The sequence below is a fragment of the Ptychodera flava genome, chromosome 9, assembly GCF_041260155.1.
Source record: "Ptychodera flava strain L36383 chromosome 9, AS_Pfla_20210202, whole genome shotgun sequence".
Taxonomy (NCBI): Eukaryota; Metazoa; Hemichordata; class Enteropneusta; family Ptychoderidae; genus Ptychodera; species Ptychodera flava.
In genome coordinates this window covers 24,098,855-24,160,361 of record NC_091936.1, presented here as the reverse complement: position 1 = coordinate 24,160,361, position 61,507 = coordinate 24,098,855, and the positions used below count along the sequence as shown (strand labels likewise).

At 39.6% G+C, this 61,507-nt stretch overlaps 3 protein-coding genes across 3 annotated transcripts; 2 read left to right on the top strand and 1 right to left on the bottom strand.

Moving 5' to 3' along the window:
• The first annotated feature begins 5,690 nt into the window (after positions 1–5,690).
• LOC139140443 (kelch-like protein diablo) lies at positions 5,691–26,870 on the top strand. The gene is made up of 6 exons (XM_070709731.1): positions 5,691–5,830; positions 6,856–7,889; positions 10,870–11,235; positions 11,894–12,009; positions 21,498–21,607; positions 22,446–26,870. Exons 2-6 carry the CDS (start codon positions 6,926–6,928, stop codon positions 22,681–22,683), a joined length of 1,794 nt encoding a protein of 597 aa, XP_070565832.1. The 5' UTR covers positions 5,691–5,830; positions 6,856–6,925; the 3' UTR covers positions 22,684–26,870.
• Positions 26,871–28,424: 1,554 nt separating this feature from the next.
• LOC139140441 (RING finger protein nhl-1-like) lies at positions 28,425–34,254 on the bottom strand. Its single transcript, XM_070709728.1, has 3 exons — positions 34,114–34,254; positions 33,462–33,534; positions 28,425–32,873 (listed from the first exon to the last, which is right to left on the bottom strand). Exon 3 carries the CDS (start codon positions 32,838–32,840, stop codon positions 30,288–30,290), a length of 2,553 nt encoding a protein of 850 aa, XP_070565829.1. The 5' UTR covers positions 32,841–32,873; positions 33,462–33,534; positions 34,114–34,254; the 3' UTR covers positions 28,425–30,287.
• Positions 34,255–34,644: 390 nt separating this feature from the next.
• LOC139140440 (mitogen-activated protein kinase kinase kinase 20-like) lies at positions 34,645–55,857 on the top strand. Its single transcript, XM_070709727.1, has 15 exons — positions 34,645–34,801; positions 36,956–37,134; positions 38,040–38,127; positions 38,594–38,692; positions 39,832–39,926; positions 41,690–41,827; positions 42,136–42,222; positions 43,057–43,186; positions 45,787–45,838; positions 46,177–46,388; positions 47,850–48,052; positions 48,780–48,878; positions 49,999–50,190; positions 50,878–51,166; positions 51,681–55,857. The coding sequence occupies exons 2-15, from the start codon at positions 36,988–36,990 to the stop codon at positions 52,856–52,858; spliced, it is 3,009 nt and encodes a 1,002-aa protein (XP_070565828.1). The 5' UTR covers positions 34,645–34,801; positions 36,956–36,987; the 3' UTR covers positions 52,859–55,857.
• Positions 55,858–61,507: the final 5,650 nt, after the last annotated feature.

The following is a 61,507-nucleotide window of genomic DNA, read 5'->3' as shown; positions in this document are numbered from 1 at the left end:
GTACAGTACTCTTAGTACAAAGTGGAAAAAATTACATAATTACATTACTGAATTGCATCAGTGAATGCAATAAATGCAACAATGAACATACCGGTACATGAGTAAACAACTTTGCAAAGTATCTAATTACCAACTTGGGCAGAGTCACTGGAGGAAGCAATTGTATTTTTCAGGAAAACTGCTAATGGTAATGCATTGTAACTCATGATATTGATGATAACAGCTTTTCTCTTGTAAACATCAGTGAGTCCGTCATCTGTAATTTCACAACTATTGTATAAATGTTTTCTTTCCTTGGTAAAATTAGTACAAGAAAAAACTAGATGCCATTCATCATCTAACTCATTCATATTACATCTACGACAAATTCTCTCATGTAAGGGAATTTTAGGAGATTTTTTCCTACCTAGCTCAATTTCTAAATTGTGGTCACTAACACGAAACTTTGTAAGACAACGCCTCAGGCTGAAGTCAGAAATGTTATGCAAATAATTTCCATGGTAAAGTTTGATTTAAACACTCTGTAAGTACGTAATTTATTACCATTACCAGTCTTTCTTTCATCATTATAAAGTTGACTCATCCAGGAGTCAATGTAATCTTTCTCCAATTCCTTACGTACACATTTGAAAAGCTGAAACTTTGATTTACAGAAAAAGATTTGAAGACATTTCTCTGATAACAACTACCTGTAATTCTAGTAATAAAATTAATCCAACTTGAATCACATTTGATATTTTCATTAAAAGCTTTCTTAAGAATGTGCTTTTCTGAAAGGCATGTAAGTCTGAACCAATATTTCAATACTGAAATGGTGAAAAGGATACGTAATGGAAACCTTCCAATCTCTCCTCTAATTGCAGCAAGAGGAGTGCGTTTGCTAACTCCCAAAACAAATCTGTAATATGAAGTACACAATTTTTCAAGAAAATTATCATCACTTGAAATTTCACTTGCCCAAATCTCTGATCCATATGAGAGTATAGGGACAATCAGTGTGTCAAATAATTTTATGCAGAGAGCAGGAGTAACCATTTTTTCTTCTAAAATGGATTTTCTAATACTGAATAAAGCCTTCACTGCTTTTTTCCTTAAATTTAATTGGTTATTTTTAAACTTGCCATTTGGAGTAAAAACTGTACCTAAATAAGTGAATTCTTTGACTTGTTTTATGTTTTGATCATGCAATTTGAAAGCTTTATTCTTGATCAAGCAGTTAATTTTGTTGAAAATCATTGTACTTGTTTTGGAGATATTTACACTGAGACCCCACTGTTGACAGTATGAATCAAGCTTATTTAGGCAATTTTGAAGACCTCCTGCAGTTTTTGAAATTAGCATTAGATCATCAGCATACAGAATACAATTTAGTTTGACACCATCAATGTCAATGGGGTAATCAGAAACCTCTCCAAAAATATCAGGACAATCATTTACAAAAATATTAAACAATGTTGGTGAAAGATTACATCCCTGTTTAACACCACAGGAAGTTGTAAAGCTTTGAGAAAGACTTGTAGGCAATTTTACTTTATATGTGACATTTTCATACATAGTCTTAATGATTTTGTAAAAATTACCAGTGACACCAATATTTTGTAACTTTAAAAGCAGCCCTTTTCTCCAAACACTATCAAATGCCTTTCTGAAGTCAATAAAAGCTGCATATAAGAAATTTCCAGATTTTTTCTTCTTACTTGCATACACAGTTTTGGTAACAGCTGTTTTTAGTAGAAACATACAGTCTGAAGTTCTCCTGTTCTTTCTAAAACCAAATTGACATTGTGAGATGAGCTTGTTAATTTCAAGATAATTAATTAGTCGTTTATTCAGTATAGAAGTAAATAATTTTGACAGACAACTTGATATAGCAATAGCTCTGTAATTGCTAGGATTTGTCTTGTCACCAGACTTATGGATAGGAACTAACATTGTTGACTTCCAGCATTCAGGGAATTTACCTTTTTTCAAAATGTGATTAAACAATTTAAGAATGCATTTATTAGAGAAAATACTATCAATTTTGAGCATCTCATTCAATATACAGTCTTCCCCGGGTGCCTTTTTCACTTTAAGGTTTTTAATTCCTTCCTTTAATTCTTTAAAGTTAAAAGGGTTATTAAGGTGAGTATTAAGTCTTGGAATGCTCTCTAATGATTCTAATTCCTCTGCCATAGCATGATCTTGTACTGATGTGTTGCTATTGTACAAATTTTTGAAATAGTGTATCCACTCACTGCTCTTAATTGAATTATCTAAACTGGGTTGTCTTTGTTTGCGTAAATTTTTCAAAATACTCCAGAAATCATTATTACCATTCTCCTGTGTAGTTTGTAATCTATCTATTAACATACTACTATATAAATGTTTACTTTTTTTCAATTGCTTTTTATACTGTTTCTTCAGATTAAAATATCTTTGCCTCAAAATTGGATTATTGTAATCTTTTTCAAAAGCCTTGGTAGCTTTGATTAATTCTCTGCGCAAGTCAGCACATGATTTATTAAACCAAGCTTCATTATTACGTCTTTTCTTTTTCACAATACTTTTGCCCCCTTTTTTTCTCAAACAAACATCTGCACCTGAAATAAAAATTTCCTGAAGGTTTTTAGCTGCTGTATTTACATCTAATTTTTCTTCATCATAGTCAAGAAACTTGTCAAATTTGTTCATAAACTTAGTATCATGTATAGACTGAGTGAAATCTTCTTTGCTACTCTCGTCCCAAATGTACTTCACTGGAAGTGGGTTTACAGGTACATCCAGTTTATCATCTTCTAAATCAAATTTACAACCTATAGAAGCACTTTAACCATGTTTCCTGTAGACATAAAACATCAAATTTTTCAACCAATGAAACAAAATCATCCTTGAATTAAATAGGACACGCCATGGACTACGATGTCAAGTATAATTCATACAGTTCAGTGATTTGATCAAGTATTTCTGATCAGAAAAGAAACTCAATTCTTATACAATGCCTAATGGGTTTTATTGATAATAGGCCCTATTAATATTTCATATTCCATATTTATGACGTGAATAATTCTTGGACTATTTACCCACAGTTCGCTTGTAGGTCTACCCGCCACACCAGAGGCTAGGAGTTCTTGCTTAGTTCATCAACAGGGTCTGGCAAGCAATATTCGTCTAGAACTTATGAATATATGATCAATAAATGTCATGTATTGAACTTTTTCTTCATTATACAAGCCTTACCTGTGTCTAGTGTGTGCCTATTACTTTACCCTAGCTATCTCTGTATAGTATTTCAAAGGAAACAATCCATATCTGTTAATTGCCCTCCCTAATCCCCTTCATTAATTTGTTCTGCCGACCACCAACGTGTGGGTTTATCGCTCTGACCAAGTAACTCGTTAGCAGCTCATAAGGTAGTAGACGGACCCAGAGAGTTTCAGCCATTTCCATCTTAATACACAGAACAAAAAGTATTGAAAATTGACCAGAGGTACAGCTAATGACCCTTTTAGACAGTTAGTTAATTAAGCTTATGTTCCGTTTTCCTGACAGGTGAGAGAAGTCACTCCGTTTCCACATCTTTATTGCTTATTACAGTCTGATGGAGTTTTCCTGTATATGTAAGAGAAAATACGTCAAACAGCGCCCTCCTTCACTGGAAGAGGAATATACACACACGGCACCGAAAAAATCCGTCCATTCTAAAATTAGGCAATTTTTTACTAGTCAGAGGGGGCATTTGAATGCATGTTGAGTTTGTTATTGGGGCATTTGAAAAAAATCAGAGAGTTATTTTTGGATTCTCCCCTCCCTCTGTGTTTGTGAATGCAGCCTTAGTCCACACACAGTCCCTCTATCCAACGGTCTGGAAACGTGGCTGGTTTCTTTGTGACACTCCGTGATATGAACCAATACACGATTCACACCTTAAACAAAGGACACTGACAATGTTCAACTGGCCGCTATATCGATGTCGCTATCCCACGATCCTATGACAGCCGCAATGTGATCGTTCAAAAACATGACGTTTGTGGGTTGTTATTTTAAGAATATCACAAAACATTACAACTTGTTCACTTTAGAAACACTAAACAATTTATTTTTTCATTAAATGGGTAACGTTGCCCCTCTAGATAAAGCTTGAAAGGGACCACACATTATGGTTGCATTATGATCACGATCGAAAAACAAAATGGCCATGCACTGTTCGCAAGTGTCATGGACTATTGCCCGAAATCAAGAAGACAGGCAAAATCAGCTGAATATTAACATCGACAGGATAGAGGGACTGTGGTCCTGACAACGCCACCTGTTGAGCCTGGAAGGCGCATGCAGTTACATTCTTCATCAGTTTTCACATCACAAATTTCGTGGCGCAACGCTTGTACTTCGCTTGCCAAGGAAGTCATTTATTTCTTACCTTACATCGGAGTCTTTCAAGTAAGCTATCTCGTCTTAGAGACGTAATATGAGCTCTGCTAACATAAAGTAGTCGTAATATCAATCTGAGTGGCGTCAATTGCTAGTCTAAACTTCATCAAATTCTTGGCGACGAAGCATGGAATCCCGCCATCATCAAGTTAATGAAGGATCAATTTAGGCCCTATATTATTAAATTGCTTGTTTTGTCAGCAAACCGTCCGAGGTCTTTATTCCAAAATTCGAACAAAATCTTTTTAGCAGATTCAACTTTGTCCGAGTCGTCACTAAAATGGCCGCAGCATAACTTCACCAGCATGTCAGTTGTTAGATAATCAATTTTGTTCACGAAAAAACATATTACTACACCATACTACTAGTTGTTCTTGTTCGTCGTCTTCCTACATCAGTTTTGGAGAAGTTACTACTAGTACCACCAAACAGACCAAACGCTTCTTGTTGCAATTTTGAAACATGTACGTGTCCCCTTGATAACAGCGCCATCATACATTGAAAGGGGAAATACTGAGTAAATGCCTGCTATAAACGACGTTGCTCATGAAAAAACCAATGCATTTCGGTTGGACGGATAAAGTTTGAATTCGAGAGCGATGTTGATAATAGAAAGTATGAATGGCTTGAAAATATTCTTATTTGAAGAATCAGAAGTCCCGTCCCACCGCCGTTTGTTTAGATACCGTGCATCTGTTCTTGCAAATACATTCAAAAGCTAATATTTACCTGTCTATGTTAAGTTATGTCATGTCAATTTAGTTTGCTCTGAAGTTAGTTTCTATTGTTCTCTTCTTATCTTTTGTCTATTTTTGAAAATGTCGGTTTCATACGTTTAGGCCTAAATTGTTACGGCTGTCAATATTAGGCCTACTTCTTTGTAACATGAATGTAGGCCCTATACGATATTGAAATATGCGTTGAACCATCACCTTTAACTCTACGCTTGCAAGTTGACACGCAAAACACAGTTTCCTTTAAGAAATCGTTTAGCTGTGGAACCATATATGTTATGTATAGCGGCAGATTTGACACATTAGCCCTAATGGCTTTTTAGATTTCCAACTGATTTTCCAACTGACAGCGATATGCGATGTAGATGTTGGAACCTTTTGTTTCTAACATTACCAAAGATGATAAATAAATGAATATTTCGACACAGGAAAATATGGTAATATCACCATAAACTTGGCGGAAAAAAGTTGTGTATATTTGATACTCAAACAGGTACAGGGAACAAGGCAACGTCACGTGACTAGCCCGCCGTGACACTTGTCCGCATGCGCTGCATCCTGCTTGAATATATTGTGCCGGTGCCATGCTAGTCGGTGATCCGCTTTCGTTTTCATTCCTACACCTTTGTGGAGTACAGATGTCTTTGTCAAGTGTTCCATATCCGAATGTGTAATGGTCTGAAAAGGTACGTCATCGTTACATTTATTTTCCCGGTGCTTTCAGTCTAAGTGTCGGCGGCTCCCCGATCTTGTCCGACAACGGCGTACGAATCATTGCACTACTCTGGCCATTTAATACACTTGCTCACGGGCCGGTACGCGGTTGTCCGGACCGGGTACAGGTACTGGTACCGATGTGTGGTACACATGCAACCATGCATAGTCAGCCGCGACCGTGGTGGAGGTGTGAAGTGTGCATTTCATGGGCGAGGCGTTTCTCGGTAGCACAAAGTGGCGTGTGTGGTCGCTGTGGTTTTCATGTGCAAAATCTCTAGAATTTCTTTACACACGTGAGCCAATCTTACTTACTGACACCTACTGTGCTGTCCTTGATAATAAATTCATCACCTCTAGAGGCTCTACCACATTTATAGTAATCAGTATGCTACAAACCGCACGTCCCCTTTCGTGTATCACAATACGGGCTTTTATGGAAAGCATGTATGCATGGTTAATGCTATAAAAAATAAAGCTTTTGTATTATATCACTACTGTAGAAAAAACCTAAGATCAGTGTGTGTATTAAAGCATATATATATGTGAATGTAGTATATTATCATATTTTCAACAGTTTCAATATTTCGTTTTTATCTTTTATTTATGTTCAGTTTTATGAGTCCTCAACAACACAGTTTGAACACAGTTCCCCAAATAATATGCTGTGTTTCATGTTTCATGTTTAATCTTTCCATCAATTTTGTTATAATATCTGGCAAAATATCTTCTCTTTTTATTTGCATATTCCTTTTCATGATAAACCATCAACACTATTTATTTCCCTTCCTTTCATGTTTGTCATTCAAGTGCTGTGACCATCCTATCGCCGCCATTGGGATTACACACTTACTGAACTTGAAATCTGTACTTGCATGGAACTATATTTATAGGCTTTTTGTTTTCATTTTTGTCGCAAACAATTTTGAAAAAATTTTGATCATCAAATGTTGTTAAAAATGTAAATTAAAATCTGGCATGATTTTTTTTTTTGCAGGTGGTGATATACCAGCCACCCCTTTCAATAGATTGCATTCTGTCTGGATAGTGCCTATTTGTGGGAAAGAATGGAACCGGTTGAAGGTGGTGGCATTATGGATGACCTGCTTGGAAATGGTGGTACCAGCAAGAGACTTAATGTCCAGGATGAGTGCGTCAGCAGCAGTGACACGGGCCTTGAGAGGTTGGCCCATCTGCAGCAGCATGCTGTCAGCATGCTGTCAATCATGCACAATCTTCGAGAGAACGGCAGTCTTTGCGACGTGACTCTATCTGTGCAGGGGAAGCTCATCGCGGCTCATCGCCTAGTTCTTGCCGCTTGCAGTCCGTATTTCAATGCAATGTTCACGAGTGAGGTCCGGGAGCGCACCGAGGACGTCATTACTCTTCAGGATCTTGAGCCGCACGCAGTAGACGCCATTGTTAATTTTGCCTATACAGCTAATGTCGCAGTGACTGAGGCCAATGTGCAAGCGCTGTTGAAGGCTGCAAGTTTGTTACAACTTCAGACGGTTCAGGACGCATGCTGCGAATTCCTAAAATCTCAGCTTGACCCAACGAACTGCCTCGGGATACGTCAGTTTGCCGAGCACCACAGCTGCTTTGATCTCCATTCAACGGCCGATGTGTACACTCAACAAAATTTCTCCAAAGTGTCACAAAATGAGGAATTCCTCCACCTGGGCCTGGAAGACCTTATTGATTTAATTGCCCGGGACACCCTGAATGTGAAAAGCGAAGAGGTGGTCTATCGGGCAGTCGTCACATGGATCAAACACGACCTAGACAATCGCTTACAAAATTTGCCCTCCATTTTAGAGCATGTACGGCTTCCATTGACCTCTTGGGAGTTTCTGACAACGGAGGTTGTCAATGATAATCTGCTGACATCAAACAAAGACTGCCTTAAATTCTATAATGAAGCTAAGCGTTATCATGCCCAGCAGTTCCATCCACAATTACAGGGAGAGTTGAATGTAAGAACGCTTCCGCGGGATTCATTCTGCCAATCAAAGTATATCTATGCAGCTGGTATGTTGATCTTATCATCAACAATTTTTTTTATAAAATTCATTCAACATTGGCTGAGTGAAATAACAGATTACAGTTATGTAGCCTTCAGCCATTCACACATAAAATTTTATGCTTTCAGAAATGATGGTACCTTGATTGTCATAGTGATTGTTGATTAACCTTGAAACCAGTGATGTTTTCCAACTGTTAATTTCTGTATGCATTGCTTTAAGGTAGTATGCACCTCGAAGTGAAAGACTTAAACTTATTGGGCTCAAACTTTCCACAATTAAACTTTCAACCGTTTTCTTACCAAATCAATAATAATAATAATAATAATATTTATTGCTTTAAAAACGCCTTCCATGTAAAAGACATCTCAAGGTGCATTACATTTCAGTTATAAAAATAGAGCAATGGAAAATGGTTAAAAATCACACAAGTAACTCTCTTTAAAAAGGTAAGTTTTTAAATGAGACTTAAAAACGTTAAAATTATCAACACATCGGAGTTTCGATGGCAGCCTGTTCCACAGCCGCGGAGCACAAACAGAAAACGACCTATCACCGTAAAACACAGTGTTAGCGATCGGCTGGTGTAAACTGATCGCTGCACCATCAGCAGTCGACCGAAGAACAATAATCAGTGGCTGCCATGCAGAGTTTGGAACTAGAAAGTAGGGAAAACAAATTACCTAACATTTGCCGATACTTGGAAGTCAAAATGGCTTCCTTGCCAGTGTTAACTCTATAAAGAAAAATACTAAGTGCATACTTTGACTTTCAAAAAACTAGGATGGTGAAAATTTTTCTCACTCAAACAGCTTTAGCCCTTTTCCTGCCGAGCGTCCTTGTCCGTTATCCTGCCAAGTCAGTTGAAAACCGCCCCATAATATGTGCCTGCAAAAGATTGGCTCTCCTGCACGCCATCCTGCCAGGCATTTTGGCAGAAATCGCCCATTTTCAGGGTAGTTTTAGCCGTACTTATACGTGTTAGACTTCGATAATTTCTACATGCCCGTAGACAGGGGAAGGAGCTCAAGGGTTACTGCAGAAAAAAATTGAGGTCACCGGCTTTGTTTGCCCCTGGGAGTGCGTCATTTTATTGCCGTTTCATGTTTATTTTTTCGGAAATAAACTCCTTCAGTATTACGCACGTCCGCTAGGCACAAACATCACCTCACTCGTCTGTTAGTCAGAGACCCTGAGGGTCGTGCTAGGGGTGCAGCAGCACCGGCAAACCTGTCCTGTTTCCCCAGGGTAGGGTCAATTGAATACGTACCTTCAACGACTTGGCAGTGTAGCACAAAAACTACGTTTTTGCCGTTGTATTAACGACATGGCTGAGCCATTGAAGCACAGCTCCACGTAGTTTAGCCAGCTCAGTTGGGAGTTGGTTTACGAGTGTTACCGTTCATTACTGACTTAATCGAGTGGTCCTCAGTCAGGTATGGGTTTGTACCGACATGGCTTGGGCTGCAGCTAACCAGTGATAACCAGTCACTACACCCAAGTCTTCAGTTCACTTTTGGGATGCACGGGTGCAACCCAATATGCTTCCATTGTTCTAGCCATCGACGTGTCCACATGCCTGGCAGCCATATTGTACTGCTAGCTGGTTTGTATAACAAAAGCAGTCCCTGCTAAGTGCAGGCGGTATCCCCGTAGCATTGACCTTATGTCCCCTTTTGAATTCTCTGTACGCAAACAGCGTACGTAGTTACCAATGCGTCGGCAAGAGGATACGTTTGCCTGCAAACCAGAGCCAATACTTCGGACGATGGAATAAATAAAAAATCCAAAGCTACGTCCATTGAATGGCACGGCCAAGGCGGTGAAGGACGTTGCCTGGCTTGAACTTGCAGAGCTGAAGCCGAGCTTAGTACGTCGGACACCAGTTTGTTAATGGTATTTCCTTGTCGTTGATATCCGTTCCATCGGAGGAACAAGATGAGCCGTCCCGTCAAAAATACGTTCTCATTTTCAGTCACGCACAACTGAAAAAGTGACTTTCGTCTCGCACCATCGGCACCATCTGCCAAGTCGTTTGCAAGAGGTAGCCTTCTAGATTAGCATTGCCGAGTTGGTCAAGTTCGGCAGCAATCTGTATAGTGCCAAGCAGCCAAGTACGTCCAACTCCGCCAGAAAATGTCACCATGCTATCCTGCCAAGTCCGCTAAAAAGAGGTAAAAAAAACCCAGCCCCCCTCGGGTGTGGGGGACTGCATGGCGGACAGGTTTCTGCACCTTTCCCTGTCTATCGACTCCCTGCGAACCCATTTCGAGGGGAAAAGGCGTTCCTTGTCAGAAAACCTCTCCTCAGATGACCCCTAAACGCACAGGGGATAGCAAAGCGTAGTGCCGTCGACTTGGCAGGAAAGGGGGTACCCAAAAAGGGCCCGATTTCCACCGGGTTGGTAGAATAACGGTCACCAGTGCTTAGATTCTGGCTACACCGAATTTCAAGCGGATTTTCACCGACTTGGCAGGAAAAGGGTTAAAATGAACCCTCACAAGCTGTAGACCAGAAAAATATTTGAAAAATTTTAGAATGAATATCTGTCCTTGAGGTGCATTCTACCTTCAACCTTCACCCTGTTTCCCCTGTATAAGCATCCGCTGACTGTGATGAAACAATAGGAACATACCAAAATCTGATGGCAAAAGGGTTAATTGAGCAATATTGACATGTATTGCTGTTGCAAGATTTTGACTGGTGAAAGAATACACTTATTATACATTATGAAAGTAATCTGCAACACTCTACCATTTCACAGTGGTGGTGAATATTCTGTGCATTTCTAAACAATAGTGCTGCTTGTGACCGTCAGTTTGTAATCATAGATACAGCAGTGCATGCGTTGGATTTTCACGAATTTTCAAAAAATTGTGGTAGAAATTTTGCATAAAAATGATTGAACTGTGACATCATTTGGAGTCAGCCCCGTGTCTTAGAAAATGTCTCTCATTCTTGGAGTGTTATTTTCCCATCTCACGCAGGAGGAGAGACCACCCCGGGCAGATGTACAATCAGCAGTGTCGAACGATACAACTCTGTACAAGATTGCTGGACACCTGTGGCTCCGATGAGGAGCTCCCGTCGCGGAGTCGGCGTCGCCATGCTGCAAAACTTCCTGTATGCCGTTGGTGGGTCTGATGGGCTGAATGCCTTGAACTGCGTCGAGTGTTTCGATCCACAGACCGACTCGTGGAGAATGGTGGCGCCCTTGAATGCCAACCGCAGTAGCGTTGCTGTTGTGACGATGCAGAATCACCTGTATGCGTTCGGTGGCTATGATGGCATGACAAGTATTAGCACCGCTGAACGGTATAATCCCAACTCAAATGACTGGACCCCAATACCAGGTAAGTGCTGCCACCATAACAGTGTTTGAACACTTTCCAACACAATACTATAACTAGTCATCGGTGAGCAATATTTTATTCTGAAAAAAATACTCTTCGAAAATGACTAGACCTAAACAGAATATTCAATGTTGACTTGAATCAAAGTAAAGTTGTACTAACGTCTGAACAATGAATGCTTTATAAATTAGATTTTTAACAACATTATAATTGTGTAATATAAATAGTACCGGTATTTATATCTCTGTTGAAAAAAATTAATCGTTTGCTTTATTGTTACATTGCACAATTCAATGTCTTTTAATATCCTCTAAAATTTGTGATTGAAGAGTACAGTGTATGTGTACCTACAGTAAAATAATACTTATGCGCTCACTGGAAGTAGTTGTATCTCACACATTTCTAAATATCACCAAGATATTTTTGTAATTACATTCATCAAAAGTAAAAAGATGTCAAGCACATGTCAAATGTAGGCGAAAATTACTGTTAGAAAAAAGGTCAGAAAGTTAATGAAAGAAGGCTCAGTTCTGATGTTCTGCTGTCAGATGTGCAACAGTACATATATGCACAACAGTGTTTTCAAATGACATGTCATCAGTCAGATTGCTGTGAGTAAGTCTCATTAAAAACTTGCGTATTGTTATATCTTAACCAGACATGACCTGTCCTCGTAGTATGGCTGGCTCAGTTGTCCTTGGTGGACTTATTTACGTTCTTGGTGGCTATGACGGGGCCAGCGATCTCAGCTCAGTCGAAAGGTACAATCCCAAGGTGAGTGACGTTTATAGTGGCATCACCTTGTAGAAAAGGCCAGTTCTATAATGTCAGAGCTTGTCTGAATCAAACCCATACCATATCCATGTTTCTCTGAGAGTCTGTGGCCAAATTTCTCAGATGAATACACATGCTTTGATTCTCTGCCCCAGTGTTAGTGTTATTACAAAAACAGTCATTTCCAAAGAGATAGCTTCACATGAGATAGCTTCACATGAGGGATGCTCTTTTTAGTTCGTACTGCAATTTGTCTGAAATTTCTGCCTCAGATTTTACTTTACAGTCATGCAGTGAAAATAACCTGTTTGGCAAGCTGTAGGGTTTAGGTCAAGGTCACTTGCATTTACTTAGGCTTTTAGGTATCATTTGAATCTGTACAAAGCGGCAAATGATATCATCATCATTCACTACGGCCCAAAAGTATGCCTCAGTGTACAGTATTCCGCGAAGCATTATTTCTATGGAACAGCGCTTTCAGCCGGTTGCTATTGACAACGGCGAACATTGTATCAATTTATTTTCAATAGATTATCGATCGAAAATCTGTTTGGGTGCCGCTCGTGCTGGGCGCTCGTGTGTTGAGGTCACGTCATAAACATTTCCACAATTACCCGTATATTGACTTATACACTTTAACATCAAGGTATCCGTTGGTTTCCTGTACTGAAAGTAAATCAACGACACTTTTTTCAGTTTTGGTGATAGTTTTACGTACGTTTCAGCACATTTTGTCGCACTTCGGCGTAGTTTGGCCCCATTGTGAACGGGGAACTACACGCGAGTGAGTGAGACCATTGTGAACGGGGAACTACACGCGAGTGAGTGAAACAACAATGTAACAATTTCGGACAAAAGAATATCGATCGATAACGTTCACTGCACGATTACAGTGGAGACTCTACGCCCGTTCGCCTCTGTTCTGTGTTATTTTTGCAGTTAACTGGAATTTTCATAGTTGATATTCGCCAAAATTTGGTGTAAATTACAACAACCTGACAGGTATTTGGTTTGTACAATTTAAGAGACGCTAACCGATTAAAATGCGTCAATATTAGACCTAGATTCTGCATATGCAAACGCCGTCAGATCGCCATTTGATTGAGGGCAAGAGCAAAAATTCAGCGATCGAAAAAATTAAATGCGACTAAAACATGTTTCCTCGAGAAATTCAAAAAACTAAAACGACAGGAATTTTGTATATAAATCAAAGAAACACTGTGCCATTTTTCACTATCATTGGTTCAGAATTGAGAAATTTGAACGAGCGAGAGTTGTACGGTCTGTTCAGTACATTAAACGCCATTGTTTTCTATGGGAAATCGAGCTGATTAGACACATCGTAAAATGAAAAATACATCTGAAAAAAACCGTTGGTTTAACTTTTTCATTTCGCTGTTATTTTTTATAATATTTGGTGTGACATATATCATGAAGGGTAGCTAAAACTCTATGGTTTTATTTTTTTGAGTTTCCCTCTTATTTTTATGAAATGACGAGTTGAAGATCGTTTTGCTGTTGACTGTGTTTTTACGTAATTTTGCATATGGCTGTTATCGCTTACGTATTTTTGGAATTCCCATGTGAAATTCTTCCCAAAATATTATAATTGTAAGGGCAGCATATACGGGAAATAGGACCTGTTACTCTTTCATTAATATTTAGCTGTGCAGCAAGGAAATACGGCGAAATGTATATCACTCTGTTATCTGATATTCACAAAAGTACTCCATTCTGCATTCAGTGTTTTATCACAGCCATCATCAAAACTGCAAATCCACAATAAGTATTCTTTCATATGCTTTTCAACTGCAAGCCAGATTCATCAAATTTTACGATGCCTCTCTGGAATACTTTTGATTAAACAGACCATAAATCATGATGTGATTTTTCTATTATCTTTATTCTGTCATCAGGAATCGATAGACTATGTAAATTCATCATAGTTCTCCTTCCTTATACACATCTCTTCGGAATTTGCAAAATTTTATTTTTATGCACTTTAGATATTGCCGTGACATTCAGTTATCATTCCACACAATCTACAACACTTGATATGGCATTGGTAGTCCTAAAATAAGGTGTTGTTTAGAAAAGATGAGTTGCCTAGGGGATCAAATGCAGTGAGTTGGAACTCTGAGACATCAGTGAATTATTTCACTGTACTGGAATAACCTTTCACCTGATGATAAGAGAACACTTTGTGAATATTCAAAATTTGTTGATGCAAGTCTTGACATGCTCCATAAGGTCCTCTCTGTGATCAGATAACCTGTAAATGCTTGACTGATCTTGCACTCGCTAAAAGACTAGCACTCTCTGAAATATAAACCACTGAATTATTTTTTTTTTAAAGTCTACATGGATATGTGGTACTACAAAATTGCATGTCATTCAATTCAAAATAATGGGATTCCAAGGTATAAAAAAAGACAAACGGTTGCTTTTAGGTGACTTGATTGCTGCCATTCAAGCATTCCAATAGCTTAGCTCCACTCTCTTTGTATCTGCAAAATACTTGTGCCACATTCAAATTCATTTTCTCTGAGCGCATCGCGAACCACCCATTTACGTTTTTACAGAACTTACACTGTATACCACAAGAAGGAAAAGTTGTTGGTGTGAGTGACCAGAGATATGAAGTGAACATTATTTTAAATGATTTCACCTACCGTGACAACAGACCAGAATGGAAGGTTATCTGAAGTGTCCCGACTGTCTTCGGTCCCCGTGGGTCAAAACAGGTCAAACTCTCACAGAAAAGAACTTTTACTGAACAGTTTTAATCCCATTAGTTTCACATAATCGATTTCTCATGAACTTTTGAAGAGCAGCACTTAGCAGCAATAAAAGAAATTGGCGACCTAATTTCCTCCTAAAAAATTTGTTTACAGCTTGACAGATTGATTTGTGAAAGCTCCATAGATATATTATTCAAACAGTCTCTCAATGGTCTGGTCTTTGCAAAGGAAATCTCTTGATAACAAATCTGAGGAAAGTTGTGCCTGTTATTTCTTGTTCTATGGGATAGTGCAATCATTTTCTAAACCAAAAGGAAATTGGAAGTTCTCCTTTTTGTTTTTATCAACATTTACATAAATATCAGAGTATGAACACAGGGTGTGGTACCATTTTGTACTTCCTGATAGTAAAAAGTGTTTTTTTAACCCTTTTCCTGCCGAGCGCCCCTGTCCGTTATCCTGCCAAGTCGGTCAAAACCGGCCCCCTTTTCCGTGTCTACAGAAGATAGGCTCTCCTGCACGCTTTCCTGCCAGGCATTTGGCGGGAAAATACCGCATTTTCGGGGTACGATTACCGACCATATACGTGTTAGACTTCAAAAATTTTTGCATGCCCGTATAGAGGGGCAACCGCTGATGAGGTTGTGTCCAGAAAATGACGAGGTCACGGGCGTTGTTTGCCCCGGGGGACGTGCACTTTTATGCCCTTTTCTAGCTTACTTTCGCGGAAGTAAAGCTCGTTCGCCGGCACGCACGGCCACACCGGGAAACGTCACCTCTCTCGTGGGTTAGTAGAAGACCCAGGGGTTAGTGCTATGGGTGCGGGAGCACCCTCAAACCTGTCCTGTTTCCCCTGGGTTGTGTCACTTGGCCACGTACTTTGAACGACTTGGAAGAGTCGCACATTGCAGTCTGCTTTGACGTAGTGTCAACGACATAGTTCCGCCATTGAAGGAAGGCGTGTACGTAGTTTGGCCAGTTCAGTGAACACTTAGCTCGTTAGTGTTACCGTTTCCTAACAGGTTAGTTGTGCAGTTGTTACTAAGGTGCAGTTTTGTACCACCTTAGCTCTGGACAGTGCAACTGCTCTATGCACTAACCCCAACGACAGATGGTTGGTACAACGTCTACGTCGCACGAGCACAGCCTCCGTTGGGCTGTGCCCCTCCCACGTGATACAACGCACGTTCATCCATTACTATAGCGTCCTTACGGATCTGCCAAAAACGAAAGTGGGGGTAAAAACAAAACAAACGAAAATATGCGATCATAGATAGTATTTTATTCGGGAATAATTTACATTATGCCGAACAATAAATCTCGGAGTCTGTCTCGACGTCCGAGTGCATGGTCCGTGTTTCAAAAATTACAATCGGGGTGGCAAGATCCGTGTTTCAAAAATTATAATAGGGGGAATTGTACAAAATAATCCGTCTAAACAAAACAAACGAAAATATGCGATCCATAGATAGTATTTTATTCGGGAATAATTTACATTATGCCGAATAATAAATCTCAGAGTCTGTCTCGACGTCCGAGTGCATGGTCCGTGTTACAAAGATTACAATCGGGGGATTGTACAAAATAATCCGTGTTTCAATTTACAATCAGCGGGATCGTAAAGCACAAACAAACGGCACAACCGTGCTCAAAATGTGATCATGGTCCGTGTTCAGAATACAGTCAAGCCACTGTTAGGCGAAGCTGTCCCCTGTCCGTTATTTACGTCGGGTTCTCTTGCTGATGGGTGTCGTCGGGGCTGTGTGAGTAGAGGTCTGCACGCCAATGCTCCTCTTACCTCGTAGCATCATGCGATGATGAAAAGCCGCAAAACACTCGCCCTCGTGAAGATGAACCCCGCACAGACTACATCCTTTGGACGTCTCAGACAGTCGTCCGCTCGCAGTGGTCTTACCCTCTCTGCTACATACTTTACAGCATTTCTGCCGCCCCTCCAAACGGCTGACAACGTGCATCGGCTGATTTTGTGGATTGATGTACGAGGCAAGAGAAACAGTGGCCTCGACCTCTCTCACACTGGGCTGCGATCGCCCACAATAACCGCCAATGAGTTGTTTCCCGACACGCAGATGAAACATCTTATGGGTCAGCTTACTATCAGGGTGTACATGCTTGAAGCATATATATGCATTTACCAGGGCAACATCAATCAGGTAACATGCCAGATATGTCCACCATCTGTGGTTCTTGCGCCCAGTGTGAAAGTACTTGCGCTTCTGGTTGGCTCGGTCGACGCCTCCCATGTACCGGCGATAATTATACAGCGACAGAGGCACTTGTCGCCGCTCGTCTCCCTCCCCCACTGGCACGCACTCCAAGGGTGGATAGACCGTATTCAAGATCAGCACCTGAGCGTTACTATCCTGATAAGCAGTGATGTTAAGACGAGAGTCCGTTCTGGTCGTGGCTTTCATATCCCCAACAGACAGAGGAAGGCGCTTCCTCTTACCCGGCGGAATTAATTGAGGGGGCATGGTGCGACGATTACGGCGGTTGAAACTCCCGACCATGTAGATCCCGGTCTCCATCAGCTCTCTAGCAGTAACGACCGTGCTAAACAGGCTATCACAGAATAGGCTGTGATTATATCCACAGAATGGCTGGACCAGCTCCATCGTAATTCTTTTCACCACACCTCGCTCCTGCCGTCTCCCATCAGTCCGATCCCGATATTTCACACCTAGGTACGGTGCAAAGTTAGCTATGTATGCAGTGGTGGAGTCGCACAGCTGCCATATCTTGAAACCGTCTCGATCAGGCTTATGCGGTAATCTCTGCTTAAATTTAGAACGGCCCTTAAATCGCACCATGCCCTCGTCGATGGAGATCTCTCTACCCATCTTATAATTATTTACGCACCGGTCAACTATGGGCTCCATCCATGGATTGATTTTATACAGGGGATCCTCCTGACACCGACGTCGGCGGCGTGCCTCATCAGGATCACGACGTGGATCGTTCTCTGGGTCTGCCAGATGAAAGTATCGCATAAGCTGCTGAAAGCGACTGCGGGTAATCACAGTAGAAATACCCTGGTTTCTCAGAAAGGGATCGCTAGACCAATAATCCTCCACTGATGATTTACGGTCGATACCCATACAGACTAAGACCCAATGAACGCCTGCACCTCTCGGTAGTCAGCGTTACGCCAGTATTTATCTATTTTCCTAGCGATATGTCGCTGGTGGAATTTGGCGTATTTATTAGTCTCGTCCTTGGCCAATCTGATCAGTGTAGCTGGAATAAACTTAAAAAGTAATCGAGCTCACGGGCGTGGCTGGGCAAGGTGAAAGTCGGTCCTCTCTCATGGTCAAAATCGGTCTCCTCAAATATATTAGCATCGTAGTCTCCGACATACGCCAGACAGGAGGTGTGTCGTCCTCCGCCAACACAGCAGCAACGTCATCATCGTCGTCAGAGCTTGCCTCACCTACATACTGCCTGTCATAAAAGTCATCGTCCTCTGCCGCATCCTCGTCAACCTCCGAGTCGGACTCAGCGGTGATATCACCGTCGTCTGGGCGTCTGGGCCTGAACTCGCCCGTAGCGGCATCAAGGATCATATCTGGCTCAAAATCAGGTGGGCTATCCTGATAACGAACCCTCCGCACTATCTTTTTCGGCGGGGACATCGCAGCACACGAAACTATGGCAGTAGCGGGCTCGGCAGCCTCTGCTGATGACGAGGACTCAAGCTCTTTCGCACTGGGCACAGGAACCTCTCCTGACGCAGGATGAGGGCTCATAGTAGCAACAGGTGGTGTCTCTCCCGGAGCAGCCGGGGGAGAACCAATGGCATCAGCCGTCTCATTACTCACTGTCTCACTAGCAGCAGCAGACGTAGTCTGTGCAGGTGAAGTATCTCCCACAAGAGCAGATGTAGTCTCTGCAGGTGAAGTAGTCTCTCCCGGAGCAGCCGGGTGAGAACCACTGGCAACCGGTGACCCGTCATCATCCTCATCGGCAGAACGATCGGTCTTACGTTTACGCTTACCACTGGTCTTTTCAGCCGGAGATGGCTTCGCCTTACGGGAGCGTTTCTTGCCCGACTTCTTAGAACGTTTACTAGGGACATCACAACGATCGCTACCACTACCGCCCGGAGACTCTGCATCTTTGAGCTTCAGTCGTCTGCTCGCCTTCAGAAAACTTTTGCGGTCCGTCAAGCTCATGTCTGGAACAGTGTCGACAGACTAGCAGGTCCCTCCCTTTTAAAGCCACAGGGAAACAAAGCCCTGGACATGATTGGACGCAGGGGTGTTAATATATGCATCCACCTGTTATTATAATGGACCTACGGCAATCAGTCCACCAACCGGCGCTGACATTCCTACCCGTCATGTAAATTGCCTGTCCGCACCATTTGATATGCTAATAATACTCATTTGCGATGCAAATCCCTCGAGCACTTAGCATAACATAGTCAATGTCATTAGCATCTCAACTTGACATTCCGTCCAGCTGGTACGTGGCATGCGCACCTGCCACCCAAGGACGTTGGCCCAAGCCCATGTTTAGTACGGGTGGGAAACCCGTATCTTTAACCTCATGTCCCTTCTAAGTACGCCTGCGCAGGGCGTATTGTCATCCAAGTCGGTGACAAGCCAACCCGACAGATTGCCCATTAAGCAGTAATGGACTGGCCGTCTCGTTCTTGTACGGCAACGAACAGTGCTTCAGCGGCTTGTTTAGGTCATAACCGTCGCCTGCCGAGCGGCTTACCCAACTAAGGCGGTCAAAGATGAAGGATGCCAAAATTGTCAACGGCTGTCTCGGCCTCGTCCGTTGGGCAAACATGGCTCCTTCAAATAACGTGGCCAGCACGTCTACGTCATCAGCGGTGATGACGACCCGTCATTGACGCCCGAGTGCGTAAAACTCGGAATATACCGACAGGTACCTCTACCTGAGTCGGTCATACTACGGTATAAACCAAACACAGGTCTGCCAACTCCCGTTAGACTCGGCCGTTAGCCGAACTTCACAGGGACAACATAGGCGTAACAAGTCGGTGAACAACGGTTCACGCACCTAACCGCAGCCGCCAAGTCGGTGAACAATGGTATCAAATTTTGAGGCCATGTTCCTGAATGGCAAGGCTGAGGCGGTGTGTTTCGTTGCACGGCTTGAACGTCTAGAGCCAAGTGCAGCCGACAACGTCCGACATCTGAGTGGGTAGTCTTTTCGAGAAGGTAACAAGTCGGTTAAAAGCGGTGGTTACCCTTCACAAATGTCGCTCAAGTCCGTTCGGATCAGTTCCATGTCAGGGACTAATCAAGCCGAGTCCGTCAAATCCGTCCGCACTTCCCGTCAATCAGGACCAAGTCCGTGATTTTCGTCTCGCACCATTGGCAAAAAATTGCACCGCCAGCTGAGGCGGTCTTAGGCGGTTGCCTTAGAGAAAGCCGAGTCCGTCAAATCCGTCCGCACTTCCCGTCAATCAGGACCAAGTCCGTGATTTTCGTCTCGCACCATTGGCAAAAAATTGCACCGCCAGCTGAGGCGGTCTTAGGCGGTTGCCTTACAGATTAGCGTTGCCGAGACGGTCAATTTCGGCCGCAATCTATGTAGTGCCTCAGAGCCAAGTTACCCCAAACTCCGCTAGAATACGTCAACGTGCTAACCTGCCAAGTACGCTACTCGTCCCCAAAAAAAAAACCAGTCCCCCACCGGGTGGGGGACTGGCTGGGTAGCTTCCGCACCTTTCCCTGTCGTTGGACTCTCTGTGAACCCATTTCGAGAGCAAACGCCGTTCCTCGCCCAAAACCTGTCCTCGAACGACCCCTAGCGCGAGCAAGGGTTTGCTACACGTAGTTCCGTCGACTAGGCAGGAAAGGGGGTACCAAAAAGTAGCCCGATTTCCACCGCCTTGGCAGGATAACGGCCGTGGCTGCTCAGATTCTAGCTACACCGAATTTCAAGCGGATTTTCACCGACTTGGCAGGAAAAGGGTTAATATCTAGCATTCTGTCGGAAGTTCAAATAGAGATTGAGTTTTTTTCTCTCAATTTAAAAGGAAATCATGGTCTGAAAATCTTATGTCAGCAAACTGACTGTTGAAGTGTAGACTTGTTGTAGGTCACAATTCACATGTATGTATGAAGAAACACAATGGAAGAACAATGGCGATTGTTATTCATTTCTGTGTAAGACAAAAGAAATCATTGTGAATTTCAAACATGCCCTTGAATGAAAACAGGGTACACACACAGATCTCTGTCACTTGCATATCAAACAAGCACCTAGCAGACCTAGCATAGCTGTTTGTAATGAGTGTGTTGACCTTTATAAGAGCAGATGTACCTGACAGTTGTTTTAGGAAATGCTGAGATTCAGTGAAAATTTGGGGGGGCATAATTTTGATGTGGAATTTGACAGTGCCAGGTGCATGCAGTACGTGTGCACTGCAAGTGTACAGGTTGTTCAGAAAGAGAATTTCAAGTGTGTAAATCATAGTTTCAACAGTACCTGTTTTCCAGTTCTGTGAGAGTAGATTTGCATATGATCAGTAAGGTTTGAAGTTTCTATATGGTCTGTGTTTTTGTCTTTGCAAAAGCTAGTGAAGCTGTTTGTGAAGATTTTTTCAAAGCTTCTCATAATTATGTGTATTCATCCATGTCTGGTATTTAAGACAAAATTATAAATATCAGATGACAGTTCCAGGTTAATTAAAATCGCTGTAAATTACTTTTTAATGAGCCTAGACTGGATTGTGTCTTGTTTCAGACAAAAGAGTGGAGTACAATAGCACCCATGTTGACCCGTCGATCCATGCTAGGTGCCGCCGTCTTGAAAGGAAAGATTTATGTGGTCGGTGGATGTGAACAAGATTTGAGGTAAGACATGACATTTCCTGTCTGCATTTACTTTTTAAAATGGTAAACTGGTGGGTAATACATGTACCAGCATTTGTCCATCATTTCGTCTGTATGTCATTGTACTAAAAATGTCCATGTAAATATTCTAATATAGTCACAAATGCTAGAAATATTTTAGTTTCATGTCTGTTTCCCAGATCCCTAGCCCAAAGTTCTGCAAAAAAAAAAATATTTTCAATATGTATTGTGCAGGTTTCAGTAAACTGCGAAACAGTATATTGAAAAATAATAAATTTCAGTCACGTTCACAGGATATTCTTCACAAAGAGATTTTGAGGGGTAGTCACAACTCTGTGATTTGAGCAATCGATTCAGATGTTCATAACCATACAAATGAATAGTTTTGCAGCAAAATAATATGCAAATTATGTATAGTTTTGTGAATGTGCCATCATTGCTTTCTATTTGAGAGCTGCGGAGAATGTTACTTTGAAGTGATGAAAGGAAAGTCAACATCCAATGTTGTTATTTGAAGTTGTAGTTGTTATGGTAGGAAATTAGTGAGATAATAATCAGAATGGATAACAATGGATTCTTTAGACACTTTGGTTTATCCCTTTGAGTGCTGTAATTTTTCTCACCGAAATTTCTGTGCAACATTTTACCAATTTTTATGAATTTTTCTGTAATTTTTGATAATTTTGGATCTAATAGACATCACATTTCATTGGCTACAGTTTTTCACAAACATTTTGGCAAAATATGAAAAATTTGACTTGGGCAAATTTTATAAAGGTGACCAAAATTGACTTTAGCGCTCAAAGGGTTAATTTCTGTCTTTTTCTTTTCCTTCAAGTTTGGCCAGTGTGGAGGTCTATGATCCTGCCACAGACTCATGGAGTCTTGTGTCACCCACTCGGCAACCGAGAAGTGGTGTTGGCGTGGTCGTCTTGGGTCAGAAACTCTATGCAATCGGCGGGTATGATGGCAGTGACTACCTGAGAACAGTGGAAGTGTACGACAGTGTTCGGGACCAGTGGAGTGACTCGACAAGCATGGCGACATGTCGTAGAAGATTCGGTTGCTGCTGTTGATGAGATCTGTTTGACATTCCATTGACCAGAAGAAGAAATACTTCCATTCCAAAAAAATCCTCCAACTGAAGATATGCTTTTTTTAAAACCAAAATTAGAATTGTAGTATTTATAGAATCTATATTCAGTAAACCAGCTTGAACTGAACATGTGGGTTGAGAAAGTGGCACTCTGAAGAAACTGTCTTTTTTCACAGTGTGTTTCAAATTTCATCATGTTTGCTTCACCTTTGCTTGAGACTAGGAATGGGTTTTAATTCAAAAACAGATTCAATTTATCCATTGTTTGGTTCAGGTTGGATTTTTGTCTTCATATTTTCAACATTCCTCTTTTTTGACAATCTTGTGTAATTCAGAGATGCCTTCAGCATGCCTTCAACTGCAGTCATGTCACTCACCTTCAATATCATGAAGAAAATGAACTCAAGCCTTAACCAAAAAAAATGAAAAATTTTAAAAAGATATTTTTACATACAAAGCAAAATTAATGAATGTATCACCATCAAATTTTATAATCAAACTGATAAAAATCTGCAATCTTACTAAGAAGGCAATAGTTTCATATTTGCCGTCGTGCACACTGACTTTTATCGATATTTATTACTTTGCAATATATTTGGACAGTACTGAAAGAGATCTTTTTGTGTATACTTGAAGTATTCAATGCAAAGTTTCAGAATTTCAACTTTTTATACATTGTTTTATCTTTTTCAGATTTATAAGTGTCTGTGTCTCATCAATGCATGGTGTGCATGTTTCCGTAGATACCAATTCTTTTCAAGGGTCAACATTTTTCATTTAGAGTCTTGTAAGCAGACACTTTGAAAAAACCTGTCTAGTTAAACTGAAATATTTTCTTTATTTTTCTTAAGTGTCACCCATAGGATGAACTTCAGCCAGTATTTCCAATCCAGTCTTAAATATCCAAAGTCCAGTCTCAGTTGAATCACATTTGATTTCAACAACAAACATGTGAAATATTTGATATTTTCATACTTGGCAAAAGAAATGTTGTTGTGTTGATATCTCTGTTGCATATTCAGCAAGACATAACGTTATTTGGCATGATTGACATCATACATGTTAATTTAATTGAATTTAATTTACATAAATTTCTGCATGGTCACCTTGTGATATGACAATATCCAGTCAAGAAAAGTGTTATTGGACTGCAAGTATATAGATGTTCACAATGCTTCAGTTAGGTCACATAGTCGACATATATGCAAATATTAGAAATAATTATCGGGATGGATAGACAGCTGTATTTGATTAGTAGCTGGAAATGTTCTCTGTTTGAGTTTTCAAGTCAAGACAATCACTGAGTTTCAATTTCACTGTGAATATCAAACACATTTACCCCCTCCCCCCTTTTGGTATAGCCTTCACATATACCATAGGTGCAGCTTGATCCAAGTGCAAGGATTAAGGGTGGAAGGCTAAAATGAGAGGAGCACTTTAAGATTTAATCCACATACCATCTGTCACTATTATAGTATTTAGCATAAAGGAAACCAGAATCCAACAATGTCAATTTGATAGCAAATCCAGTGATCTAAAATTCAGAAAAACTACTTTCTTGTCCAGATCAGTGGACATGCAATTCTACTTCTCTGCAGACCAGTGACTACTATTGAAGCTGTACAGAGACAAATGGTTAGAGTGCCACCAGATAAGCTTGCACGATCCTGGCATTGACCATGACACAGGTCCTTGAGAACAATAAATACCAAATAGACATAAGCCCTGGTGAAATGTCCTGACATGATCAGTCAGATGACTATGTATCAAGCAGCTGGTCTGGTATAGCATCTAGAATATGTCATTTACAAGGACTTTAATGCATTTTGCAGTCACTTAGATCACTCGACCTTCATGTTGATCTGAGAATCTAGATAAACTGTATATTGTATGCTTAGTACATTTTGTGACTAATGTTATAAGTTTTCATATGGTAACAACAAAATCATTTTCCTGTCATCATTGATGATTTAAATGTCAACAGATGATTTGTGCAATGATACTGTAATGGGTTCCAATGGCTTCGTAAATTACAATAAGTGGTTATGCACCTGAGGGCGATACAATTTTAATATTTAACATGACAGCATTTGCTTTAACATTCCATCAAATGTGTGCAAAAATAATCAGTTTACAAGCTTTCAGCAAGGTCATCAGATATGCTCACTGGTATCAGCGCAATTGACCTTGGACAGGGTGAGGGTTAGGACTAGGGTTACAGTAGTGTAGTCTGGAGAAAGTACATCACCAGGGGGTGACTGTCCTAGAACCTATAAGGTTCAGGAGACACACAGCCCTATGTCCAGGGGGTGACTGTCCTAGAACCTACAAGGTATCGGACACAGTCCTATATATAGGAAGTTACTGTCCCGGAACTGCCTAGGTTCAGTAAACACCCCATCCTAATAAGTATCTCTGTGAGTTTAGCTGAAATCATTCCAATTTTAATGACAACACAGGGGATATCTGTAACATACCAAGAGTGGTTACCATATTAACATACAATAGACTTAACTGCCCCAACCCAGCTGTTCCATTCCATAATAGTACGCACACTGATAACGGAAAATTCCTGTGACTTAATTAATTTTACTTGTAAAACTGAACTTTCCCATATTATTCTTCATGAAATGTAAATCAATATGATACCACCCTAGAAATATATTTGATTTGACATATCAGAAGGGTCTCAAGGTATTGAGGTTGCTTTAACAACTTTTTCTGAAAACAGTGTTTCTGTATTTTATTTATCTGTGAGTGTAGATAGTTTATACTTTATGTTGAGATGTACTGTGCATTAAGGTGTTTTTGTTTAAAGTGACGAATGAAAATATTTATACATAGAAGCATGCTTTAGAAACTCAATCCACAGGTAATGGTATAAGCAGTAATTTTTGAAAATTTATAAGTCACAAGCTTGCCTGCGCTCAGATATCTCAGATAGATATTTGCATTTTCACAAATGGAATGTGTATAGGGTTTCTGAGGCAACACTGATGCATATGTTTAATCATGTCAAATTGATGTTTGAAATTTTACGTGACAGCTGGATTACATTTGACCTCAGCCTAAGGTCACACACTGTATTCAGATTGTCGTAATTTATGCAGGTCATCACTATGTTAATCCCATCGAGAAAATACAAAACATGTTATTTGTGTTAATTTATTTTGATTTGTATATTCAAAAACATGTGACCTTAACCAATAGTTCTGACATGCAATAACCAGTGAGTTGATGTGCTTATTTGCATACAGGTTTTATACTCGATCACAACAAGATGGCTGGTCTATGTGCGTTTTTTAATGACCTAAAAAGGGAAACACCTTCTCAAAATCTGTCATGAAAACAAATGTCAAGTAGGGTGACAAATAACCCTGCCATAACAAACTCAAATGTGTTTTGCTTCCCATGGCAGTTGTAAGCTACCTACAGTGTAGCATATATTTCTGGCAGATACAAGAAATTATGTCAACGTTGCACCTCACGGTATCCTAGCTGTCAGAACACAGGGTTGAGGGTACACCTTGTCAATCAATTCTGTCTATTTGTTTGTGAGATATAGAATTATGTCAAAAATTTCATGAGAAATGCAATATTTGCGCACAGTGAGGTTGAAAGACAGCAACTTTGTTAAATTAATTCTACCAAGAAATCCTGCAAAAATTTGGCATTCACATTTTCTAAAATTCTGTGAAGTCTTCAAGAAATGTACAATAGTTTAATAACCAGTGATGGCAACACCTTACATCACTGTGTTGATATCTGAAATGCAAAGCTAGTTGTGCCTATGGTTCGTTTTTAAACAAATGCACATTGTTTCTAATTTCTCTCATGCAGCTTCTTATCTAAATTATTGATTTTATAGCATGAACTTTCATTTCAAAAACAGTAATTTAAAGTGTACATATGTATTCCATTTTGTTTCTTGATAAAGAACTCTTCTTTACCATAAGTTCTTGGTCCTTCAATAAAAAGCAATCAGTTGAGTCCATGCAATTCTTAAATGTTCATGAAGGAGAGAATTAGGTAGCTTTTATAGCACATTCGATGAATTTTATCATCACATTTCACAAATAGTTGTGGTATCCAAGGTTTTTAATTTTACATATCAATAGGTAACCATGAGGAAATAACTTGAAAATAAAACGTTGTTTACGTACTGTACTGTGTGTTGTGATGTGTATGAATGTGGGAATGCAGTGGTTTTTGATAAGGTAGGTAGCTAGGTAAAATTTAAAAGGAGTTTCCTGGTGTGTTACGAGGGGTTTCATATGGCAATGTCAATGCAATGCCATCAGCGGGCAACAGAAATGGTGCCAGCATTCCCAAACCACTCTCCTAGCTCCCCAAATCTCAGTAAAAAACACTGCAGTAGTAGGTTCCATTTGTCTGGCCATGCATGGAGCCCTTTAACTCTGTTTGCTGACGGCAGGAGAACTGGGATATCAAATGACAAATAGACTTTCACTTTCTGCACACTGTGCATGTTGGGTACGAGGTCTGACAGGTCAAATAAGTAGCAGTAAACAGTTGTATATTGTGTCTATAAGCAAATTAGTATAACAGCAAAAAGGGTATTTCAAATGGTAAAAATTTGAATGATGAAATCATTTCTACTGAAGAAAATTCAAAGCCTCCATAATACACCCTTACACACTGGCTGGTTGTCTTTTAGGTCACTGGGCTTTGTAATTGTGACTAGGTTCAGCATTATCAACTGTGAGGGCGCTATATCAGAGCATTCTGTTCTGCTATAATAACCATAGCAATGCAAAATTGCCCAAATACCTTGATTTTATACCATTGGATGTATATATTCTAATAACTTCACTTACCTTAGATGCAAATATAATGTGAATTTGTATCAACCTTATTATTGATGTTACTATCCCATGCCATATCCCCATTTTACTAAAAACTTCTTTTAAGTACGCCTGCTATTATTGATATTCACTCACAATGATATTGTCCAAACTAACTTTGAAAGTTTCAGAAAGTTTCTGTCAACTAAAACAAACCATCATTTTCTAATTCACACAGAGGAAATTAGATAAATAAGATGGGCAAATTATTTTTCTAGAAGAAATGCAATATTGCTCTTCTTGAATTTCTGTACACAAAGATGTCCTAGAGATTTTGAAACAATGTCTGATTGTACAGAGTCAATCGAAGGTACCTGTACCTTGAAGCTCTTTCATAATCAAGAATAAAATTCAAGGATCACTGTGCAAATTTTGGTTTACAAGAAACAAATTACAAAAACTTATTGACATTTTAAATTCAAAATTGCCACTATTCTACATCTCAGTGGGGAAAAGTAAATTTTCAATCATCATCATAACAAAATAGTGAACCCATTATGTGCTTGAAAATGAGTCCACACGAGCTGCTGATCAGAAAGGTATTGCAAAAATTGAAAGTCAGAAAGTTTGTCCACAGGGCATTTTATGTTCTACAGAAAAACTGCTTAAAATATTATGTGATGTCAAGTGGAGTTGAGGGGGGCTTTCATAGTTTGATGTCTACCAAGTTACACACTGCACACTTGAAGTCATTATCTGCATGTGAGGATGAATTCCGTTCCACCACGTTGAACATCAATAAAGGGAAGCTGTTAAATTTCAAAACTGGCTGCTCTTCTAAGCCTAGTAGGAACCAAACTTTCAACAGTCAAACGGCACATTCTCAACCTGAAGAAAGGCAGAAATCATATGGCATGGGTAATCTTTAGATTTTTAATGGAAATTCAAGTGATAAACAAAGAATTTTACAACTTTTCCGTTGTATGAGATGATTCATTTATTTTGTGAATAGCATTCCATTGTAAGTTTACATCAGTTTACAGCATTGTTTGAATTCACAAAATTCACACCCATCATTACAAATTGTGAAAACATCAGCACCCGTTGTAGTTTTCTCTGTGAGCTGATCAGTTGATATGAACACATCAAATTTACACATAATTGATATAAAAATATATTTTTAAAGTGACAATACACTCTTTGCAGCTTTTTAAACTTTTCAAGCTATACATACTCCAATGCAATTTATACTACATGTATTTACATGGTACAAATCTATCATTTGCAGATCAACCTGGCAGAAAAAGAGGAAAACTAAAATAAACTTACGTTTTCACAAGTTGTTTGATTTTAAAAGCCATTATCTGTTTGCAAGGTTCACTCAAGTAAGTATTGCACTGCCAGTGATCACTCCATTGCGCGCACTGCATTCAACTATAACATGGCAAATCAATGTGGCTTGAATCAGAATCAAGAGAATATAAGTCTGATTTTAAAGCTTCTGCTGTCTGCTCTTGCCATTGAAATCATGAACTTATGCCTTCTAGCCTAGATTCCTAGTATATCAGTTCAGCCATATCACTGTAAACCATAGGATTAAACTACATCAGTCGTGACAGGGATTAAGTCTTGACTGAGAGGTTCACCTGTGTGCTAGCACTTGACCTAGTTTCTGCAACCTCTGACCTCAAGGTCAGAGGTCACGGAGCCCCAGAGCATGTGAAAAATCCAAATTCTGAAAATTCGTCCATATCTTTCCGATGAGAATATTCATCATGCATCACTAGATATGTCCTATGGTTTTACATTGGCTATCATAGCCTCTTCAGCAAGAACAAGACAGCTGTCAAACACTTTTTGATATGAGTTGACAAATGAAGTTCAGCAAAACTACATGAATTTATTGTACATGGAATAAAAACACAGCAAATTTAGAATTGTTCAATTTCATAACTTACACAATTGTTCAATAAAATCATCAATATTTGCCACACGCACAGAGTAAACCAAAAAAAATTGGCCAAGACTGAAAGCCTTGTGGTAAAAAGATTGATTTACAATTACACAACACACATGTAACAGTATATTGTAAATATCTTAATATGCCCCAATGCACAGCATTGTGGTATTACATTGTTTCTCCAGCCTCATGACATCAAGTCCAATCTCACAAATGTACACCATCAATTTAACCATAATTTTGATATTTTTTATGACAGTAAGATACAAATACAGCAAAGTTGACCCACACAAGATCTTGTCCACTGTAATGGAATAGCACTATATCATCCATCTCAAGCCATATAATGTCTTGTGTTTGTATAAACTGTATTGCCGCTGTATGGTATACTGCCTTCTTCAACCTCATACTGTGTGATAGAGTACGCCATGAAGCTGAGAATAACTTGGAACGATTTAAAATACCAAGGAATATCTAGCTTGCTGTTTACATCATGTGGACAGGTGATGGTGTGATAATGACAAGTCTACTGTCAGGTCCATGCTGTGTTGTCACAGCACACTGGCCGTGCTGACCTGAACAAGCCACAACACTCTCACAACCTTGTGTTGGCCAAAACCTACTGTTATGGATGGTGAGCACGGGACTGTTTCCAGTGAACAAGTTGAGTGTCCAGTACACAGTATTGCATTGAAATTGGCAAATTAGCTATTGAACAGCTGTCAACTGGGTAAGAAGAATTCCGCTCTGGACATGCGATCTCTTTGATGCTCATTATTGTTTCTGGTGTGACTAAGCAAGCCCAGTTTGCTTGTGTGATTAGAACACCTGTATTCGGTGGTTGTCCTTGTCTGACACCACAATGTTGCCATTGGACATCAAGGTAACTCCTTCAATGCCCTTGACCTGGCCATTTCCGGTACCAAATGTGCCGAAACAGGTCATGTATGTGCCTGATGGACGGAATACCTGTACTCTGTTATTCCCGCTATCTCCGACGATGACATATCCACGAGGATCGATGGCAATGCCCCGAGGGTACTTGAATTGGCCGTAGTTGCTGCCCTCCCGGCCAAATTTGTACTGAAACTGACCGTCACAGCCGAAGACTTGTATACAGTGATTCTCACTGTCGCTGATGAAGACTTTGTTGTTGTGTATGGCTAGGTAGTGTGGATGGTCAAACTGCCCAGCTGAGTGGCCGTGCCTGCCAAACATGCGCAAGAACGAGCCATCGCGCCCGAACACTTGGATGCGGTGGTTGTCTTTATCGCACACATAGATTTTATCTGAGCTGTCACAGGCAATGCCCCAGGGGTAGTTCAACTCGCCATCTCCCGTTCCTTCCTGGCCAAACTTGGAAACAAACCTACCACTAGGTTCAATGACCTGGATGCGGTGGTTGTACCGATCGGCAATGACAATCTGACTTCGGCTGTTCACGGCGACACCAGTCAAGCAGTCGAACTCTCCATCACCTGTGCCACGGGATCCAAAGGAAGACAGACTCTGTCCGTACTCATCAAAGATCTGCACTCTGTGATTGCTACTGTCACAGACCACAATCTGGTTATCAGGCAGAACAGCAACCCCTCTAGGCCAGGAGAAATTGCCATCACTGCCACCTTTCTGGCCAAATCTCAGGATGGACCTCCCTTTCAGGAGATAATTGACAAGTGGGGCAGGCTCGTTGGAGCGCCCTCTCCTGTTTGGAGTTGCATTATTGCCATCCTCTATGATTACAAATTCATCATTTGCATCATCTAGTCTAATTTCAAACCTACGTGCTCTAGGCCTGGGACCAATTGTCAGATTACCAGCAGGATTTCTGAAGTTAGAAGATTCTGGTGGGGCATTTGAACTTTGCCTGGGAGTGGATGACAGCGTAGGGTTCTGTGGCTGTGTATTGGGAGTGGGAGAGTCACGTACCATGGTTCTGGTGGATGGACGGTGGTTAGTTGCGCGCTCACTTATAGTGAGATTTCCCGCAGGGTTTCTGAAATCTGACTGGCTGTCACTGGCTTCTGAAATCCCTTCCATGTCGGTGGCAAAACTCATCAGGGGTCTGTCCCACTGACGACGTCGACCTCTACCTCTACCGCGGCTAGCAGCAGCATCTGCACTCCTTGATACTTCAGGGCCTATAGTACTGCTTGCATGGGGTATTATGGGACCACTGCCTAGATCTTCAATGTCTCTGAATAAGAGGCTGGGGTTCATTGGCTCAGGCACTGGCCAATGACCAAAGGGAGGGGTGCTTGATGATGATCTCAGTGGGCTCGCTCTAGCCTCTGATCGCAATGGGGGAGGCTCACCAAATATTGCACTGGGGATGGCATGATTGATTTGGAGGCTTATGAAGTCGTTTGTTGCAGGTTGTTGGGATGGCGGCGGAGTGCTCCTAGAGCGTCTCCCTCTAAGTGACCCTGACCCTGACCTTGAACTTGAATTTGAAACAGAACGACTGGGCTGGTTAGTGACACTCACATCACCATAGGTCATCATACTGGAGTGAAGTTCATGTCTGTTTGCCTCTGTGAATTTCACTTTCTTGTCCTGGGCCACCGTTGGGTTTACCTCCAAGTTTCTAAGCTGCTCAACATACTCTACGCACTGGGAGTACAGGGTTCCCAGCTCGTGCAGTCCAATATCAGATGGTGCATTGCTCAGATGTCTCTCGGTGGCATCACACTGGCTGGTCATTCCAGCCAACTGCACTTCCAGGTTCTCCTTCTGGATGTTAAGATTTCTTGCTTCGGACAACATGAATGTCTCCACCTCACTCAGAAGCATATGTTCCCTGTTTCTCAACTCTGACACCAGCTTCTCAATGCAACTCGAGATCTCACCTTTCACGGTCTCACAGTGCTGACTGAGCCTATCATTCCTCTGCTCCACCATAGTAAGCGCATCCGACAGCTTCGGGGCACCTCTGCGCAGATGATTCACCAGACGTCCGATGTCAAGCTTCACTTCATCTGTGTGTCTGTTTTTACAGTTCTGACAGAAATTCCTATTGCAGTGGGAGCACCTGAAGCCTTCCCTTACATCGCCCTCACACAATGCACACTGCCTTTCATTCGTTGTCCCTTGCTGATTGCTTCGTCCCCCGATAGTACTGTTGAGAGTCTCGGCGGGGATGTCCAGAAACCTTGATATTGTCACATTGTTAGGGAATCCATTGGTTCCATTCACTGGCAATTTATGTTCACGCCTGCATTCTGGACACTTGATCTTCCTGGTGCGGATATCTATCAAGTTCTCCAGGCAGGGACGCTGACAGAATGTATGCTGACAAGGAAGTATCTTGGGTCTTGTATACCTGTCAAGGCATATTGCACAATTCAGCAGTTCCTCGATTCTTTCAGCCATCTTGCCTTATGGATAATCCTTCACTATCATTTTCTGTAATTAATAAATAATGCCAAATTTACATCACAGAATGTTTATATAGTCGGAAAATCAAGTAATTTTAATATTTGGTTCAAGATGGGCCTTTCCTTCATAGTAAATATTTTTGGCTTTAGGACCAGATGATTTTATCATTGTATTGTTAACATTTCCTATTATTTTGATGCCATATTAAAAATAAAATCAATGAGACACCCAAAAGTAATGTCATTGGGAAGGTATTTCACCTATATACTCAAACAATTTTTCACACTTTATCACTTTTATATGCACTCAATCAATTCTATTGTAAAGAAAAGTCACAAGAAAACAGGGACATCAGCTCTACACTCATCGTGAGGCCAGTAAACTCTAACATGTTATTTACCAGAAATAGGCTGCCCCCCCCCCCCCCCCCCCCGATACATATCTCACAGGTGCATGAGACTACTATGAACAATAGTGTTCAATTAAAGATACTCATCTGGTAATCAGAATACTCACTTCAAAAGACAAAGACAATTCTATTTCACCAGAAATAATACAAGTGAAAAATTAAAAAAAAATTGCAGTGAAGCTGTCAGAATAACTACCGGTACTTACTGTTTGGTTGGAAGACCTCTCGCTGTTCACAAAGACACTGCTCTTCCTGAGCAGCATCGTATGACAAGGTCCTCTATAAAGACAAATATGTAAATAAGAAGTTATCAAAAAGGGCATTCTAATCATACCTGAACCATATGAGCAGTAATGGTCATGTCTCAGGTAGCATATATTAAATAGTCACCGCAAAAATTATGAAAGTGTCACTCGGCTTTCAAACTGGCTATAGGGTGGTTACCTTGTTTTTTCTTTGTCAGTCACCCTGTGCCATCATGAACCCAACACAGAGTTCATGCTGGCATGCACAATAAGTAATCCCCCCCCCCCCGAAAAACTGACCCGTCCGTAAGCTAAGGTCAATGCCAAGTCCATAGGCACGCGAAGTGTTCAGTGAAGAGTAACGTAAAAAAGGAGCATATACCACATTTGCAATGCAAAGCGCCTGTGGCCAAATCTAGCAATAAAATAAAATATAACATTGGTAAAACAAAGACTCTTGGTCCCGCCAAATGAAACGTTTTGTTGTATACAGACAGTGCACAGAAATGTTTACAACATGCTTCCATGGGAACGCTACAGCAACAGTGTTATTGTCCTGCGGAAAAGGTTAGGAAGACAACGATGGTAAATGCAAACACTTCATGTATCTTACCTTGGTATTTGACCTGACAGGGGTTTACTTTCGGCACTCCCGATGTCTTGGTGATGAGTCGTCGGTGCCCGATCCAGTGCACGGCAGAGAGGAATCTTCAAAAACTCAACACACATTCACATGGTATCTTCACGCACTACTTACGATATAACCATCCGCAGGGTAAAAAAAAGTGTTCGCCTAATATTGCATTCTCAATACATTTAAGAAACAGAATTTGAAGCCCTATAGAATAAAAATACAAAGGAATAAAAAAAATGAAAATTTCAAAGCAGAAATGCTTGAAAGACTATCAAATAATCTTCACGCGTATTAATCTTAAACGGTCGGTCTATAATTTTTTTTTACCGAGAAAGGGTATGTAACAATCGTCACTAGTGACGTAAAATTAATATAGCTAATTAAGACTAATATTACCATTTCTGTGAGATAAACAATTTATATATATGTAGGTCAATCAATATTAAGGAAGTCTGAAATAGTAACCATGGACGTTTTTTCTACAACTTGGCTCCAGCACTTTCACAAAGCAACGTTTTACGATACATAGTGAGACAGGTCATTGGTCATTGGTTGCATGAGATCGAGTTCGCTGTACGTAGCTAGCTAGTCACTGACTCACACACAGCCGTTGTTTACAGGAGAGTCTACACCAAAAGTTGTGGATTTGACGTTTCCAAAACGGCAGGTAATGACTTATTTACTCATTAGCACTGAAGACGCGTTTTACTTTTCTGTCGTCAGCCTTGATCTCGATTGCAGAATGCTTGTGCATCAGCATTGCTCACGCTTTAGCTGTTTGGATGTTGAATATTGTGTTGACCGGCGCGTCGTCAGCTGTGACGTGTATTCGTGTGTGTGTGTTTGGCATGGCAGTGGATCCCAGTATTTCTAACCGTCCGCAGGACAAAGCAGCTATGTCATTTACAGCCTAAAGAAGCATGCCTGTAAAACGCCCTGCTCTAATGTAGTACTATGCAAGCTGGCGAGTGTTGATCGATTCAGAGCTCGTCACCTTCAAGCCTCCAAGGATATTTTCAACGTTGTTCACAGTAAAATGAAGCCATTCAGTGATTCACACACCCATCCAATCATCCAATGATCCATGGTTTCTTGCGCAATACATGCTGCCTGATTTGAATGACCAGGGTTTCATGTGGGGATTTCCAAAGCTTCCATGAATCGTATAGAGCGAAAGGCTGGCAGTGCGAACCATTTTTAAATAAAAACTATCGTCATTACTGAATTGATTCCGAGGAAATAGGGGACACGAAACATGATGGTTGCTTGCCACAATGTGTGATGTAGCACTTGTGTCGTTCGGCTTCCGTGCATTCCTGTAGAACTCATCATCACTGGACTGTCTGAAAGTCGGGATAGAATGCGTTTGACCCTATGGTAACCCTGTATTTAGAAAGTTGTTTGCTGTTGCATGCATTAATGTCAGTTTAACAAATTTTTAATCAAATGAATATTTATCACCATGAAAGTAAAAGTTGAACAATTTCCCATCATATTTCATTGATTTTCAACCAAATTAGTCCGGAAAAAGGTCTTTGCATTAATATGCTATCAGAGGGGTAGGAATAATTTTTGGTTCTATTTATTTTTCTGTCACATGTGTCATTGTATTAACACATGTCTTCTAACTCTAATCACTATTTTGTCTACCTACACATCGGTATAAGCTTAGGAAAATATCACTGTATGTAATGTAGAACATTTTGACCTAGTGTGACCTCATTAGTAAGAGATACAGGGTGCATGTAATAGGCTTTCTATCATGACCTCTGTAGTGCTTATCTAATGTTGTATGGACTGAGTAGAAGAGAGAGCAGACTTGGATGAAAGGGTTAAGTCTTTCGTGACGAAATGTTGATACCTGCTCATTGTTTCCCATCATTCAGTGGGACACATGTACATGTAGAACATGGCAAAATGTTACCAGGGTTTCACAAATCAAAATATTCCAAGCTCTATCTGTAGTACCACACCCATATCGTAGACCCAGGGGGACACGTTCAGTGCAAGATTTGTTTGAAGAAGGTAGTTTGAAAAAAGATAAGCCTGTGAGCGCAATCCAACATGAAATTATATTTTACTTTTATATTTATATATTCACACTGCATTAGCAAAGGGCTTAGTATGTTTCATGGAAGGTAAAATACAGTATGTGTATAAAGTTGGAGATAACAACAATAAATCAAACTGTGAAATCATTGAATATCATGAATTATCATGACATTTGCTAGCTTGACATGAAATTATTCAACTGTCATCAATTTTCTTAACCCTTTGAGCGCCAAAGTCAATTTTTGTTGCCTATATCAACATATACACTGTCAATTTTTTTCAATTTTTGCTAAAAGTTTGATAAAAATCTGAAGCCAATAAAATGTGATGTTCATTTGGTCCAAAATTGTCAAAAAATTACAGAAAAATTCACAAAATTGGTAAAATGTTGCACACTATAATTTTGGTGGGAAAGATTGCAGCGCTCAAAGGGTTAACAATTAAAACGTAATTATTTAAGCAATAATGTAATGGGAGGGGTACTTTATAGCTATTATTTTATAATTTTGGCAATGCCAGTGAATTTGTAGATGTAGAAAACATCTGGGTAACAATGCTGGATAATCAGATTCATTATCAGTAATAATTGAGGATATGACTTTACAAAATTCACTGGTGTTGACAAAGCTATATGGTAATATTCAGTAATTAGCAGCAGATTAATGGATTCCACAGTTCATGTATGTTTCTGTTCCATAGGAAAATAAACCAGGTGCCATATAGGAATGACAAATTACTTCACCTCAGTACAATTATGCTGTTTTCACAGATTCTAACCGTGATGATCACCATGCCCACAAGATGGGTACATTTGTGGAGATCAACTTTGATGACCTGGAGTTCCATGAGAGATGCGGCACCGGCACATTCGGAAGTGTTTACAGAGCCACATGGAAATCCAAAAAGAAGGAAGTTGCGGTGAAGAAGGTCCTGCACCTTGAAAAGGAGGTAATGCTGCTTGCTAAATCATCATCAGAACTGACACAGAGCTACACCTTGTTGCACTCACACTCATCATGGTGAAATATGTAGGGTCTTGACCTTTGACCTTTTATTTGCCATGCTTTTCATTCAACACTGGCACAGACATTTTGTGATTTTTCATTCAAAATGATATTCTGCAATGTCATGTTTTGTAGATAACTTCACATTTATTTCAACTTGCAACACAGGTGATGTCAAAAAGTCATAGATTGTTCCGAGAATTAAATATTTTAAAATCGGTCACAAATAGACAAGTATAAATGAGGAAAAAGTACTGAATCATTTTGATTTCCGCCCATTTGACGACAACATCATATGTGATCGAAAACATGAGTTTTTGACGGTTCCCCTACTGATAAGTGTCTTGCACTGACCTTGTTGTAGGCCACAGGTTTTCATTATCGTTGTACTCACACAGAGCATGTTGCAGCGCTCTGTTTGTCGACATAACCTACAATAAAACACAGCTCTCGATATTTATTTCAGTCATCAGGGCTGTAGCTTACCTAGATCATTAGAAGGTGACAAACTTGACATAATGTATGTATGTAAAGTAATGATGCCATGTGGCTAGTGGTAGAGTAAACCAAGGCCTAATACAAATTCAAAAATTTCAAGAGGAATAACTGCTCACCTTCCACAGTCATGGTCATAGTTCTTATGTTACCAGTGCACACATGCACTGCATATTTGCTACCCAACAGTTGGCCAATACAACAAGCTTCCACACATACATCAAAAAATAAATTGAACGGAAAAGCTTATTCACCAGATACAATTTTCTACATCAAAAATATAGCAAACATAATAATGAAAATTATTGCTTAATCATAGATGTGATTTTTCTGATTTCATTCTCCATTCATCAGGCTGATGTGCTAAGTGTGCTCAGTCACAGACATATCATCCAGTTTTACGGTGCCGTAACTCTGGAACCCAACTATTGCCTTGTCACAGGTGAGTTTAGGTGGATGTTTGAAAAAAAATATAATCCTGAAAAAAAATATAAGCTTTAAAAAATTCATGTCACTCAGAAATGACATTCAAGTCTCTGTGGGTAGAAGAATTATTTGTGTCCCTTTTTCATGTGTACACTGTAAATTAATTTCCCTCATTGTTTAAGTTCTACGGATATTCTGTACTCGGTCTCTCTATCACCTTGCTATGCACCATTAATCTAGCAGAGGTGATTTTCTTATCTTAATTTGCTGTGAAATATGAAATGAGATCATACCTTTCCCTCGAGTTGAAAATTGTTGAACTATTAATGTTGAAGTTAATTCCCTTCGATGACCACATTCCACCACACCCGTATTGTACCGTGCATGACAGTATGATGTCGGTCTCTCTATCATTTGACCTTTGACATGGCTCTGGAAATCATAGATATTACCATATTATGGAATACATTCTATGCTTTCAGAATATGCTCCAAACGGGTCACTGTACGCCTACTTAAACAATGCAAAGAATGGACTTGACTTTGAACATATTCTGCAATGGTCCCAGCAGATAGCATTAGGTAAGTCAATGTGTCATTTCACTAAACTTAAAATCCCTTTTACAAGGGCAATTTTTTATGTGCAGTTGCATTCTCCACTTTCCTTTGTTCCTTAACTTTTTTCTAGTGCATAGGCCTTCCTACGCTGTAAAATATCTTACTTCAGACAGATACGTCCATGGATCCATGCAAACTCACAAAGGGGAGAACACTAGATATAAATAACTCCCTGTTCGGAGTTAATCCAAAAATCTAGCGACACATTTATATAACAATTGCAATTTCAAATGAAAACAAAAGACAGAAACATATCATAACCTTCTAGAAACCTTAGTTAATCCCAATCCCTAGCCTTTGCAAGCTGGGGTTTAAGACTATACAGAGACATTAAAGGCACATGAGCTGCAACTTTTGGCGTTATTTTCATGATTTTATATTTAGATTAAAATTAGTTCATAGAAATGTTCTTACTCAGAGATGTTTACTCTAAGTATAATTATCCTCTGAGTGGGACTGCGTGGAGAGGTTTCAGTAAGACAAATAATAAACGGGTGCCGCACCCAAATATGGCTGCCTCCATACAACTACATCATACATGATAAACAGCATAAATGATGCATGTACACATTTGAATCTTTACCAATACAAGATGGTGCAACCCACTGAAAGGACAGGAAAGGGATTCACTCCACTTTGACAAAAAATTCTCCATTTTTCACATAACATGGCAAGATTTTGAAAATGGCAGGAAATTTAAAATGAACAAAAATCTGTTCAATTTCTTGCCTATTCTGCCACAAGCAAACAATTTGTTAAGGCATAGTTAATGACTGTATTGTTCAATTTGCAGGCTGCAATGAATATCTGAGAAAATTTGAGGTACCTTGAGGTTTGACAAATTTCGTAGACTTGTAGCTCATGGGCATTTAAGTTAAATAGAATGATCCATCTGCAGATCTGCATCTTCTGGTTTGTTTCACAATTTTTGTGTTGGATATAAATTACTTTCAATTGTATGATCATTATAACAAAACACTGCAATACACTGAAGTCATTGTAATGCTAACATGCTATTTATATAGAGAATTACAAAATATTCCCTGTGTAGTTGTCTTTGTCCTTGAATGGCCATTTGTACATCAATTGTGTTTCTATTTCAGGTGTGAATTATTTACATAATGAGGCTCCAGAACGAGTCATTCACAGGGATTTGAAATCGAAGAACTGTGTCTTGAGCGCCGATTTTGACATTAAGGTATGACGGCTGTTTCATTTGACATATCGTTTGAAATGACATGAGGGTTACCGGACATCGTTTGAAATGACATGAAATGACATGAGGGTTACCGGACATCGTTTGAAATGACATGAGGGTTACCACTTGTTCTGTCACTGACCGCTCAATGTGTTCCGTATCAGTGTGCGTGTCCAGGCTTATTGCCCCACTTAAAGGGGCAGTTCTCAATCTCTGGGTCTTGCATAAGTTGTTGACATTGGGTATTAACAATGTTAATGGGTATTAAAAATCTTGATACCCTATGTCAACAACTTACAGCGAGACCCAGGGATTGAGAACTATAACATGGTGTTAGCCCATTGTTTTCCTGTAAATTTTTTATCATGTTGGCCGATTGCTTTCAGATACAGCAGATAAATGATCTTCCCCTTTAGGAAAAAGAAATCTGATTTTTCAGTGATTCCATGCATTAGTTAGAATGCAACACTACCAATCAAAATGTCTGTTACCATGGCAACAATCACAGAAAGGTTAAATCTTGCTAGTTTTCATCTTGAAATAGAAATGACAAGGATGGACAATTAACAAGTCTGACACACAGGGGCAATTAAGCCTACTGTATTACGGCTTAGCCTGGCAGTTCAGGCAATCAAACTTCCCAGGGGGAACAATTAGTATATAGCCATCATAAGCTCACAGCTGAATATGTATATACACATCATTTACACATCATTCTGCTGAAGAAATTTTGGTACAGTGGATTTCAAGAGAATTTACAAAAGAATTACTGACTGATGAGCTTGTTGATGCCAACACCCTGGCTAGTGAGTTTAGGGTGGTACTAGCTCAGGGAGTGGTTAGGGGCCGTCGATAATAAAAGCTGACGCACGACAAACATAATTCTTTCGTTTAGGGGGGGGGGGGTAAAAGCTCATTTCGTTTTGTGTGCGTCAAAATCGCATAAGGATTTTCATCTATTGTTTTCGAAGTGCTACTTTGCAGCGAGAACGCAATACTACCTTCGCGTTCATCGAGAACTGAATGACCACAAAATACAGAGACAGAAAAGACAACGAAAAGACATAAATGTGAAATAAAAACTTGTCTTCTTTTTCAACGTGAAACACGTATGTGAAACATTTTCCTACGTGCAAAACAAATTAAAATGTTCTGTGTCTTAAAAAGTGAAACGCGTAAAGTGGACGTTTATTAATTAATTTACACTTTTGGTATTTTTTCATGGGCGTGCGGATCGGAGATGCGCGTATGGGTTTATCTGAAACGGCATCAAAAGTAAAACGAAATTGATTTCGTATAAGAACTTTCGTTTTGAGGGGGGAGGGATGGGGTTTCAAGTAAAACGAAGGAATTACGTTTCGTGTGCATCAGCTTTTATTATCGATGACCCCTTAATCTGACGAGAGTTTGGTTATGTCATTCAGAGAAATTAAAATGTGGCCGGAAAAGTCGGATTTTTGTGTTAAACATTTGTGCAAAAGACTTGGTTCAGAAGTCAGGAAAATGTGGAGCTTATTCATTGCTGGTTTGATAGTCATTTTATCCATCACTTGTTTGTTGCTCATTCCAGAAATTCAACATGGTTGTTTTTTTATGTCAAATATACATTGATGACAGCATTTTGAAAATCGGAGGGTAATCGTACATCTAGGCGTCAGATATTGTTGGACAATTACATACAGAAATCCATTGGGCTTTAAAATTTATTCAAATTTATCACATCGATTTAATTCAACTTTTGCCATTTTCGTCCTTTTTTTCAGTTATGTGACTTTGGAGCATCTCGGCTGATGGCCAGTACCACCAAGATGTCCCTGGCTGGAACATTTCCATGGATGGCCCCGGAAGTCATACAGAGTTCACCAGTCTCCGAAACTGCCGATACATTCTCCTACGGTGTGGTGAGTACGGTTGCACACTTACCATTGATAACAATTGGTCTTGTTTAAACCATTTTGGTAAAAGGGTAAAACCAGCTTCCTTTGCCAGTTTTGGTTCAATTCTACTGTTTTCTGCTTGCAAGGTCCCGTTTTCTGCTTGCTAGGTCCACACTTTTTACCATTTATAGATCCCAGACCTTGTACTCGGAGATTACACTCCAGACCTAGTACCAGTACTTAGAGAGGGACTTACCGTATTCCAAGTCAGACTGTGCAGGAAATATGAAATTGCTTCTCTTTCTGATTTGAATCTTCCTTCCATATGACAGGTTCTGTGGGAATTACTTACCAGAGAAGTGCCGTTCAAAGGCATGGAGGGGATTCAGATAGCGTGGTTAGTGGTTGATAAATGTGAGGTAAGTTGTGCCTTCTGTTGAAATTGCCGTAGGTCATAGAATCGTTGGGCAACTTTGACTTGATATTATAAAATATGCAAAAGACAGCCTTCAGGCGTCTTGTATGCATGCAGATATTGAGAAGCGCCATGTATGTAACTTTGTCATCTCTCCCTTTTGATTGAGTCACCTCTTCCAAGAGGGCATGTGTCGGAATTGATAGTCATTTAAAGCCGCATGAAAAAAATTCAAAGAATTTAATAGACAGGGCACCTTTGTGGAAACACAATAGATCAAACCTGGACTTTGAATGGACCACGGTACAAACAAGCCCACGTGCGCAAACACGGATAGACGTACGTGTATTTCATATGCGATTGCACCCATGTTGGTTTGTTTGTACTGCCATCATGTGATCGTTTGGGCGTACTGAGTCTGTAGAACACATCCCGTCATTTTTATTCCAGAGTAGAACCATTGATGAGTAAATGTCATCAATATTCTAAGCTTACCACAATGCGAATAGCAAAACAAGCAGCAAAATATTTCCAACGACTGTTTATCTTTTCCATTCCTCAACATTGTATTGTGATAATGGGAGGATGAAATTACAAATTAAAATCCTTTATCATATACAACTATCTCTTCAAACATTTTTCAAAGGAGAACATTTGAACTGATATCACCATCTGTTACATGTGAAGAATATGTGTGAAAGTCCTTGAAAGGACTGCAGTCATATCCCATGCTTTGATCTGTAAATCTACTCTGGACTATATGAATGCAGGTCATAAACAAACATGTATACTTACCAGACAAGTACAAGACTTTTCATTCAATCTGTCCCTGTTCCAGAGGTTGGCCATTCCAAGTAGTTGTCCAGATTGCTTTGCAGAGTTGATGCGGCAGTGTTGGCTGGAAGATCCCAAGGAAAGGCCTTCATTTCCTCAGATTTTGGGGAAAATCGAAATCATGACAACGGATGGTAAGTCACATCCTGTGTGAATTTAAAGTTGACCAATAAATTCCACAGTGAAATTTGTCACTTTTCCCTACACAGTATCATCTAGATTTTTCTTTCATCATGAAATCTTGACTGTGAAAATTCATAGGATTTCACATACCTTTCCATCCTCGGCGTTTGTCAGTGAACCACCAATTTACTCAGCCCCCAAAACCAGGAAAGTCGATAAAATTTAGGCACATAATCTGTTCAAGTTGTAAATCACAACCCTTCAAGGATGTTGACTCCATAGATTTGCAACGTTAATCTTCATCATTACACATTTTTTGCTTCGGAAGAACATTTATTAGTCCCCACGGACACCGTCGGGGGGACTTATAGGTTTGGTCATGTCCGTGCGTGCGTCCGTGCGTGCGTCCGTCCGTCCGTGCGTGCGTGCGTGCGTCCGTCCGTTCACGCAGAAATCTCAGAGATGCCCAGGTCAATTTCTTTCAAACTTTGCACAAGGATAGTACCCTACCCCATACAGATGCACGTCGATTTGTTTCACAATGCGATCAAATTTGTCCGTGTTAGAGGACTTTTTAGTTTTCACCTCCATAGACTCCCATGTATAAGGCAGTCTCCATAGACTCCCATGTATAAGGCAGTCCATAGACTCCCATGTATAAGGCAGTCCATAGACTCCCATGTATAAGGCCAAGAAAAATAAAAATTTAGTTTCTCATCGTATTCATATTGCAAAAAGGATGCAGTGACACAGTTTTTAGTCCCCAAGGATGAAGTCCAGGGGGCTTATAGATTGGGTCATGTCCGTCCATGAGTCCATCCGTGAGTCCATCCGTTCACGCAGATATCTCAGATATTTTGACAAAATGTCGCGTGACCTTGGTGACCTTTGACCTCAAATATATATATATATATATATATATATATATGTCCATAACTCGGTAACCACAAGTGCTACACCCTTCATATATGGTATGATGGGACAGCTTATGACGCCACATATTGTACCTCATTAATTATGTGCATATCTAATTTTGAGCGAGCCAATAGAGCAAGAGGTCTGATTTTTGGTATATAGGGATAACTTAGCAATACTATTTTTTTTTCAAAATGTCACATGACCTCGGTGACCTTTGACCTCAAATATACATATTTGTCCATAACTCAGTAACCACAAGTGCTACTACCCTTCATGTATGGTATGATGGCACAGCTTATGACGCCACATATTGTACCTCATTAATTATGCGCATATCTAATTTTGAGCAAGCCAATAGAGCTAGAGGTCTGATTTTTGGTATATAGGGATAACTTAGCAATACAATTTTTTTTACAAAATGTCACGTGACCTCGGTGACCTTTGACCTCAAATATACATATTTGTCCATAACTCAGAAACCACAAGTGCTACAACCTTCATGTATGGTATGATGGGACACTTTATGATGCCACATATTGTACATCATTAATTATGCACATATCTAATTTTGAGCGAGCCAATAGAGCTAGAGGTCTGATTTTTGGTATATAGGGATAACTTAGCACTACAATTTTTTTGACAAAATGTCATGTGACCTCGGTGACCTTTGACCTCAAATATACATATTTGTCCATAACTCAGTAAACACAAGTGCTACATTCTTCATGTATGGTATGATGGGACACTCTATGACGCCACATATTGTACCTCATTAATTATGTGCATATCTAATTTTGAGCGAGTCAATAGAGCTAGAGGTCTGATTTTTGGTATATAGGGATAACTTAGCAATACAATTTTTTTGACAAAATGTCATGTGACCTCGGTGACCTTTGACCTCAAATATACACATTTGTCCATAACTCAGTAACCACAAGTGCTACACCCTTCATATATAGTATGATGGGACAGCTTATGATGCAACATATTGTACCTCATCAATTATGCACATATCTAATTTTGAGCGAGCCAATAGAGCTAGAGGTCTGAGTTTTGGTATATAGGGATAACTTAGCAATACAATTTTTTTGACAAAATGTCATGTGACCTCGGTGACCTTTGACCTCAAATATACATATTTGTCCATAACTCAGTAACCACAAGTTGTACACCCTTCATATATGGTATGATGGGAGACCTTATGATGCTTCATACTGTACCTCATTAATTATGCATATATCTAATTCTGAGCAAACCCATAGAGCTGGATGTCTGTCATACATATGCACATAGATTTGTTCTGTGATACGATCCAATAAGGCCGCCATGTGGCCATTTTATTACGATTTTTTCATCTCCTGAACTACAGCTCAGACATGTATCAAGCGAATTTATTCAAAAGTATTTTATCACAGACCTAATGAAGAGGACTCTATCCTCTCTGAGGACCTGTAATCAAAGTACCCATTAACAAGTGGGGACTGTGTCATCAACGATGACTTGTTAATTTCAGGAGCATGTTTGTGTAAACATTTTGCAGTTGAGGTCTATCATCTCTTGTTAAAGATATCATGCCATGGTTCTATACTGCTCATAATGGGTACTCTAACAATCAATACTTGGAAAATTCAAATTTGCTGAACTCAAAAACAGAATAAAGCTTAATAACTGGTTGTCATCAATTTTACCACAGCTGAGCTCCCTGAAGAAACCAACTCATTCCTTGGAAACAAGGAAGAATGGAGGTAAGAGACTAAAAATCATTTCAACAAAAATGAGAGACATTATGAATGATGTGTCATGTTACAGAATTGTGTGTCTCATGACAAACAAAACAATACAACAAGAAATATTTCAAGAAGAATGGAGGTTGATGTGGGAGATTTTCAGTGTCAAATTTCTAATCTTCCCCATTCCTATCTCGTACAAGTGTGCACAGAAATCTGTTCTTGTGATAGTTTTCAGAATTTTTACAGATTATATAGCTCCTAAAGCAAAGGTCAAAATGTTCATCTCTTTCAATGGAAAAAATAGTGAACAATTATGTTGATAAATAAAACAAAATACATATAACCATGTACAGAAAAGATATTGAGGACACCCTCGATCGTCTGAAGAAAGTTGAAAGGGACTTGACAAGTCGGGAGAGAGAACTGGAAGAAAGAGAGAAGTTGTTACAGCAGAGAGAGAAGGAACTAGAACAGTTTCATTTGCCTGGACCAGCATTGAACCATGATGTGAATCAGTGGACTGAAGATCAAGTTTATCAGATGATCAAAGAACTTGGTAGTGTTGGTAAGTTCACCATAGTGTTGAAGAGTTACTGTAAGTATTGTAGGGACGTATCCTTTTTAGTGTTGGTATAAAGTCAGCCAAAGTGTTGAAGAGTTCAGTATTGTAAGGGCGTGTCCATTTTTGTTTTGGTAAGTCATTGTGGTGTTTAGGAATTTGGTACAGTGAGTTTAGCTCTCTCCTGAAGCATGGGCAAGTTCAGAGTGGTGTTACAAAATTCACTTTCAACATGGGCGAGTTCATTGTGGGGTTGGGGGGAGTGGGAGTGGAGGTGGGGGTGAGTTGAGTGTGATGTGAAGGAATAAGGTAAGGTGAGTGTAGGGCTCTTCTGAAATGTGGACAAGTTCAGTGTTATGTTATACAATTCACTTTCAGCATGGGCGAGTTCATTGTAGGGGGAGGGGGTGAGTTCAGTATGTTGTGTGACAGAATTCACTTTCACCATGACAGAATTCATGTATGGTAGATGGGTGAGTTCAGTGTGGTGTTCAGGAGCTCATGTTTTGTGTGGATGAATTCATTGTCATTAGGATAAGTTTATAGTTTTGTGAAGCAGTTTATTTTCACTTTTGCAAGCAAATCAAGTGTTCTAAGGCCCAGGACCATTAATTCCCAAGTTTACAATGTCTGTTTGGACCATCAAACTAGACTACTGGACTACTAGATTTACATTGATGCTGGCTCCAGTGAAAAACTGGTACTCTCACTGTATTGGTATAGCTCAATGTAGATAGGTGAGCGCAATGTGAACTTTTTGGTAATATGGGTCAAAGAACTGTATTTCTTTATGTACTTCATAATAGTATGGGTTAATGTGAGGTTTGATGAGTTTGTTGTTGTTAAGATGACTTCATTTGATCATTGGTGACATCATGATACAGTGTGCCTTTGTTCATTTCATAAATGAGCTCATCATGGTGTGGTGAAGTTCATGGCGGTTTGCAGTATGTGTTCTGCAGCATTTTCTGTAAGCTAATCATTACACAGCACAGATTGCTCTGTGACAGTCCACTGGAAAGCAACTACTTTGAGGCAGATCGTCTATGTAGCCAACACGAACACGAACTGTCTGATACTGGCTATCAAATACTACGAAAAATAGTAAAGAATGAGCTACAAAAATACTTAAGTTGTAGGTAGAATAAGTTTGTGACTTTGTATAAAATACTATAAAAATAGTAGAAAGTGAGCAACCAGCTGAAAGGTAGTCGAAGAGACCTGAAACTTGTACACTACGCATATCATTAGCATCTCGTTGTCGGCTACATGGACTGTGTGCCTACTTTGAAGCATGTACAAGCTGTCATCATATGATACCATGCCCCTTACCTATGATAGATCTAGCAAATCAGAAAACCGGTATCAGCAATTTGGAGAAAGTGCCAGTGACTTATTTTGTCAGAGAAGAGCTGCTGTCGCAAAGATGAAACTGCATTCAGTGATTCATCTATTTTATTTAACCAGGTGTGAATTCTAATGACCTGTCCCAGTACGCCGACATGTTCAAGAGGAACAACATCAATGGACACAGATTGTTGCTACTGACACTGGACGACCTCAGTGCTATGGGTATTACCTCAGTCGGACACAGGGTTGACCTTCATGCTGAAATTGAAAATTTGAAACAGGACTATCACAGGCTTTTACATTTCCCGCCTTTGTCAATGGTGAGTACTTCAGTAGCCGATGTATTTTCACGTTCATATGTTAAGTAGTAAATTTAATGAAATTTCCATACAAAGTAACTTTCTTACATTTTTGTTTAAACTTTATGACCCGTCTGAGAATACACAAGGTTTTTATGATGTTCTCTGAACAGGATTGGGGAAGCAATAGTGTTTGAGTACTGCCCCTTAATATATACAAAGTTGCCCTCTTTGACACACGGTATTGTTTATTAAAAACCTTCATATGAAGTTTGCCTTCTTCTCAGGACTGGGTAATATCCTTCGCTGACAAAATATTTTGTATTGTGAAAGGAAATTTAACCCTTTGAGTGCTGCAATTTTTCCCACCAAAATTTTAGTGCAACATTTACCAATTTTTATGAAGTTTTCTGTAATTTTTTTGATAATTTTGGACCATATTGAAACCACATTTCATTGGCTACAGTTTTTTACCAAAATTGTGACAAAAAACTGAAAAACAATTGACAGGAATATATTTATAAATGCGACAAAAATTGACTTTGGCACTCAAAGGGTTAAAAAGATGTTTACATTAATTTGAAAAAAAAACCGTAATACTTGAGTTTTGAGAATTCTTTTGTTCTGAAGGTTTGAAAAGTGTCAAAAAATTTTACTTGCAGTACATATCTTTATTAGCTATACCACTGCCAGCATTGTCACATTTAGTTCATTTTACCATACTGTGTGGCATATTTGTGTTTTGTAGGCTGTCTCTCAAACCAAACAACCACCCTCCACTCAAGCCAAGACCCTGACATTCACACTGCTGTTTGGCAATCACTGCAGACTCGGTCCCAGAGTAGCGGTAAGAGTGTTTTCAGTCAAGTTATTACTGTATTATGACAGGGTCCTGATCCTCCCGTCAACACCAGATATTGGAACATCCCAATTGTCCTTCTATTATGGCCGGCGTACATGCTTTTAGTTTCAGAGAGTGCAGGGTTTGCAGAGTGAAATGTCCATTTTCATTGAGGTTACAGCATTTAAATAGTATTTACTGTGAAACTTGAAAACAATATTCATAAATTCTGTATGGTGCAAGTCACATTTGAGGTAATAAAAATGTACGCAGAGACATATATACATACACATTGCTGTCTATGAAAGTTTAGGTATATTCATACATTTGTTTGAAATTGAAAAGTTTCCCATGCAATGTTTCTGCTTCTCTCAGCAGAAAGTGATGAATGTTTATACGCATTTTGTGATGTGTATTCGCCACACTAGGACTGTGTTTTCAACATTCAGTTTCCTTACCATTTACCTTCATATATAATGTATCAAGAATTAATGAAATTACTTTGAGATTGGATTAAGGTACTTTAAACTTTTGCTCACATTTTTGATTCCTCAATGAAACTGTCAACCTTTCTTTTATCGATTCAAGAATGAAAATCAAGGGTCACCGTGCAAAGTTTTGTGCTAGAGAAACAAATTACCTAACTATTTATCATTTGAAATTCAAAGTGGTTCCCATCCTTGATTTAACTCTATGGGGGAAAAAAGTTTTTATTTTCAAAAACTTAAGATGAAGAACATTTTTCTTACCCCAAGAGCTTGAAAGTGAGCCCCCACAAGTGGTAGATCAGAATAGAATTGTAAACAATATAGAGTCTGAATACCTGTTCCGTAGGCGCATTCTTCCAAAGGAAAATGTAAAGCTTGTAGTATTCATATGTAAAACAAATGCTCTTTTCTTTTTTACCGAACAAGATAGATATAAGAACATTGAAAGAAATTTGACAATTGGAAGGAGCTTTTCAAGTGTGGTATTTGATTCATGGTATCACTACATGTATCACCAAGAACAAGTTGACTGGGTTTTTTTTTCTCTGAAGGCTGCATCACTTCCCTCCTGCAACCTTTCCAGCTGTCCAGTAATTGAAGTCACTTATTACTTGATGTGTATTTCTGTTCTTTTACAGGAGCACAAATGGAAGATGTACTTAGAGATTGATGGAGACACCATAGCGATGACCTGTATCAAAAGCGTGGCCTTCATTTCCAAATCGTTACCCTTTGACATTGCCACACTAACCCATCCTCCGTTTGTTGAAAAATGCTGGCGTGTTGGACCGACACCGTCAATGCAAATAGATTGTGTTGTTACTTTTGAGGTAAGATCATTTCCCTTGAAATCATGTAAAATCATTGCACCTGGAATTTTTTTTTTTAATTTATGGTCATGAATTGCCCTGTAAATTCAAATAAACGCCAAAATTTTATATAACACTAGAGAAAAAAATATGGTTCCTCTGATTTTTTGGCAAAACTACAGAGGCTTTTTTTAATTTTTTTCTGAACAAGCAAAATCTCCAACCAGTTATCTTGTTACTGATGACTTCGAGTCTAGATTTTACAAACTGTTCACAATGATAGAGGCATTACACATACAGGCAGTGTTGACAGAACAAATTATGAGCATTTTCACATGATTCAATAGGAAAACCCCCCGAAAAGTACAAAAATATGCACAACAAAAGTGATGGACTATCCGCACACGGCTGAATCTTTCGGTCCTGGAAGCAAGTCTGGTGATTCAATTTCACTGGAAGTCTTATGGCATTCATGTAAAATGTGATTTACAAAGCATATCCATGCAGTAGATTTTGACTCGTATTGTGGTGCCGAGACTTCAACCTTGATTATGTTGGGAGAATTCATCAAAAGGGGGACAGATCTTGTACAATAAATTAACATAAATTTTATCTCAAGGTACTCCCATCTACTTGCATGAACAATACTGTATGCATCTTCTGTGAAAGGGACGGTTTTCATTAATCCATGTTTCTTCTCTCCCATAGAATCATGTGAAGAAACCGCGCAGCACCAAGCACACCCACACAGTTGGATTCAAAGAGGGCGGTGCTCGCAGTGAGAAGTCTATCACTGTGGTTTACAAGAGCGGTGGAGGCAGCAGCTCAGGGCGAAGCACGCCCACGGAATGCCATTCACCGTTGTTTTTCAACTCCCCTCATCACCATAGTAGCAGGACACTGACCCACTCCTCCACATCACCAGCACTGCAGGGGAAGTGGAGCGAGAGAAATCTCTCTTACATGTCAGCAACTCCGTTCAGAGAAAGAAGTGGAAGTAAGTGATGAACTTTGAACTTTCAATGATGAGAGGTCAGAGTTCAACCTAGGCGTAGCACTTTCAGAATGACAAAATGTGTGTGCATTGTTTCATAATCATGATTTCTATCGTGTTTTGAGTTGGTTTTGATGTTCATTCCTAGTTGCAACAGTGATGGATCCCAGTCTTGACCATTTTTGTCAAGGTCAGATCAAGGTCATTCAGTCCCTTAATTATATTGAATAAGAACTTTCTGACCAAGAAATGGATGTTTTCAACATAAGTTATAATATTGAATTCCATGTAAACGCAATAAATTTTCATCTACATTTATTAAGCTACTATGGCCTTTTCTAAGCAAAATTCTATCTATAAACCTCACAACTCATAAAAGTGAAATAGTAATAGAACATGAAATATTTCAAAAAATGAGCATTCTACAGTTTCTGTATGAGTTGTACCCAGGCTTGGTTCAAGCAATTATATTATCAGACTCAGAAATCACCATTTTGTACGATCTTCAATTTTCTAGGCAACCCTGGTGTCTGGGCAAGTGTTGTCTCTGGTAGACTGACAAATCCCCCACCAGCAAGTGCCACAGGACTAACATCACCGCCAGCAAACGGACACCAGAAGTCCTTCTCAGAGAAATCCATGGAACCTACTCCAGCAGAGCTGGCATTGGATCAGAGGAGGCTGTCGACCAACAGTACCGCAAGAGTCTTGTTCCAGCTCGGATCAGATGAAGAAGATGATATGGTAGAGGAGAATGACACCCTCAGGGCACTGGGGACGGAATCATCATCAACTTTGACCTCATCAACAGTCGGATTGAATTCCTCAACGTCGAGTTACGCCGATGCAATCAGGAAACCAAAAGATAAACTCTCATCATCCCAAAGTGACAGCACTCTGATTAGGACTTCTACAAATAAACCCAGTCGCAGGTTGAGTGAGCCAGGGGGACATGGAAATAAGACAAGACATAAAACAGCTGCCACAAACACGCACGATAGGCCCAATGAAGCCCGTGCAAACGATTCAAAGGGAAATCATAGAAAGACTGATAGCGGTGTCTATCCAGAAATGGAAGACTCAGGCACACAGACACCAGCATTCAGGGGGAGGGGGAGGGGGAGGGCAATGAGGAGAATACTCAGGGGATGCCAGGGGAGAGGTTTTGGCGGAAACAGGGGAAGAGGACGGGGTGAATATTTCCGAAGCAAAAGCGATGTGCACGAGGAAAGGGGGCGAGGGGAGAGGGGAGGGGATAGGGGAAGAGGGTACATGAGAACAATCAGTGCAGGGCAAGATTCAGACTCTAATCAACGCAGGCATCGTGAATACAGTTCACAGGAATGGGCTGAGGGTAGGGGCAGGGGCAGGGGTAGAGGTAGGCCGCACCAGAGATTCAAACACCAATGGCAGGCTGAAAATAACCACAGAGCACATCATTACCAAAATAGACACTACGATCACTGGCCAGATAACGGTGCCGGAGCCGCCAAACATTCAACTCAGAACACTTCACATGGACCTTCCGACCATGGAGATAGGTCTTCCATGGATGACAGCTCAGAAAGAGGTAGGCACAACCGGCGAGGCGACTGTTCCGTTGGTGCCCAAAGAAGCAGGAATGTTGGTTCCGGCGGTCCAAGCAGAACCAGTGCAGCAGTGCATGGTGGGAATGCCAAATGGATTTGGAAGTAATTGAAGGGGAGAAGGCTTCTTGTCAATTTTCTAAGAGATATATTTCCTTCAGGTCTGTGTCGTACTCCTTTAAGAGCAAAATGTTTCTCAAATTTACAACTCTATCTTTTCACAGTCAAGAGTTATTTATAAGACTCCAGTTTTCCATATCACTTTTACTGTAGCTAGTACCTTTTTTCATGTCAGTTTAACTACAGATACCATGTTCCATGTTTGTGTTACAGTCTTTGGTACCTGGGTGTGTTCAAGCACCTTAGCTTATGGCATTGTCAGGATCTATAAGTTACATGTATATTTTGAATCCTGTCAGAAAAAATGCTGTTTTAGAAGGAAGCCAACAAACAGAAATCAATAAACATTTTTATAAATTACAAAAAGGCAAATTACGGACTTAAAAAACATAAAAGCAAACCAGAAACAAAAAACTTACAAAAAATATGAAGAAACAGTGAAAAAAGAAAAAATTTACAAAAAAAGTATAAAATCACAGACCATGTGCAAAAGGCATTCAAAACCTACTGACAATGCAATGAATCAAAACTGAACAGGCCTAATTGTCTGTCTCAGTGTGTATAATATGTGCATGACTAGAAATCGGAGCCATGTTTAACTCAAAAGAGGACTCCTGTTTTTATTACAAAGTGTCAGCCAGAGTTATGTGGTTCTTTCACAAATCTGCCAAAACTGTGGCATGTGATTGTCAGATAACTCTGAAGTTACTTGATGAGTTTTGGCTCTCTTTTACCATATGCATTATGAGATTTTTGCGCAGTTTGGTTGATAATCAAAACAGGCAATACATGAATTTGACATGTTATGTCAGTCTGTGTTTATCTTACCCCCTCCTCCCCTTCCCCATCCTAAACAGATTTTCGTATGTTCCAAGAGAAATGTAACTTGTTCAGAGTTAGCAGAGCATGAAATTTTTTCCTATTCTTTTAATTTTTTCTTAGTTTTCAATCATTTCTATACATTTTCACAAAAGGCAGCATGGCTGAAAGAAAAAAAAATGCGACAATATTTTGCTTCATAATTTTTCCCAAACATTTCACCCTAGAACACTTTCTGTTAGTCACTGAAATTATCAAAAAAAGTCAAGAGGTCAGAAAATATTAAGAAAAGTTCGCATTATTGTTTTGAGTTCGACTTCTTTTCTATTTCAAAGTGACAAACTTTGTACCACAATGTTATCGCAAACAGCACAGGTTTGCACTAGTCTTGAATACTTCCCTTAAAATTCAGTAACTATGTATTTCATTCTGTGCATAGAGAAGTGTGTTCATTTTGTAAAGTAAGTTACCAGGGTGCCAGTCAAATCTTACTTCTGTCATTTTATGTCAGCTAGGCCAGAAGGGAAACATTTTTGTTGGTTCCAGACTTTGCTGTTGTGATGTTGGATATGCGGACTTCCAGATTTACTGTATCAATAATGGCACACTGTCATATTTTAATCTTTTAAATGGCTCTAGTGAGATATCTTTGCAGTCTTGACAACTGCCGGGAATTTAACAAAATCAATTTCAGAAGTGACCATCACCTTGATACAGGCTCACAGAGACCCACCAATAATGTAACACAATGGCTATTGTTAAATTCTCTCATCTTCAGTTACTTTGCCAAGAATTGTGCAATGGTGTCAGTTTTATGTGTCTGCCTGGTCTGCTAAAGATGACAACTCTTTCTTGTTGAAGGCAGTTCAATGATGACACCCGGTAATAGTAGGACTACCCAAAGTCTGTTCGCTGTCCAATCGTAAGTGAATAGCGCCCTCAACAGGTAAAAACTGACTATGATGACGTGGAAGCAGACCTAGTTTGAATTCGTAGTGTTCTGAATATGAAGCAGTGAGTGGGTTATCCGAACCGAAATGTAATTTTTTATTTTTATGTAATTCAAGGAAAAAAACAAAGCCAAAGAAATTTTTGCCAACTTCCCTCAGTCAATTTCACTTCGAGACTTCCTTGATAAACATCCACGTCTGTATGTTTTGAAAGATTGTCGCAGAATCAATGCATGAGAACCATTACTGCAACGTGCCATCTCTCTTCTGAAATACTGTTAGCATATGAGAGAAGCTTCAAGAAAATGCAAAACTGATTCTTTAAAGAGTTTCAACCAATTCTACCAAATTTGTATTTATATTAAGAGTGCTCAGTTTGAATTCCGTTTATGATGAATGATTCATTGACAGTCACTTTAGCAAGAACAATATTACACCACGTCAAACGGATATATTAAGATGATAGATTCTTGACAACCCCCATCCCAAACTGTTTATAATGAAGTGCTCTAAATATTTGCCCATAGTGAAATAGCTGGTCTATTTCCATATGCATACAGCAACAAATTGAATTGAAAATTTAATCCGTGAACCAAAAAAATTTCTCATAATTTGTCCAAGATGTATTTTTCTTTGAATCACAGTAAAGTCAGCACAGACTTCAATTAAATCTTAAGATTTTTAATCTAATAATGTGAAACATCAAGCTCTGTATTTAGTATCATGCTGAATTTATAGGGATGGTGTATCTTTGACCTAATGGCTTAAACTGTCATTATTTTGTCCTGTATAGATATTTTGATTCCCAATGTACCATCAATTGTTTTTGCCCGCTATTTTTATGTTTCTGTGTGTTTTATTTCAACAATGTTCCATGTTGAAGTGAGATCAGCATGGCAGCAAAGCTCACATTTAGCCACTCCTCTAGGGCGCCCTATCATGTGTGCAAGTGCTTTACATTTGCTGAAATAGACCAAAGTATTGCCAAGGGATTGGCAGTGAAAGCAACAGCCATTCTTTTCCAAGAAATAAAAAATTGTCAGTTAGTCTAGTTCTTCTTGATGTCACAATATGTGAAAATGTAAATGCTGAGAGACAGGCAACTTTTTGCAGGTTACTGCAGGTCAGTGACCCCTGGGTCAATGCTTTATTGCTTCATTTGTTGCAATATTATGAAAGAAATTGCCTGCATTGATGAATAAACCTGATTAGAAATTTTGTTTTAGCGTCACCTGGTTTTTGTCTCTCTGTACGTGTTTGTCCTGGAAGGGACTTTCATTAAGGTAGTAGATGCCTCGAAAGTGAAAGACCTAAGTATTTTGCTCAAATTTTCCTCAATGAAACTTTCAACTGTTCTCTAACCATTGAAATCAAGAACAAAAATCAGGGGTCACTGTGGAAGTTTTGCACTGGAGAAACATATTACCTAACATTTACCGTTATTTCAAATTCAAAATGGCCGCCATCCCTGTGTTAACTTTGTGGGGAAAACTAAAATTTTTTGATTTTCAGAAACTGAGATGGTGAAAACTTTTTTCTCCAAGAGCTTTAAAATGAATCTGCACAAGTGGTAGATCAGGAAGTACAGTAAAAATTTGAGAGTCCAAACATCTGTCCCCGAGGCGCATTCTATCATTATGATCAGCATAGGCAGGCAATTGAAACATTGTCAAGCTAATCAGTTTTAAAACATTTTGCTATTTGCTGTTTCTTTGCAGTAACGCTTGTGAGAAAATTTCTTTTCAAATTGTGCACTTCCCTCTGAGTATTTGCCACTTGTCAGTAGAATTTGAAACAAGTTCAGGAGATTGTCAGCCAAAGTGTCTGATGTAGACGACTGATACAACAACATCTGGTACAAAGTCATTGTCAAGTTTCCCCTGCGCTTTGGTGCAAGAACAAAACATGAAATATCATCCACAAAGTCTGAAATCTTTTTCAGAGACAAAACTGTAACATTTAAAAATGTCATTATTTTCGTCCCATGAAACAAATACAACTGCTTCTCCCTAAAGGATGATGAAATATAAAGGCATGGCCGTACATACATAATACATTCTGTACAAAATGCATGATGATGAATGATAATGAATGAATTCTAGCCTGGACTAAGATTCCATTTTCATACATGCAGTGTTGGTAAGTTAAACACTTTTCGCCAGACATTTTTGGAGTAAAACTTGACAAAATGAGTTCTCGATGTTGGTATTTAGCAGTCTGTTGTTTACCTTTGAAAGCAGATCGACATCACTTAAAATTAGGCCATATCCCCCCATATTATAATAATAAACAAAAGAAATCAGCTTAAACTGCTACATCATGGCATCGAGAGGGTTCAATAGACCAAATTCCGAAAACATGAAATTCCACCGTGAAACCCGGAATATCGACCAGAAACGAAAGACCACATATATATTTTGGTTGGTGGCGCTGTGTGAACTACACGGTGGGACCTTCGTCCCCGATGGCGATCGTATACTATTGATATTAATCACTACATTAATAACATACCGTCTATAAATAACATAGATTTTAAATGCAAAACATTTCCGCTGTAAATTGTTCAAGTGATCTTGTAATGACATGTAAGCTTAGTTCCGACAGACTCTCGAGAGTCTCTGGTTATCCGAGGGTCTACAGTTTTCTCAACTCGGAAGGCATACCGAGGGTCTATGGTTCCAGCTGCGATCATAGCGACACACACACATTCTTTTTACGTGTTACTTCCTTGGATGGCTGCACATATTTTTGAAAACTTTTCGATGGTCAAATTCTTTGTTTCGAAACAGTGCCCATCAACTTCACCTGTAAAACAAATCTACTTATATACCAACAATTCTACAAATTGTCACGCTTTTTGAGAAATCGTTTTCAAACAGTAAAAATATTTACCCAAAAGATCATATTTTTCCTTCCATTGGTTAATGCCCATTACTCTTTTTGTTTAACTTTAATACCTTTTGATAACAGTTGGGAGACGAACGATAGAGCCTCAGAGAGTTGAGCACTGATTCACCTTTCTATTAATCCAATATTAACCACGTCAGCCTAAAAGTTGCTGAACGTCATTTGCTGTTCAATCGAGCCCTTGCATAGTCACTCCATGGATGTACAAATTTGTACATACGTGGTCACACAGTCTGCGGACTTTCCATGTGACCTCTTCATGTTGCAGGCAGAAGACTCCGGTCGTACCAAATACCTTCCTCCGAGAATCGTGCTCAAGCTTTGAGAAAATGCCCTGCCTCGGCCCTTTTCGCCTTGACATTAGTTGACATTTTTGTTGGTATCGTGACAGCGCCCGCGCAAGTACGCTGATTTTCCAAAGCAAGCTTTACATGAGGACGAACAGAAAAATGTGCTGTTCCGCCCTATTTTTACCTGCCGACCCTAAACTTTTTAAAGCTACGTAAACACGGAAGTAAATAAAAAGAAAGGAAAAACCGGTAAAATCACGCGTTCGTTACTTGGCATTTGATTTTTGCTTGAACGAGGATGTCTTTTATGTTTTTATTCCTTTTATATGTATGATTCATTTTTCTTGAAATGTTGTGGCCAGTGTTTGACCGCCCTGAACCCCTGAAAAATGCATATTTAAAAGTAAAAATATTTTGGAAAAAAATTCCTGCCGACCTACCAACCCTATTTTAGAAAACTATGTTATCGGAACAGCACAGTTTATTTATTTATTTATTTATTTATTATTTATTTATTTATTTATTTTTATTTTTATTTTTTTTTTGGCCTGACATGAGCCGGCATGTCTGAGAGTAGAATTACAGTATAGGATTCTTACCTTTACATCACTTGAAAAAATGAAATAAACACATACATTTCATTTTCCACAAATGTTAGGGAATCTAGCCATTCACAATATCACACCATGCCATTGTTTTAAATCTGAGTCGGTCCATCAACGTTGAAGTATATATATCTATCCATGCCGCAAAAAAATTCATTTGAGTTACGTTTTAGTGGGCATAGCTCGGCGTCTCTCTTGTCGGACAATGTAGGCGTTTCCCGCTGTTGCTGTAAGTAACTTTGGCGGTATTTTTTGTACGATCCTTTCAGCGATTTCCCGGCTAATAAATCAACGTTAATACCGGCTCTCCGGTGCACGTGGGTGTGCAATTTCCATACTCCACAACTTTCAAAATCGACACTGTTCTCCATTGAAACAACAACCGCAGACATCCTGTCGCCACTGATAATTGACTTAATTTGAAATTAACATTCTAATAACATAACATACATAAATTATTTTGATGTTCAGAGGATTTGTGGCATATCCATTACTGGTTTCCGACCGCATTTTTTTTATTGCATGGACTCGGGAGTTTGGTCATTAAAACTAGTCTAAATGGCAGCAAGACTTTCTCAAAAAATTACACATGGTTTTCAACACACATCTTGTTTACCCCTATGTCAATCGCCGGGCGCGGGTGTCCATCACGAGCGCTTATCGAGGTGTAACAATGTGGTAATAGAAGCCCATCAATATAAGCTTACTTACTACATTACTATTCATGTGTGATGTGATTGCAAGGGAAAAGTGTCAACTTCGCTGGCGACAGCCAAAGTGAAAAGTAGGCGAGGAATTGCGCCCTCTTGTGTTTGATTGCTTAACTCACTTACATGGTCGGCAAAGTCCTGGAAGCTCATTTGTTTTATTATTTAGGTCAGCCAAGTCATGATATCTCTCGGGACTTTCTCGAAACATGGTAAGGGAGGGTGCATATACAGTGTAAACCTCAAAGCGGCAGAGTTCACGATCCTAGGTATCTCTGCGTGGCAGGGCTGTGTGTTACCGGCGTTATAGGCCTCCCACCACAGGAGGCCGTATAACGCCGGTAACACACAGCCCTGCCACGCAAAGCTAACGATCCAGGGTTCTCGCAGTCGTGCTTGTTGACATTGTTTTATTTTCGTGTTTTTCGTCCCTTGTTCTCCATTGAATTACGGTCGTGGAGGGACTGTTTATATTTTTGTTCAGTTACACTGTAATCAGTTTGTTTTGAGATAAAGCTAATAACAAACCTGCCCCTTTAGCCTAGATGAGCAATTTGGACGACAGAGGCTCAAGCGCTGTCGGCAGGGTAACTCATCTTTACATGTAAAAATGAGGGACATAGCCATGTAAAGCAGTCAAATAGATTTGTAATCGGTTTCTTTGAAATACGTAAACCTGATCTCAATTGTCGAGGCGTGATAAAATGTGTAAACACAACATAATAATAATAATAATAATAATAATAATAATAATAATAATAATAATAATATTTTTTAGTAAAAACGCCTTCCATGTAAAATTACACCTCGAGGCGCTGTACAGCTCTAACACATTTACAAAATAATTTAACTACAGACTGAGCTCGCGCTCCGATGTAAAAGGGCTGTTACATAGGGCCTATATACTGTTTCTGCCATGCCAGCAACTACAGAGAAAAGATATCGAACACGATTCTGACTAAGGGATGAACCAGACTGAGTGTAGTTTGGGAGGGGTAGACACAATGTCAACATTTTATAATTATAAAGTTTTCCGATGTAATTTGCATGGCACGCATACACCTTTTCAGTCGACTGCAATGTGTCTCAGGGACACATATTCAGACTCTCAAACTTTCGCAGTATTCTATTGGCCTTCCACTTGTTGGGGCTCTTGTTGAAGCTTATGGAGTTAATAAAGTTTTTCAGCGACGTAGTTTTGTGAAAATCGGGAATATCTATCGCCCATTGAGATAATACAGGGACTGCGGCCATTTTGAATTTCAAATATCCGTAAATATTGAGTAATTTGTCGCTCTTGTACAAAAAATTCCACGGTGACCCCTGCTTTTGATTCTTGATTTTGAAAGAGAATGGTTGAAAGTTTGCTCTATGAAAATTTGAGAAAAGTTTAGGTTTTTATTTTCGAGGCGTGAGCCACCTTAAAGGAGAAAAGCTGTAAAACTTACATTTGCAAATTAGCAAGGTTTGGTGGTCGACTCTTATGTAATCTAACTTCTGCAAAGACACAAACCGGTCTCCTCGTTGGCGACCTGTGTGGTTGAAAGGTGGTTCGTAATTGAGGTAGAATGCGCCTCGGGGACAGATATAATTTTGATTCTAAAAGTTTTTACAATTCTTTCTGATCTACCACAGCTCTTAATGTAAGAAAACCTTTCACAGTCTTAGTTTTTCGAAAACCGGAATGTTTATTTTGCTCTATAGAGTTAACGCCCCAGTGCTGCTAACTTTCGATGGTTTTTTTCATTATTTTTATTTTATGAATCAATTGCAACTTCTTATTCTACTCCCCAAAGAATGTTGAAACACCCACTATTTAGCTTGTCAACTTAGCGTCTATATGTGTAAAATGCATGAATATTGTTTACATTTGAATTCTAGTCCGGACCAGAAGTCAGTTTTCAACAATAACAATGCACTTTACAACCATAGGGGCTGAGTTGACAAGCTGGATACTGTGTATATCAACATTCTTTGTGGAGAAGAACAAGGAATTATTGTTCACATTCAAAATAAAAATGGTGAAATTATCATCAAAAGTTAGCAGCACTGGGGCTTTAACGCAGGGATGGCGGCCGTAATGAATTTTAAATATCGGTTAATCTTAGGTAATTTGTTCCCCTCCCCTAATTTCTATTCTTGATTTTGAAAGAGGATGGTTGAAATATTCTTTGAGAAAATTCTCAGCAAAAGTTTAAGTCTTTTACTTTCGAGGCGCATACTACCTTACGTACACGTGCCAGCCCCAGTTTCTGAAATTCGGCCCTCACTCGTTGTCTTTGGAAGAAAATTCAGGAACCGTTTCACTACACGGAGTCCGGAAGGCGGCCATTATTTTGTTGTTTTGGAGAACCAGGCCT

What these genes read in the sequence shown, in the direction of transcription:
- LOC139140443 (XM_070709731.1), top strand. Translation starts at nt 6,926, where the DNA reads ATGGAACCGGTTGAAGGTGGTGGCATTATGGATGACCTGCTTGGAAAT. An exon ending in TGACTGGACCCCAATACCAG is followed by an intron (nt 11,236 to 11,893) that starts GTAAGTGCTGCC and finishes TATCTTAACCAG; the next exon opens with ACATGACCTGTCCTCGTAGT. An exon ending in TCGAAAGGTACAATCCCAAG is followed by an intron (nt 12,010 to 21,497) that starts GTGAGTGACGTT and finishes GTCTTGTTTCAG; the next exon opens with ACAAAAGAGTGGAGTACAAT.
- LOC139140441 (XM_070709728.1), bottom strand. Translation starts at nt 32,840, where the DNA reads ATGGCTGAAAGAATCGAGGAACTGCTGAATTGTGCAATATGCCTTGAC.
- LOC139140440 (XM_070709727.1), top strand. Translation starts at nt 36,988, where the DNA reads ATGGGTACATTTGTGGAGATCAACTTTGATGACCTGGAGTTCCATGAG. An exon ending in CAACTATTGCCTTGTCACAG is followed by an intron (nt 38,128 to 38,593) that starts GTGAGTTTAGGT and finishes CTATGCTTTCAG; the next exon opens with AATATGCTCCAAACGGGTCA. An exon ending in ATTGTGTTGTTACTTTTGAG is followed by an intron (nt 50,191 to 50,877) that starts GTAAGATCATTT and finishes TCTCTCCCATAG; the next exon opens with AATCATGTGAAGAAACCGCG.